General features: G+C 36.4%; 1 protein-coding gene and 1 non-coding gene across 2 annotated transcripts; both read left to right on the top strand.

Moving 5' to 3' along the window:
* Positions 1-49,931: 49,931 nt before the first annotated feature.
* LOC122745060 lies at positions 49,932-50,095 on the top strand. The gene has a single exon (XR_006355353.1). It is a non-coding gene; the product is annotated as a U1 spliceosomal RNA (small nuclear RNA).
* A 5,495-nt stretch (positions 50,096-55,590) lies between these two features.
* On the top strand, positions 55,591-55,935 carry LOC122739699 (pancreatic progenitor cell differentiation and proliferation factor-like). Its single transcript, XM_043981349.1, has one exon. It carries the CDS (start codon positions 55,591-55,593, stop codon positions 55,933-55,935), a length of 345 nt encoding a protein of 114 aa, XP_043837284.1.
* Positions 55,936-72,089: the final 16,154 nt, after the last annotated feature.

Genomic DNA, 72,089 nt, shown 5'->3' on the forward strand with positions numbered 1-72,089 from the left:
GGCTATTAATGGTCAATGGTCCAAGTTACTGTCTCCGTTGAGAGTAAGAGTTGATAGGGGTTGAACCCTCTTGGTTACTGTAAGAACACAAACCTAAATTTCTCTGTTAACCCTTTTAAGTACTATCGATAGCTGCTATTGATAGGTTATCTGTTAACCCTTTTAGCCTCCTCCATCAAAACTGCATAGGATAGAATAGGCAAGGAGGAAATAAAACTATCACTCTTTGCAGATGATATGATTGTATACTTAGAGAATCCTGGAGAATCAACTCAAAAGTTTCTTGGAACAATTAACAACTTTAGCAAAGTAACAGGATACAAAATAAAACCACATAAATCATTTGCATTTCTATACATGACCAACAAAGTCCAGCAGCAAGTGATAGAAAGAGAAATTCCATTTAAAGTAATGGTGGAGGGGCAGCTAGGTGGCACAGTGGATAAAGTGCCAGCCCTGGATTCAGAAGGACCTGAGTTCAAATCTGGCCTCAGACACTTGACACTTACTAGCTGTGTGACCCTCGACAAGTCACTTAACCCTCATTGCCCTGCAAAAAACAAAACAAAACAAAACAAAACAAAACAAAAAACCAATAAAGGAATGCTAGATAATATAAAATACTTGGGAGTCTACTTGCCAAGACAAACCCAGGAACTCTATGAACACAATTACCAAACACTTTTCACACAAATCAAATCAGATCTAAACAATTGGAAAGATATCAATTGCTCATGGATAGGCAGAGCTAATAAAGTAAAAATGACAATTCTACCTAAATTAATTTACTTATTCAGCACCATACCAATTAGACTACCTAAAAATTATTTTATAGAGCTAGAAAAAATGATAACAAAATTCATCTGGAGAGATGCAAATTAAAACAACTCTGAGGTACCACCTGACACCTATCAGATTGACTAATATGAAAAAAAGGGAAAATAATAAATGTTGGAGAAGCTGTGAGAAAATTGGAACACTAATGCACTGTTGGTGGAGCTGTGAACTGATCCAACTATTCTGGAGAGCAATCTGGAATTATGCCCAAAGGGCTATAAAGCTGTTCATACCCTTTGACCCAGCAATACCACTTTTGGGTCTTTTTTCCCAAAGAGATTATAAAAACAGGAAAAGGACCCACATGTACCAAAATATTTATAGCTGCTCTTTTTGTGGTGGCAAGGAATTGGAAAGTGAGGGGTTGCCTATCAATAGGGGAATGGTTGAACAAGTTATGGTATATGAATGTAATGGAATTCTATTGTGCTGTAAGAAGCAATGAGCGGGAGGAGTTCAGAGAAACCTGGAAGGACTTGCATGAACTGATAGGTGAGATGAGCGGAATCAGAAGAACATTGTACACACTATCATCAACATTGTGTGTTGATCTACTGTGATGGACTAGATTCTTCTCACCATGCAATGGTACAGAAGAGTTCTAGGGGACTCATGATGGAAGGGGATTTCTAAATCCAGGAAAAAAAAAACCTGTGGAGTATAGATTCTGATTGAACCATATTATTTTTCGTGTTTTTGGTGCTGTTGTTTTTCTATTTTGAGGTTTTTCGTCATTGCTCTGATTCTTCTCTTATAACATGACTAATGAAAAAATATATTTAATGTTATAATGTTTATATATATATAACCTATATCAGCTTACCTGCTGTCTAGGGGAGGGGGGAGGGAGGGAGAAAAATCTGAAATCAGAAAGCATGTATAAACAAAAGTTGGGAACTATCTTTACATGTAACTGAAAAAAAATACTTTTATCAGAAAAAAAAAAACTGCACAGGAGCAGGATGATTTGTTTGGTTTTGTTTGTTTTTTGTCCCAAAGTCTGAAAGGGCAAAAATTAGAACTTGCCACTACTAAAGTGACCCAAATGAGCCATTATATATTATGAAATTAAAGGATTTCACAAGTGAAAGAAATTGGCCTCAACCACTCTTTTGTCCTACCCTTCCATACCTAAAGATAAACAACTCAGCTTGAAAACATTCTGTAATGAAGAAAACTTACTACCACTTGAGGCCAATTTTTCCACTTTGATGTAGCTCTAATTCATGTTGAAAATATAAACTGAAAACAAGGACTGCAAATGTTTTAATTGTTCTCCCTCACTGTAGCACAGAGTAAGGACTTAACAAATTATCTTAAGTCTTTATGGTTGCTTGTCATATTTATTAAATTGAATAAAAGAAATGAATGAGAGGGACATCCAATACTGATGAACAAGATAAACATAAAAATAAAGTTCTCTCCTTAGAACTTTGGAATTGATTGCATGACACTGTAATGATTGGAACGACGCCACCTACTGGAGACTTGCTGTGGAGAGCTCCACCATGAGGAAAATGCCTCAGAGGCATTGTGGCTTTTCCTTGGCGTCAGGAAATGACGTTTGCTCATGTGTGCTGTCTATCAAGTCTACCAGCCAATCAACTGGAGGAGCCTCCTATGGTCTGGGAGGAGACAGGAAGGAGGAAAGGGAGCCTGCGCAGAGAGCGCGGGCCTTTTGGCTTCCGGACTTGATGGTGGTGGCGGTAGAGGACTTCACAGGAAATTTGAGGAAAGATAGGAATGTCAGGCTGTTAGAATTCTGTTCTCAATCTTTTTCTTCTTTTTAGATTTACCAGATGCAGAACTCTGAAGAGGCATGTCGTCCTTTTCTTTATCATCATCTGAAAATTTCTCATCATGTACTAACTCTTGGGATTTCAGAAATGAAGCCTTCTCTTCATCTACCCAATTCCCCCACTCTTCAGCTGGAGCATTCCAATCGGAGCTGGGATCAGCAGATGAAAGTCCATTTAACCCAGACCATTCATCATCGATATGGGGTTGATTACGGATTACATCCCACTGAAAATCAGAAGCAGAAGACTGAGAAACCTCAATGGTAGACCCAGAAACTGCAGTGTTGATTGCCAGAGATGGAAAGGGAGCAGAATTCTGCTCAGTGGCATTATTTACCCTCCTGTCCATGTTACCAGACCAAGAAGCTGATTCTAATGTGTTCCCCCAGTTTGGGGGAAACTGACTAAAAATCACTGATAAAACGAGTTTAGGTTTTTAACGGTTTATTGGAAAATAGAAAGATTTGAACTCAGGTCCTCCTGAATTCAGGGCAGGTGCTCTGTCCACTGCACCACCTAGCTGCCCCCAGAGGAATATTTTTAAATGCAAGATATGTAATGCATTGGATTACAAAGGAATCTAATAATATTCAAATATATGTTTATATATCATATATATATGTCTATATGTGAGAGGGAGGAGGGAGGAAGGGAGGGAGGGAGACAGAGAGAGAGAAGGGGGGGGATGAGAGGACTTTGGTTTAATTTTATATTCACAGACTCACAGAATTATATATTCAGAAGTGGAAGAGAACTCAGAAGTGACTGACATTAATCCATACTTGAGCAATAATGCTCTCTCAAGCGTGATAAATTTAATTAATTATAACAAGCATTAATTAAGCACCTGCTGTGTTCTAGGTTCTATATTCCTCTTAGAAATAGACAAAATGGTGTTTGACTTCAAGAAGCTCAGCTTCTAAGAGAAATTGAAGCAAAACACACACACATATACACTATACATATATATGTATATGTATATACAATTATATATACATAATAGATATTCAAATGTATAATAAATTACTAGTTAGAAAAAAAACTTTTATTAATGAAAATCAACAATCTTTCTTCAACATATATTCTAAGAGAGCATTGCCTTGATCTCTGAGAGGTTGTATGATCCCCCCACCACTCCCAGAGTTACATAATTAAAATGAAATATATACAGAATAAATATAAACTAATTTTGACTGGTGTCGATGGGGGTATCAAGAGACTAATAGCTGGAAGTAGCAAGGGGAGCTTCCTTTAAACAATGCTTTAAAGGAAACTAGGGTTTCTTTTGATGTGTAGGTAAAAAAAGGAAAGTAATCCAAGGTAAGGGAATATTCCAATAAAAGGAACACCAATGGCAGATGGAACATCACATATGAAAAATAGCTAGAAGGATTGATTCATTTGTCATTTAACCTCTGTTTGAAGACCTCTAATGAAAAATAACTCACTACCTGCAAAATCAGACCAATTTCCTTATGGATAGCTTTCATGGTTGGGAAGTTTTGTTTTGTTTTTATTTTTATTTTATTTTCATCAATGTTAGCTTTTCACTCCTATTTCAACTCATTCCCCATAGATCTTTATGGAGTCAAGCAGACACATATAGTATCTTTTCCATGGGATGATTATTTAGGTATTGCAAAGCAGCTTTCTCTATTTTCTTCATATGTTACTCCCTCATACTAAGCACCTCTAGTTCCTTCAATTCAACCTTGGGTGGCTGCTGACAATATACATTATGCACAAAGTTAGATTGCAACTATTATGAAAAATATCAGATCCAGAATCCATTGAGAAATGATTGTTCTCTTTCTAATTACCTAAGTTTATAAATAACATTTAATTTATCTCTTTCAGATTCTTATCATACATAATTGAAAGACAGCCAAGACCCATCAAGTCTTCTGGTGCATTTCCCTGGATACCTACAAAGTACTCTCTACCTATTGTGTTACAGCCTGTTCTTTCCACCTTCATGTTAATTAGATACAGAAATGAAACTTATTCCCTACTTATATAGCACAATTAATACTTTTCAGTTGCAGTCACCCATACAACCCTATTTTTAAAGTTTACTTTAATCAATACAAAAAAAAAAACTGTTTAAAAAATTCACAACCTCTTAAATAAGTCATTTGACTAATTTCAATTGCTCATTTCTTTTAATAACCCCTGACTAAATTACAAAGGTAGGTGTGTAGTGGCCTAGAAATCAGGCTATAGTGAAATCTAACAGTGTTGATACCAATAGCACAATGTGTGGCCAAGGGCATGTTACTGTATCTTAATAGTCCTCAAGTTTCCTGAATGGTAAAACAAAACAAACAAACAACAACAAAATCAGGTGTTGAATTAAAAATTCTCTACAGTATTTGCTACTGTAATTTTTAAAAAGTAAACTTAGCCTTAAGGATAATATATATATAAAGGCAGAAGAAATTTGAGGGATCACCTATTCCAACATTATTACAGATAATAAAACTGAGCCCTAATGATGTTAAATGACTTACCAAAAGTAATAAAGCTAGGGAACTGGAGGGCCAGAAGTCTAAGCCACACCTTTGACATTAAAGGCAAGGGTGTTCTTTTTGCATTACCATCTGGTCTATGTGTCGAAGAAATGAATGAAAATATGTACAGCTATGAACAAAATCTGTCCATATTTTGCATATGGGGTATCCTTTCATATCTATTTTTCTGTCTCTCTATCATCATTATTATTTCTCTGTCCATTATTGTGTCATTTCATTTGATCCACATAGAAACACTGGGAGGTAGGTACTTTTAGTATTCCTATTCCATAGTTGAGGAACCTGAGGCAAACAGATGTTAAGTGACCTTACCTAGGTTGTTAAGCTAGTGATTGTCTTAAACCAAATTTCAATTTAGGTAATCCTGACCCCAAGCCTAGAACTCTATCCATTATTTATTATGCTAACTGGTTCTAGAGATGATGATGAGAGATATATAGATAGATGATAGATAGATAGATAGATAGATAGATAGATAGATAGATAGATAGATAGATAGATAGATAGAGACTGTGTGTGTGTGTGTGTGTGTGTGTGTGTGTGTGTGTGTGTGCATGCACTGAAAAATAAAGGATTGAGTTTGGTGCTATGATTTCACTAATGCAAAAAATTTCCAGATGAGAAGGGATTCTTTCTATAAATTAGTGTTTACTTTCTCTGCATCTGCAACTCACATTCTTTGAGAGTTAACTGGGTTATTTCAACAAATCCAAGGGCTGAAACACTTAGAAGGAATCTATAGAGGCGAATTTTCAGGCACAATAAAGTATCTGACTTTCTAAGGAGGTGGGAAGGCTAGATTCTGAAGAAAAGAAAATTCCACAGTTGGACCAGGTGTAGATGACCCCCTATAATTTGTCCGTGTGAATTCCTGTGATGCTGCAGCTCCCATAAAATACTTCTCAGGGTATCCCAGTGGATAGCACCCTTTCCTTCCAGAAATTAATTTGCGTCACTTTGTGTATGTGTGTATTTGTTCTTTACTGACTTGTGTACACACTATATTCTCTGTGTAACACACACAGAGTAGAACATAAGTTCCTTCAAGGCAGTGACAACTGCATTCTTCTATTTAAATTGCCAGGGTCTAGGACAGTGCCTTGCCTAAAATAGAAAATTAGCAAAGGTTTATTGATTGATTGATGTTGTATTCCTAGGTAAAATGTAAGGTCTTCCAAAGGAAATACTTTCGTTTTTGCCTAAATTATCTCCATCGCTTAGCACAGTGTTTAGCAGATACTAGCTGCTGATAAGTTATTTGGTGCCAATGAAACATAATAGAACCAGGAAAACAATGTACTCAGCTACCAACTGTGCAAATTGAAGGAAGAACAACATCAAAATAATCCACACTGAATGCTCCAAAATTATGATAACCAAGCTTGATCACAAAGAAGAAGTATGAGAAAGCCTCTATGCCCAATACTTTTGAGAGGCGGATGATTATAGACATGTAACATTTAATATATGAGAATTTTTTTTGATACATTATTTAGTTTTACAGAACTCTGAACATCTCCCCTTTAAAAAATGTCTTCACAGTAAAGGACAGCTACCTCAGAAGGGCAGGGTAGGGAGATATTATGAAAAGGATGTAATATAGAAGAAACAACATATCATAAACAATGAGTACTGCACTGGGATTTGAAGATTTAAGTGCAGATAATTACTTGGATACTTATTACCTATCTTGCTTCAGGCTAATAATTTAACACTTCTGAACCTTTGTTTCTTCTTCTATAAAATGAGGAAACTGGAAGAGATGACCTCTGATGTCTCTTCTTAGTCTCAGTTAATAATACTAAGAACAAAAATTATAATAAAATAATAATAAATATACATTCCTTGTATGTATTAAATCATTGCCATAAATACAAACTCATCCTGTACTTTTGTTATATCTGCTCCAATCGTTGGTATTCACTTGAATGTTCCTCTTAAAATCCCTACCTTTATTCCAGTTTTATCTCCTCTTTTTGGCAGTTTCAGGTCATTCTACAACCTTGAAATATGTTAATTTTCTATATATTTCATATTGATTTACCTGCATATTTATTGTTCCCTATCACATTTAATTTGCCCAATTGTTGTATTAGTTCATCTATATAAATAATATTCCTTTCTCCCAGTAGAATATAGGGTCCTTGAGAAAGGATTTTTCACATTTCAATTTGAATCCCTTGAGACTAGTCCACAGTCTGGAGTACAGGATAAACTTTAAATGGTTGTTGAATGAATAAAAACAAAAATTTTGGCAAGAAACCTTTGTAACTTCCCTTAAACTTAATTGTTACTCCTTAAAATATGTTCACTTTCTTGGTACTCAGCTGCTCTTGGTTAGAGGGAAAATAAGCTGAAATATTTTGGTAAAATAGATGAAGTTCAATATTCTCCACTCCAACTTTAAGAGTAATATAAACCTCAAAAAAATTTTTTTTTAAAAACCAGAGAAACCCTAATGTACCTATGAGTATAACTAAACTATAAAATCAAGAAAAATAGTGATGAAAATGTATCCACATTATGGACCATAGAGACAACTTCACTGGATGAAAAATATGTAAATTTAAGGATTTAATGATCTACCTCTAAAATTAAAAAAAAAAGTTCAGTTCACAGTATTCTGATATCTATATAGATATAGATAAAATGTAGATATAGATTCATGTTTATATGTGTGTATGCGCCCTTTAGCTTAAAGTGAATTAGATAGATAGATAGATAGATAGATAGATAGATAGATAGATAATTGGATGGATGGATGGATATGGATATGAATATGAATATGGATATGGATATACAGAGAGAGAGCCACAATGGTGGAGAAAAGGCAGTGACTCACCTGAGCTTCTTTAAATTTTCCTCAAACCACTTTAAATCATGCTTCAAAATGAATTCTAGAGTGGAGAGTGGCAGAACCTGCAAAATAATGTGGTCAAAAGTTTTCCAGACCAAGCCAACTTAGAAGGTCTTTTGAATCAGGGTGAGAGTCAAGAGCATTTAAACACAGGCAATGTCTTAACAATACAGCAAGATGTTATATTTTGGCAAGCCAGCAGCAGGCCTTAGGGATAACTGAATTGGCAGCAAAGTATCTAGAGTTCTCACCCTACAGATAATAAGGGGGTCTGAAAAGAGTGCTTGTGGCCATTCATAGACCTGAGTAATGGTCAGTAGAGTACTAGGCACACCTTTACTTATATCATACCACCTTAGAAAAATTGGAAACCCATTGATACCAAGAACTAGCTATGAAAAAAGCAACCTGAAACTTGAGAACGTTTCCCCCCCTCCAACTAGGTAGGAGAGCCCAGCTTTAAAATGAATTTAAAAGTCAAGAAATAAACTAGAAAATTAACAAGAAAAAATCTGGTCATAGAAAGTTAATATGTTGACAGGGAAGATCAAAACAGAAACTCAAAGGAAGGTAAAAAAGTAAAAACTGCTACATCCAACACTACAAAGAAAAATGTAAATTGATCTTAGTCCCAAAATGAACTCATGGGAGACTATATAAAGTATTTTTAAAAGTAAATAAGAGGGGCAGCTAGGTGGCACAGTGGATAGAGCACCGGCCCTGGAGTCAGGAGTACCTGAGTTCAAATCCAGGCTTAACACTTACTAGCTGTGTGACCCTGGACAAGTCACTTAACCCCAATTGCCTCACTAAAAAAAAAAAAAAAGGGAAATAAGAGAAGTAGAAAAAAATGGGAAAATAAATGAGTGATTTAAGAAAATTGTGGATAGTCAAAAACTTGGTAAAAGAAGCTCAAAAATATTGGAGAAATACCTTAAACACACCCATTCGCGCACACACACACACACACACACACACACACACACACAAAGGATAGACCTAATGATAAAAGAGGCAGAAAAATCCACTGAAGAGAAAAACTTCAAAATCAAAATTGGACAAGTGGAAAAAAGAGAATAAATAAAAATGTCACTGAAGAGAACTCCTAAAAATCAGAATTAGACAAATGAACATTAAAAAAAAAAAGATACTGAAGAAAAAACTCCTTCAAAAGTAGAATTGGTGAAATGGAAAAGAAGGCACACATTTTCACTGAAGAAAATAATTTATAAAGTATAATTAAGCAAGAAAAAATAAAACAAAATCAAAAGAATGAAAAGAAAAAGAAAATGTGAAATATATCATTGTAAAAACAACTGATCAGGGGAAAAGATTAAAGATAGCTAATTTAAGAGATATTTTGACTATGTTGAAAGCAAAAAAAGAAAAGAACCTACACATATTATTTTAATAAATTTTCAAGGAATACTGCCTTGATATTCTAGAACCAAAAAATAAAATAGAAATTGAAAGAATCTACCAGTCATCCTCTAAAACAGATCCCCAAAATGAAAATGTCCTGGGATATTGTAGATAATTCCCTATTTTTGTTGTCAATGAGAAAATATTGCAAGAAGTCCAAAAAAATATAAGTTAAACATCATGGAAGCACAGTAAGGATAATATAAGATTTAGCTTCAAGTAAATTAAAGGATTAGAAAGTTTGGAATATGATTTTCAAAATGTAATCTTGGATTATAACCTAGAACCACCTATTCAGGAAGACAAACATAATCCTTCATGGAAAGAAACAGATATTCATTGAAATAGAGGGCTTTCAGGCATTCCTGATGTAAAGGCCAGAGCTGAATAGAAATTTGGACTTTCAAATACAGGACTCAAGAGAAGCACAAAAAGGTAAATAGGAAAGAGAAATTATAAAGAATTCAATAACCTCTTTACATCCTTACATGGGAAGATGATACTTGTAACTCCCAAGAACTTTATCATTATTAAGGAAGTTAGAAGGTGTACATATAGTGTGAAGGCACAGGTGAGTTAACTATGATGTGAAAATATTTAAAAAAAATAAAATGAAGTCATGAGAAAAAGAAATGCACTGGGAGAAGGGTAAATATGAGGGCTGAATTGGGTGAATCTCAGATAAAAGAAGAACTAAGAACTTTTAAAATGGAGGTGAAAATGAGGGAGGTTTGGGGGAAACTTGAACCTTACTCTAATCAGAATTGGCTCAAAAAGGGAAAAACATACGCACTGTAGTTGAGTATACAAATATATATTACTCTATGAAAACATAGGAGAGGAAGGGGATAAGAGAAGGGGTGGATAAACTTTTGAGGTAGGACAGGGTAAAAGGAGAGATAAAATAAGTTAAATAGGTGGGAAATAGGATGGAGGGAAATACACAATAATCATAACTATAAAAAAACAGATCATGTTCTTATGAAAAAGGCTTCATTTTTCAAATATATAGAGAAGGCAGTAAAATTTATTTTTTTTACAAAAATTTCATTCTCTCATAAATGGTCAAAGGATATGAAGGGGGGCAGTTAGGTGGCACAGTGGATAGAGCACCTGAATTCAGGAGGATCTGAGTTCAAATCCAGCCTCAGACCCTTGACAATTACTAGCTGTGTGACTCTGGGCAAATCATTTAGCACCCATTGCCTCACCAGAAAAATAAAAAAAAACAAACAACAAAAAAAGGATATGAAGGAGCAGTTTTCAGATGAAGTAATTGAAGCTATCTAAAACCAAATACAAATTCATAATGACTACTGATTAAATAAAGGCATATCAAAACAATTTTGAGCTACTGCCCTACATCTATCATATTGGCCAATATGACAGTAAAAGAAACTGACAAACGTTGGATGGGATGTGGGGAAACTGGACAATAATTCCCAGTTGGTGGAGTTTTCAAATGATTCAACCATTCTGGATAACAATTTGGAACTCTTCCCAAAGGGCAGTAAAGCCGAACATGCCAATTAATGCAAAAATATCACTATTATGTCTGAAAAAGTATATATATGTAAAAAAGTATTTATATTAGCCCTTGGTTTTTGTGGTGTTAAAGAAGTAGTAATTGAGGGCATGCCCATCAATTGAGACATGATTGAACAAGTTGTGGTATATGATTTTGATAGAATATTATTTTATTATAAGAAATGACAAGCAGGATGCTCTCAGAAGAAAAAAATATAAAAAGAGTTCCATGAACTTATACAAAGTGAAAGAGCAGAACCAGGAGAACATTGTACACATTAACTTCAATATTTTACAATCATCAGCAGGAGTGATCTCACTACTCTCAGCAATACAATCGTCCAAGATAATTCAAAAGGTCTTATAATGAAAGTGCGATCCATTTCCAAAGAAAAAGCTGATTGACTGAATGCAGATTTAAGCATACTTTAAAAAAATATTTTTGATTTTTGAGTATGTTTTCTTTTAAACATGTCTAAAATAGACATATCAGTTTTGCATGATTGTACATGTATAAGATATAGAAAGTCTATATCCTTTCAAAGGAGGTGGCAGTGAGGCCAGGAGGAAGAATATTTGGAACTCAAAATTAAAAAAAAAAGGTTTAAAAAGTTTTAATGATTAAGAATATTAAAACTATAAAAAAGATTAATTTTTAAACAATCATGCATAAAATTTGATTCATTCCCTTGAATAGGATAAAGTACATTTTAGTGTAACTTATGGGATACATTATCTCTGAAGGTATCTATGAAATGATATTTGAAGACATAGATACCCATATATAATTTGTTGACTTTGATAAAGAGGGTTTTATGATGGATTAAGAGATGCCTACAACTATGATTATGGTTAATGTGGGTATCACGATGAAGAAGGGGCAAGTTCATGACTATCATGCTTCTTTTATAGTTAGAATAGTGATTTTTTTCAGTTGATATAAGCAAGTTTGGGATCATTGTTCTAATATTGTCCTGGGAAGATGTTAATTTAACTGAACTTACCAAGGAAAAGATGTAAGGGGCAAGATAGACTTCTGAAATTCAATCATAGATTCATATCTTAGTATTTTGACATATGAAATGTTTCTTGCAATGTGTAAAATAGATTAGAAGTCATAGATTTGCTTGTTGTTCTTCCTTGAATGTTATAAGAGGTTAGCTCTAATTTTTTTCCCCTGACATATCAGCGACCATTAGAATTGTTTAGTTAGAATGGAGCTTCCAAAATGTACTCTACAATATCTCTGATGGATGATGATCCAGGCTAAAAGTAATGATATCTGATGACAGGAAACTCACTATGATCTGGGCAATCATGTTATATTTTTATTAATTCTAGATGTGGAAATAAAAGCATTGTGATTTCATGGGAAGTCGATAAATATTTAGAGAGTACCTACTGCTTGCCAGGCACTATTTTAAGATCTTTTACAAATATTATTCAATTTGTTCCCCACAACAGCCCTGCAACATTGATAGTGTTTTAATTGTAATTGTATAGTTTAGGAAATTGAGATAAACAGAGATTAAGTGACTAGCCCAGCGATGTACAGCTGGTAAATGTATAAGACTATATTAGAACTCAGGTCTTCCTGACTCTAGTCCCAGTTCTACATTCACAGTGCCACCTACTTGTCACATCATTAAAAAGTAAGGCTATGAATAAGTAAACTCAAGTTTCTATTGACATGAAGTTCATTTGGCCTTAGCGATAGGGAGAATGCAATTTCCCTAAAGGCAAGAACTGTTTAATTTTTTCTCTTCAGGGTCTATTAGAATCAGCAATGCATAGTATAAAAGGATTGGACTTGGAATCAAGAAGACTTGGTTTCAAACCCTGCCTTAGAAATATTCTAGCTGTGTAAGCCTATGGAAATCAGTCAACCTGTACATTATTAGTAGTATTATTATTAGTTTAATAATTCAGAAAATGAGATCACTGGATATGTTTATATCTACAATCCCTTATAGTTATGTATCTAATTCCACCTCTGGTACATACTGGAGGTGTGACCCTTGACAAAACTTTTAACTTCTCAGTGATAAAGTCAACTCTGATTAGACAGAAAGTGTTGACTTGCTTTGACAGATGCCTCAAGAAAGAATTCTCTATACAAATGAAATCAGACTCCAGTCACTTTCCTTAATGCCCAGATCCTGACTCAGAGTAAACACTTAATAAATGAATTGATTGGAAGATGACTTCATCTCACAGTGCCCTAGGCTACTGTATAATCCTATAAAGGACCTAAGAGTTGTCAATCTACATCAATGAACCAAGTTTCTACACACACAATTGCATAAACCAATGGAATCACAGATTTGGACAAAAGAGAAATAGTTTAAAAGATTTATTCCATGTTGAGCCAAACTCTTTCTGCATAAAGTTTTTATCCTGGGTAGGGGAGAGGGATCTATTATTCATCTTCTAGCTAAAGGAGGATATGTTTAATATAGCTTGTTTAGCACAGAAATTCAAATACTTGTATATAATTATTAAGCCTTTTCTAAGCTTTCTCTTCCCCAGGTCTTCTAATGGGTTCTATGTATTGAATAGATGGTTACTGTGCCATTCATACTGAGCATGCTAATAGCACATTAATGGTAGTGAGAGGGTCAATTTGATTGCTCCCAGGTGTATATCCAAGATGCATGAAGATAGGGATAGGACTTCTTTACTATTTCACAGATTTTTCCCTCTCAAGGATTGTCTCCAATAAATTCAATGCTTAGCCTAGCTGCTAAAACTCTAGTTAGCAGAATGAAACACAAAGTTAAAGGTGGAAAGTTAGGCATAAATTCTCAAATCTAGGGCAAAGCTATATATAATTATAATGAAATAGGATTAAATTATTTAAGGAGCAACTCAAGATTAAGATGTCAATAGAGCCAAACACAGGCAATCAAGTACTTTTGTGTGATGTAGCCCTTAGTCATAGGCATTGCACCACTAGAAATGGCTTAAACTTGTCAAAGAGCTATTTTGCAGAAAATAATGAATGAGATACTTTAATCAGTAGAGGTATGGAAATGTTTTCCTTTGCTCAGGTCCTACTTTATTTCTTTATTGTTTTAAATTAATGGTCATGTTCCCTAGAAAACTATGTGGAGTCTATGTGAATTGGCAGTTGTGGGGACTAATTTTTAATTGGGGAGTGCTAGCTAAGCGGCTCACCATAATATTGGGGCAAGGAAGGAGACTGGCAGCCTCCCTCAAAACAGAACAAGATTTATTTTAACAAGAACGAACTTAAAAAAAAAAAAACACAAACAGGATCAGTAGGATCAAAGGAAAGGAAATAAAATGGGGAAAGGGAAATTATAATACCTGAAAAAATACCACCACCCAGGAATCAGCTGAAAATACACAGCAGAATGACTGTCACTTTCCAGCTTCCACCTAGAATGCCCAATTCTCCTCCCCCAAACCTAGAAACTCCCCACACAGACCCAGCCAATGGGATGGCTGCTCTGACAGTCACATGACTGCCCTCACTAGGCTTCCAATCATTATAATTTTGCCAGGCCCAAGTAGGCGTTGGCGAGTGGTGATGATGTGAGGTGCCAGAGCCCTGGCAACGGCTACAAGCAGTGGGTGGAGCACTGTGTGGTTTGCAGACTCTCAGGCCAGTGCACACTGAGGCATAAAAACCTCAAATAACAATTCTTTACACAGCTTACTCACAATTGGAGTTATTCAAAAGTAGAATGGTCTATTTCATGATAAATCTGGGTGCCCTTTCAGAGTATATCTTAAAGAAAAGTCTAAATGGTCACTTCTTGGATTTGATACAAAGAGGATGCTAGATCTGAGAAAGTATAGTGTGGAGCAGCTGATTCATGTATATTTTTCCCACTCTAAGATTCTAATACTCAAGTGTATTCTCTACCACCAATGAGCAATCTTGCCAAACTGTATATGACTCTATACCCTAGGGCTGGTTGAGTGTAGAGTCTTTGAGTTGGATCTTCATTTCCTGAGGTACTTCTGCTAAGCTTAATATTCTTCTCCACTTCCAATCTTCCCTTTATGGTCTGCCTTTCCCTATTAGAATGTAAATTCTTTGAGAGAAGAGATTGTCTTATTTTACTCATTTGTATTAGTAATTCTTGGTACACTGCTTGGCAAAGATTGAACATCTTATATGTGCTCACGCAAACTCCTCACACACTCAATCTTTCTATCATCTTTCTCTATATACACATCTCTCTCTATACATACACATGTGTATGTGTATGCATATATATGTATATATATACATATCCACATATATATCACCTAATATAACTTATTGATGTGTGTATATATATATATATATATCATCTATTAACATCTATCTTTATGTTTCTATATATTTTCTATTTATATCTATCTGTGAACACATGAGAATTTCTTTTTTTTTCCCTGTAACTGTTGTTATGGTTTTGTTTTAACATAGTGAACAATTCCAGTGTAGATTTTTAGATGGGGCTTATTTTCTTTGAATCAGATACACACACTGAATTCTTCCTCCTGGAATAATACATTGACCTCAGAGAGCTCTTTCAATATCTGGGCCCATATGAATGCATTATTTTTAACAGATGCTTGCTACTTTGACATACTTCAGAAAAAGCCACTTACAATTCCCATCAATAGATACATTGCAACTTGGAAAATACCCTTGTTTTAAATTATTTACCTCACATAGACATCTTTTTCTATCATTTACTTGCAAACTGGTACTTCAGATTTCAAGTCTGGGTCAATTGTTCATTACATTTTAAAGTACATAGATAAACCACTTTGACATCTCAAAGGGAAAATGGATATTCTGGTTATTTCAGGCAATCAATAAAGTTTTATTAAGCACCTACTATGTGCCAGCACTGTGCGCTAAGCACCGGGATACAAAGAAATGTAAAAGTACTTATACTAAGGAGGCAAAGCCAAGATGGAGGAGAGAAGCCAGCAAGTAGCCTGAGCTCTGCTGTGATTCCCTCAAAACAAGACATTAAATCAAGCCTCTAAACAGATTCTGAAACTACAGAACCTACAAAAAGACAGAGAGACACAATCTTCCAACTTGAGATAATTTAGAAGACTTCAGGAAAGGTCGGTCTCACTCAGGCCAAAGAGGAGCACAGCACAGCTCAGCACAGTGAAGTGAAGCACAGAGGGGATCTGGGCAAGTCAGCCAGAAGCTCCTGGCCACAGGGGATCAACTGAGGCCCCTTGATCCTGGCTCAGCAAGCTGGTGGTGCAGTGAGCCAATTGTGAGATCATCCAGCACCAGCTGAGAAGGCAGGGTGCCAGCTGGAGGGCCATCCACAGGACAGGAGCAAGCACAAGGTTCAAGCCTAGGATAATGAGGAATCCACAAGCCACAAAGGCCTCAGAGTAGAAAGCCAGTGACATAGCTACTATATCCCAGCACAAGAAGTTTGAAACAGTGACCCTGGTGCCCCAGGAGTGGACTTAAACTTTAAAAAATAAGTCACAATATGAGTAAGAAACAGAAAAGGGTTCTTACCATTGAGAGCTTCTGTGTTGACAAGGAAAAGCAAAACACAAACTCAGATGAGGATAATACTCTCAAATTGCCTACACCTGAATCCTCAAGAGGGAAGATAAATTGGTCTCAAGACAATAGCACTCTCAGAAGAGTTCAAAAAGGAATTTAAAACTCAATTGAGAAAGGTATAAGAAAAAAATGGGGAGAGAAAGGAAAGCAACACAAGAAAATTATGGGGGGAAAAATCAACAGTTTGAACAAGGAAGCAGAAAGATTAACTGAAGAAAGCAATTCCTTAAAAAATTAATTGGTCAAATGGAAAAGGAGGTACAAAAGCTTACTGAAGAAAACAATGCCTTAAAATTTTGAATTGGACAGATGAAAGCTATTGACTCCATGAGATGCCAAGAATCAGTCAAACAGAATCAAAAGAATGAACAAAAAAATAGCAGTGATCAGAAAAAGACTCCAGATTCCATATTCCAGGCAATTATCAAGGAGAACCACCATGATATTGTAGAATCAGAGGATAAAAATCTCATTGAAAGAATTCACTGCTCACCTCCTGAAAAAAACCCCAAAAGGGTAACTCCAAGATATATTGTTGCCAAATTCCAGAATTATCAAGTCAAGGAGAAAATATTCCAAGCAGCCAGAAATAAGAAATTTATTTATCATGGAGCCACAGTCAGGATTGCACAGGACCTGGCACTTCCAACATTAAAGGATTGGAAGGCTTGGGATATGATATTCCAGAAGGCAAAGAAGCTTGGATTGCAACCAAAAATCAACTACACAGCAAAACTTGTATTGTCTTTCAATGGAAAAGATGGATGTTCAATGAAATATAGGATTTTCAAGGTTTCCTGATGCAAACACCAGAACTGAATAGAAAATTTGATTTTAACATACAAGACTCAAGAAAAGTACATAAAGGTAAACAGTGGGAAAATGTTATTCGATAAGGTTAAACTGTTTATATCCCTACATGGAAACATACTACTTATCACTCTTAAGAACTGTATCTCTATTTGGGCAAACAGAAGGAATATCCATAGAGGGTATAAATATAAATTGTCTTTGATGTGATGATATAAGAAAAAATTGAGGGGGGAAAGGTGTATATGGGGAGAAGAGGAAAGAGGAGGTAAAATGGGATTCATTGCATCATATGAAGAGGCATACAAACCTATTAAAATAGAGGGAAAGAAGGGAGGGGTGAACATTGTTTCAACCTTAATCTCATCAGATTTCTTCAAAGAAAGAATAACACATATGCTCATTTGCATAAAGAAATTTAGCTTATTCTTTAGAAAAGTAAACAGGGGGCAGCTAGGTGGCGCAGTGGATAGAGCACTGGCCCTGGAGTCAGGAGGATCTGAGTTCAAATTCTGCCTCAGAAACTTGGCACTTACTAGCTGTGTGACCTTGGCCAAGTCACTTAACCCTCATTGCCCCACAAAAACAAAAAACAAACAAAAAATAATAATAACAAATGTTAAAACTATGTAACTAGAAAATAATAAATTACTTTTATGATAAAAAAACCAAAAAAATGAATTATATAGAAGTTAAGTTTTAGAAGGCTTTAAAGTTATGGTTTAAAAATAAAAGGTCAAATATATTAGAATGATAAAATTGTACTTATACATATTCTAATGAGCGAGGCAACATTCAAACAACTCTTCACAAAGGGCATTTATACATATGTGCATTAACATAATATAGGTGATAGATATAGAGACAGATTAGATAGATAGATGTTAAAGAGATAGATAGATAATGTGATAAATAATTATTAATATTTAATACCTTGGAGTACACAGAGATCATTTTAGTTCTCTCTTACCTCCACCCAAAGACGAGTTGTCCTTAAGAGATTTCATCAAAACTCATCTAGGTCAAAGCAACCAGAGTGCTGTGGGACATCCATGTTAACACGCATGATTTTGTTGAAGATCAACAAAGGAAACAGAGTATGGAATGGATAGAAAGTTAGGAAGAGAACCAGCAGAGAGGATAAGCTAGTGAGAATACAGTATCATGAAGAGGATGATAGTGTTAAACAGTGCAGATGGGTAAAGAAGGATGAAGATCAAGAAAAGAGCATTAGATAGGGAAATAAAAGAACCTTCACAACTTTGGAGATAATTTAGTCAAATGAATAAAAGCTAGAAAGTTGTTAAAAGAGATTGAGGGAAAAGGAAAAGGAGGTACATATTATAGACAGCACACATTTTAGCTATAAAAATAGCTTTTAGCTTAGAACTAGCTAAAATGGCAGTAGACATATGGAACTTGGAAGATAAATGGATCACATGAGGATTTTTTTTAATATGGGGGAAAGAAGAGTATGTTGGTAGGCAGGAGGGAAGCCTCCCCACAGGATCATGCCCAAAACCTCCAATTAATGCCATAAGACAATTCCTGGAGCAGCAGAACCCATAAGAGGACAGTATGAGATCATCTTCCAATCAAAGGTGGCTTAGAAGGTCAGCAGGAAAGGTCTGATGTACCAGGGTGAGTGTGAAGCACAGCCCTGCTGCCATGTGTAAAGATTCAGCTCTATGTTGTACTAGAGAAAGAGACCCCTGGAACCTCTGAAATGGCTGCTATAGTGGCTTTTTCTGCAACTAAGCTCATGGTCTGGTAAGAGGGCTGAGTGGTTAGCCAGGGGGTGGGGGCGAGGGGAGATTATAGGGGTCTCTGCTGGCTGGCCCTGAGGTGGAACTCAGTTGTTTTGCCCATTCTGGGAATCAGGAAGCAGTCTTGAGTGGAGGACCCAGGTGGAAGAGGGATGCAAGCTCACCTGGAGCTGGGAACCACAGCAAAAAAAGAATTTTGTTTCCAGGTTAAAGAGCCAATTGGCCTAGGATTATGTATAGACTGGAGTATAGGCTAGGCAAGTGCATAATATGCCCCTCCTTTAATTGAACCACCTGGGAGACCCTGAACCTTGGGACAGTGCATCCTGGAAGCAGTGCCCCACTTTAAGAAGGAGTTAAAAATCAAGAAGTAGGCTAGCAAAATGAACAGACAAAAAAAGATGCGGACCATAGAAGGTTTCTTTGGTGACAAAGAAGATAAAAATATACCATTAGAAGAAGATAACAAAGTCAAAGCTCCTACATCCAAAGCTTTCAAGAAAAATACGAATTGGTTTCAGGCCATAGAAGCACTCAAAAAGGACGTTGAAGATAAAGAGAGGTAGAGAGAAAAGTATGAGAGGTAGAGGAGATAGTGACTTCAGCAAGGATGACTCATCTCATTACATGAGACAAGGGGGAAGCAGACAGTGGCAGGAGATATCTTGGTGATATGGACTTAGGAGGATGGGAAAATATGGAAATCTCAGTGAAAATCCTCAATTTTTTCAGTAAAATATGAAACAATGTCCTCAACTAAGAAAGTGTAATGTTTGTATTTGGGGTAGGGGCGGGGAGGAGGGGTAGCCATGACATGTCTCAGCAGGGATAGTGTGAGATTAAAATTGGATATTAGATCATAAATCTACCCTACTTAACCTTTCCCTTAATTTATCTCCCAGACTAGTAAATGGAAGAAGCTTCTGGTTTTCTAGATAGAGCTTTTATTTTTATCGTAGTCACAAGGTGATGTTGATTAGAAGGATAGGAAAGTAGAAATACAATACAAATCATCTAAAGTCTAGGCTTGGTTTATATTCTGTATAAAACTCACCAAAAGCCGAAGGCCACCTTTGGGGAGAGAGAGAGACCGTCTGTGCAGCGCAGTCAGGAGACCAGCAGAGCAGATTGTGCTCTACATAGTCACCATCATAAGCAAACCATGGACTTACGTATACCTGTCCCTCCTTTTGTTGCACATATATTCTCTCCAGGGCCTGCATCAGAGTTCACAGCAAGTTAGTCTCTGAAATGATAAGTTTCCATACTTCCAAAATCTCATATTAATTTCACCAAAGATAGTATGATGGTAAAAATGCATGCTATGCTGCATAACTGAGAACATATGAGTGATATATACAATAATTCCAAACCATAGCCAGAGTATAATGACATGTAAATAATAAACGAATATAAATAGCTGATTATATTAGACATTGTTACATAATCTTCTTTTAGCAAGTAGACCACATCATCTTATACATGAATTCTCTAGTATAACAGTAGCAGATACTTAAAGTAGTGATTAATTCATCAAAAAGAAATAAGACTTCAATTAGCAAGATTCAATATTCAATGTTTTCAGTGAGGTATCAAGCAATAGGGTTCAATAACCCTCTCTCAAAAAGAAAGAGTAAAATAAAAGAATTCTGGTAGCTTCTGAGGCCCGATGGCCTCACCCACAGCATATACTTAAAATGTCTTTGAAAAGTCACTTAGTTTAGTTTTAAAGAAAAACAAAAGTCAAAAAAAAAAAAAAAACCAAAGCAAAACCAAAAATAAAAAGCAAAAGATTTGCTAAGCACCCTTTTGTGCTCTTAAAGAACTTAAAGGTGTGGTGAATTCCAGGTCTTTTCAGTGCCTTTCAATAGTCAAAACAAAACAAAAATAAAAACAAAAAGGATTAGAAAAAAATAGGTATAGGGTAGGGAAAGGGTGGGAGAAAGTTAAATTTTAAGGTGTTTAAGCTGCTAGAGTTTGGGGTATGACACATTGTTTTAACTATAGAAAGGTTTGGAAAAGCTGCTGTGGTCACTGGGATAGTGAGTTTATTAGGGAGGTGTAAAAACTGTCACAGTTCAATGACAGCTCAGTTGAAGTAATATAACAAATTCATAGTTGACTGAATCAAATTTGTTACATTGTTTTCCCCACTTTTGTTCAGCATCATATTTTTAGAAATATAAACTGTTGATGGTTGAAGTCATCCAAGAAAGGCTTGGAAGCACATGATTGGTGACTTGAAAATGGGAAAAGAGAAAGGGATAGAACTGAAGAAACCAAAATGATAAGATGTTATTGGAACACTGATTTGTGTAAACTAGTTTGTTGCTATGCATTTTCCCCTATAGTCATTGTAGAAAAAAACTAAAACTTTTGCTCCAACCTGTATAATTTTAAGCTGTTTCTGAATTCCAATCTGTTGGTGGTCTTATATTTTATTTTTAAAAATATGACCACCACAACCCCCCCCCATTTGTCATTAAACATAGGCAAAGAATCAGTAACTCTGAAATGCAATGATAAACAAGTTAGGTCAGATATTTTGGCTGCCAGCTCCACCAAAGTCTCTTATTTAAATGCTGGTTTTGTTTTGAGTGAAACTTAATGATAACTGGTGATAATATTCATCCCAGTGGTGGCATAAGTGGAAGCTGAAGTTGGTATAAGCTAGATGGATGAGCAGGAAGGAAGGGGGAAGAAACAGGAAGGAAGTCAAGTACGAAGGAAGAAAGGGAGTACAGAAAAAAGGACAGGAAGAGGGAAGAAAGATACTAATTCATGAAAATAAGTAATTCTTTATCTTCTCTTCTTTGCAGTTTCATGAAGCAAAATAACCTCTTTTCTCTTGGTTATGACATGGCTATATTTCCTCACCTGGGACACTTCCAGGTTCCATCCCTTCTCAAACTGTTAAAGGCCACTACAGCTGCAGAGCATCAGATGGAGAGGTTCCTAGCCAAACAGATGGTGAGAAAAAGTTAATTGATCCACTTGGGAAGATGAGGAGTTTACCAGGTCTTAGCTCTAGCAAGAGGGAATACACAGGAAATTACATGGGTTTGTCTGAATTTAAATATGAGCTTTTTTCCCCTCATTTTTTATATCTAGCATATCTTACCCAGAAAGCTCCAACTGTTGGGAAAGCAGTACAGTAAATCTATTGAGTGAGAATAAAAGGATCAATGATGACTGGGGTTCAATTAAGGCTTATTCTATGCAATTTGGCACAGTAGATATAATGATAGATTTAGAGTAAGGCAAGGTTGGGTTTAAATTTTGTATTGGAAATTTACCAGCCATGTGACCCTAAAAAATCATTTAACATTTTTCATCTTAAATTTTCTCATATGTAAAAGGGGGATGCAATTGCCCCCTTCATCATTTATTGACACACGAGAGCATTCACGTTAATATACCATTGCTTGTTCAGCAATGCCCTAATTTATAGGTGTCCCCTTAGATTTTAGTTCTGGGACACCATGAAAAGAATGGCTACAAATATTTGTATACTTATGTCAATTTTCATTCTTCTTTGATCCTTTTGTGTTATAGACTTAGTAGTGGGGCCCAAAAGTATGCAAATTTAATGTCTTGGGACATAGTTTGAATTGCTATCCAGAAGGTCTGGACCAATTCATAGCGACCAACAGGGCTTTAGTGTGCCTATTTGCTACATGTCACCTTCCAATTGTTGCATGAAATACATTTTAATATGACCAAAATGTGGGAAATAACACAAGAATTGGATTTAGATTGAAAGCCCTGGAAGAATATAGTGATGTGATTTGAGCCTGAGAATCATGGTGCAGAAAAAATCCCCAAAGAATTAAATAAACAAGGATCAAATAAAAATAAATACATTCGAGGAACCTGGGAAAAGGCCCAGGCCTAATGAGAAGAATGGATGGGAGCTGAAAGGGAGGAGGAACTGGAAGGCAGTGAAAGCCAAACTGTCTCTACTTTATCAATGAGTTTAAGAATGATAACAAAAGAACAGAGTGTCCATTAAGTCATACTCTAAGCTTTCTATAATTATTTGCTTACATTACCCAGTTGAACTGGATATTTTACTATTCTGATATACTCTCTTCTCTCCCCTCCCCTCATCTCCCCTCCTCTCCCCTCCTCTCCTCTTCTTTCTTTTCCTCTTTTCCTACCCCCCCCCCAAAAAAAAGGCTGGATCTCCTATCACACCCATTCTGAAAATGCAAGGAATACTTACAGGCCTAATCCCACTAACAATCAGCACAGTGGTTTTAATATGCTCATTTCTGACCTGGATTTGAATTCTGGCCCTTCGGACAATCTTGTGACCACTTTACTCCTGAGGGCTCACTATATTAATGCCAAACATACTGCAGACCACTAATGACTTTAATCCACTGCAGTTCAGAACTTCCCAGCTCAAGAGTTTCAACAGTCTCTACCTCCCTCTTAACTATTGCAATCATGTACCACCACTCACTTCTGACTTGAGAATTTTAAGAAGTTGAGGGGGCTGGAGAGCTTTGTAGGCAGTAAAAAAAAATGATATTTGGAGTTATAAGATCTGAGTTTGTTTAAGACTGGATATTGATGCCTGTGTGACTTTGTCCATGGCATTTCAGCTCCCTGTCTTCCATTTCCTTACCTGTAAAATGTAACATTTGGAATTTATGACTTCTACCATGCCTTCTACCTAGACATCTATGGTGTTCATATTCTCCTAGAAACAAAGAGCTACTTTTTCAATACCAATATTCTACCAGTGTCATATAGCTTCTAGTTTTAACCAGTCACCAAGAGGGTGGTAGGTATGAACATCTCTGTCTTTGTCTCTCTGTCTTGTCTCTCTGTTTCTGTCTTTCTGTCTGTCTGTCTCTGACTCTTTTTGACTGTCTTTCTATCTGTCTCTACACATGCACACAGTGTAAGCAAGCATTTAGGAGAATTTAAGGATAATCTGAAAGGTAAATTTAAGCCATACTAAGACCTTTGGGACCCATGCCATATTGTTATCCTTTAGACATGAATCCAAAAGCTTCATTCTAAGTAGGCAAGAGACCCATCCTCAACCCCATGTGTGTTTTCCCAGAAACAAGTATTACAATCCTTCTGTACAAGTACAAACTTATTTACAAGGAAGTGCTTAAAAATTGTCATCAGGAAGGGTAAATGACATGCTCTCTATTCCTTCTGCTGTGTTTTCTTTTTTAATTCCAAAGAGAGCTTTGATCTGCAAGTTTCAACAGCAACCCAAAATCACAGAACTGTGGGTAGGTGAAGAAGGGAAGAAGGTATAAAAGACATCCTAATGTTGCCATCCTCTCAACCTTTACAAACACAAATATTTGCACAGAAAAAGCCAGTTCAGGGCTCCTTTGGCACTAAAGAAAGATACCCTTTCATTATTATAGTGTTCTCAGAATTCAAGGCTTGATTTCTGTAATTATACTGGCTGGCAGTACAATCTGTGTATTATGTAGGAGACTAAAAATATTGGCTACAGAATTACACTGATTACTAGAGAATGGTACAGGGCATTGTCCTGTGGCAGGGGTGGATGGAAAGCAGCAGGCAAGGTTTATTTTTAAAACTTAATTGTGTTACTTTTCAGAATGTGAGTTATACAAATTCATGTAATTTTCTATTTTACCTCTCTCTTTTGAGATGACAAATATGTCGACACATATAATTAATTGAACAATACTTAAGCACATACTATGATCCAGGTGCATGGGATGGGGGGACAAGAATGAAAGCATCTCAATTTTTTGGGTGGCAGGGCAATGAGGGTTAAGTGACTTGCCCAGGGTCACACAGCTAGTAAGTGTCAAGTGTATGAGACTGGATTTGAACTCCGGTCCTCCTAAATCCAGGGCTGGTGCTTTATCCACTGTGCCACCTCACTGCCCCAGGATCTCCATTTTCAAGGAGTTTATGTTCAACTGGGGGTAAACATGGATGAATGGATGGATGGTTAGATATATGGGTGGATAGATGGGTAGTAGGCTTCCGCCAGTCGTGGATGACCATGGATCAGTGCCTTGAAGAGCCACAGTGTGGCTGTGCACCCTGAGGCAGGAGCCACAGCTCCTGAGTGACTTATAACCAGTAACTGCTGCATCCCGTGTTGTATCTACCCCATGAGGAGTAGCTGGAGTGTCCTCTCCAGGGTGCTGGCCTGGGCAGATCAATTGGAAAACAAACTGTTTCCCATGCAGCAGGTTTTCCCTCTCTGCGACATTGGTGGATCCAAAGGAGAGGCAGAGCCAATAGTTTGGCACCAGTGCCACCGCAGGAGTTGCCAGAGGGATGTGATGTCCAATATCCAACTGCCTAAGGGACTCCGACTCCTGATTTTTCCTCAGGGTTAACTCCTGAAGCCTTTCCCATATATGGGTATAGCTACAAGGCAGCGTTTCAAATCAGGGTTTCCTTCCCCTAGGCAGCTTGCCTGCCAAGGCTGACAAGCCCCATGGGCCTGAAGCAACTGGTTTTCAGGTGCCAGTGACTCACCTTCACCCATTCTCCTGTTAGTGGAAACAGTTCCGCCACTAGAAGGCCAGGAGTTGGGCTTCGGTTGTCAGAGGTTATTTGAGACGCATGCCATTGGAGCATTTTATAGAGAGTGGGAGCTTATCCTCACCCCCACCCCGGCATGACAAACCTTTGGAACCTTTGAAACCTTTGGATGGGTATACATATATATTATACACGCAGATATATACACACACACACATTTAATGTAATTTTTAAAAGGAAGAGACAGAACACTAACTATTGTGAGCTTGTGAGGTAGACAGTAAAGCAGGTATAATGTAGGAGTGACATCTGATGTGAGCCTTGAAGGAATGGGAGGATATGGCAGACAGAAATAAGAAAGGATTAGTCATTAGGTTTCTAGAGAATAGAATATAGGATTTAGAGTCAGGAAAACCGGATTTCACATCCTGTCTTACATACTTAATAGCTGTGCAGCCCTGAAGAAGTAATTTTAACTCTGTCTCAGTTACCTCATCTGTAAAATGAGGATTTTAATAGCACTTTTCTCTTGAGAGAATCAAATGAGACAACACGCAAATCTTAAAGTATTATGTAAATACTGCTTGTTACTGCAGTCATGGAAGATGGCCTAGATTAATTGGAGGAGAATTGGGTTAGAATGGTGAGCTCAGGAATTTCTAGTAGGCAAGGGTTGTTGGAACATAAAATGTGTGAAGTGGAATATAAATATATAAAATCCCAGAGATGAGAAATGGAGTGGTGATTTTAGGGAACATGAAATAGGCCTGTTTACTTGTGATTCTTTTAGTACCCTCTGCCACTACAACCTCACCCTCTAATTGCCTACTTTCTAGTTCATATGTATCTGGCATGGACCTGCTTATTTACATGTTGTCCCCTCCATTAGACTGCTGGCTCCTTCAGTTACTGTGGTTTTTAAATTATTTGTGGCTACTGTATTTTCTAAAATTATTGCTACGTCTATCTATCTATCCATCTATCTATCTATCTATCTATCTATCTATCTATCTATCTATCTATCTATCTATCTATCTATCTTCTATCATCTATCAATCTATCTATGTGTGTATCTATCTTCTATATCTATCTATAATCTATATATCATCTATATATCTATGTATGTATATATCTATCATCTATCTATCTATATCATCTATCGATCATCTATCGATCTATCTATCTAATCTATCTCTCCCTCTTTGTATCTATCAATCATCCATCATCTATCAATCTATCTATGTACCTATCTATCATCTATGTGTCTATCTATGATCTATCTATTTATGTATCTATCTCTCATCTACTCATCTATCTATAATCTATCTATCGTCTATGTATGTATGTATGTATCTATCTATCTATCTATCTAAAATTTGGTTCTAAAAGGGTGGGTTTCATTGAATCCTTAGGAAACAAGTGTCATCTTAAGTTGAGTTAGAATTTAGTAGAAAGGAATTAGATCTCTGATTCAGAGGTATAGGAAACTCTAAGGTGAAGTCACTACTTATATCAATGGATATTGGAAATTTCCCTGCAACTTACCTTTTTTGAGAATTGAGTAGAACATTTTTATAATTAAATGACTTCTTAAGGGACACAGACAAGATGAATCAGGAGAAGGACTTGAACCCAGTTTAGTGGTTTCCAGCCTGGTTTTCTATGTACTTCTCCATTTTAAAAAATTATATCTTTATGGATATAAAATAGTATTCAAAATTCAATTTTTAGTGGTTTCTGGATATTTAAATATACCACTAAAGTATTTGACTCTTACCAAGCTTTGCATTCTTGTTATTTAAAAAAATGCAAACAGGAGGATGGAAAGCAATTGCCATTAAATTGAAAGATGGCTCATGTGTTCTCCAAGAAGAGGAAAACAAAATGTTTGGAAAAGGTGGTTTTAATATCCACTCAGAGACAAAAGCAATCATTACTTAATGGGGTATTTAGACATCTTATGTTGCTTTTATAAAATTAGCAGGAGGAATAAATTGCACAAATACATATCTCTCATATGTGAAAGTAGGTTGCTGAATGGAACAGCATAAGGGTTAATACAAAATATGAAAAATAATCTTAGTAAGACTTTCCCTAACATAAAATCTACCTGTGAATGAATGAATGGATGAATGAAATATTATTGAGCACTGTTAAGGGCTAAAATTCTAGCTAGTCTGTCTAAAATATCTAATGAGTGGTCGCCAATAAATTATAAGCTTTAGCAAGAGTTAGGCTTTTAAGCATTTGTTAAGGAGAATATAAATTTGGTAAAGAGAGAAGAAAAGGCCTAGATTCCTATCTATTAAAGGGAGAGCATATTTCTAGCTCTGCTTTCCACCAGAGTCCCCAGAAAAAAAGCGCGAGACAGAGCGCCAGTCTCTTCCTTCTTCCTCCCACTAGCCAACGTCACTTCCTGACGCCAAAGAAAGGATGCATGTTCTTGCCCTCAAAGACCTTCCTTTCATGGCAGAACTTTTCTACAGTAAGTCTCCAGCAGGTAGCGTCATTCCAATCGTGACAGTACCTACTTTGCACCAAGCACGCTACTAAGCACTGGTATTACAAATGCAAAATTGAGTTGATTCTGGCTTTCAAAATGTTTACATTCTAATAGGGAGACTATGTGTGTATACACACATGTATACATGCATACAGAGACTCTATGAGAATCTAACCTATATGCATATATCATATATAATGTAATATGTGCAATATTTGAACACATGTATATACATTATGCAAATATGTCTTGTACATGAACATATATGTATTGCAAACACCTACATATATAATTTTATATGAACATATGTATGCCTATATACAAATATATTTATATGCCTATATGTCTACATATTTAATCATATATATGTATGGGAATATGCACACACATATATGTATATGTGTGTAGATAAAATTATGATGTAACATATATACATACACACATATACACACAATTTTAATCATTCATCCACACATGTTTGGGTCTGTGAAGTCACAGCAATGTTAGGTGAAGCCATAGGGGTATGCCCTCGCTGTTAGCCATGGCAATAATAATTTAATTTTGATTCTAGAGCTGGGGAGTATCAGATAGCTTACATGTTAGCAAGAAAGAAGATGGCTAGGAAAGACGCATGAGCCATGCAATGTATGAATATATAATATATAATATAACATATAAACATACATATATGTATTTAAAAATATTGCTACTACTGTATTTTATAAATTAATTGTTAGTTATATATTAATAGCTAAGGTACCTATTTTGGCAGTAAGCATTTATTATTAATTAATATCATATATGCCAGCAAAGAATTGACCGTGCGTCTCCCTAACTTCTCATAGTCTCAGGCCTTCATACCTAAATAGTAATAAGAGAAAGAGCATGCACCAAGAGACAGCATTGTAAGACAAGGGAGAGGTTAAAGGGAGTCAAGAAAGGGGATGCCTGTGTGGTCAAGGGTTTTATTCTCTTTTGATAGAGGATACATTATACATAGACAAAACTAATTGATTAGCATCATTCAATTCCATTGGTTGACATGACTTTAGGGTGGTCCAAATTAAAATGAACTCTAAGATGACATAAGGGGAACGAGACCCTTGCTGAAAGCAAAGGCAAATTGGTCCAATATCTTGGAGTGGTTTAATCCCATCAGTTCACCGAGGTAGACAAAAGAATCAATCTCATTTCTTTTGTTCCCCTGGGCTTATCCCCAGACAAGATTTGAACTTCCTCAAAAACTGAACTTTCTATATTGTGTTGGGGGTTAGGGGGGGAAAGGACTGAAACTGATCTCTGGGTCCCCTCCCAAAAAATCATTATTAATAATTATTTTCTTATATATACAATATATGCATATATATGCATTATGTGGGTAAAAGGTAAAGATTCCTATAGGGGAGGAGGACTGCAAAAAGGCCAATGTTGAAAGATGGTAGAGGTTTTGGAGGCTAGTAAATATAACATGACTGGAAGTGAACATAGCAACAATATTATGAAGGGCTTTCAAAACCAATTGGAACATTTGATATTTGATCATGGGAGTAATAGGGAGCCACTGGAATTTTAAAATTATGTCTTTATGTGTGTATGTGGGCAGGGGAGGAAAGGTGGAGATGTTGACAGGGTCAAACCTATATCTCTAAAATCTCTAGCAGCTAAGTACAGGTTGGACTGGAGTGGGGAGAGAATTGAGGCAGGGAGATCAACAAAAAGGGTGTGACAATAATCCAGGAGAAATACATTTAAGTCCTGCTCCAGTGTAGGGTCTACATGAGTAAAGGGGAGTCTATATGATGATAGAAATTATGGAGGAGACTAAAAAGGGGTTAATAGATGAACTGAGACTTGAGTCCTTATCAATAGTACCTAAAAGGTACTAATGCTTGTGTTCTTACAGTAGCTAAGAGGATTCAGTCCCTACCAAACTTTACTATCAACAGAAACAGTAACTAGGGATCATTGACCACCAATAGCCATTAATATTCCTAGATGACAGGACATCTAGAAACCAGATCTTAAGTAAAGAGATGCCATAAACATAGAGACCCTCTGAAATTGACAAGTTTAAGCATGTCTTTAGGAGCATGTGCAAAAAAAGGCCAGATTTGTCCTTAAGTTCACCTTATGACATGTAAACACCAAAAACACACTTCAAAGGAAAAAGGTACCTGCCTCAGGAGTTGTCTTAAACTACCAGGAAGTCCAAATTAGGATAAAATCTCCCATGAACCTCTGACAAGGTGGAGCTTATAATGAGGAGATGATCAATTTTTTTTTCTTACTATAAATATAACCATTTCCCTCTCCCAATTTGAGACACTTGTCACCCTGGTGGTCTGCCTATGGTCGCTCACAGTATTGCAATAAAACTTGAGAAAGTGAGTCACTGAGTCTTGTAATTCATTGGGATGCCTCACAATCAATCTGATCATATACCCCACACACACACATCAAAGAAACATATAAGATAGAAATGACAAGGTTTTACAACACATGAGGGTAAGTAGGGGTCAAGAAGGAGATCCAAGTTTTAAGCCTAAATCCTGAGAGGATGGTGGTGCTTTTGACAGTAAAATATAAGTTGGAAAGAGAGAAGGATTTGACTGGTAAAATAATGTATGCTATATTGAACATGTCGTGTTTCAGATACATATGTCACATTCATTTTGATGTGAGACTGGAGTGATGTTAGTGTTGAATATTGAGATCTGGGAAATATTTGGCTATAGATGATAATGAAATCCATAGAAGTTGATGAGATTACTGAGAAAAATAAGGAAAGAAAAGAGAAAGAGAATCCATGAAAGAACCTTTGTGGAAATTACAATTAATGGATTTGATCAGGATAAAGATCCATGAGAGAATCATAGAAAGTAATCAGACAGGAACAGTAGAAATAAATTTCAGGAAAAAGATATTAGAAAGCAAATAGTATCTGGGAAAAGATGGTAACTATATCAAAGATTACAGATTGTAGTAATTAGAACAGAAGTAGTAGTAAAGCAGTGCATGATAGAGTAATCCAAGGCTGAGATTTGGTAAGGCAAGGTTTTGATGGGACAAAAGGGCAAGTGATTTCATAGGAGAATAGCATTAAACTGGTTAAACAAACATTCAAGATTTTTAAGGGAGAAGAGTTGCCAGTGGAAGTGTAGATGATCTGAGAAAGAAAAGGGTAAGGGATTGTATTCCATGGAAAGGACAAATAATAGGAATAGAAAAGTTGGCATATAAAGATGATGATCAATTCAATTAGTTTGGGGATGGGTGAGCATGGAAGTTGAATATCTCTGGGTCCACCTGAAGAAATAGATTCAGTTACAGGCAAACAGATAAGGGAAAAGATTGATAAATTGAAGCCTGTTGAGTTATGGAAGTAAGATGTGGAATACCCTCTAGATAATGCCATATAAAAATTGTCTGAACAAACTGTAGTGGGAAACCTGAAGAAGGGATGACCTAACAGGCACATGGTGGCTACCTTCAAGTATTTGAATGATTGTTATTGTAAAGAGGGATTATCCATATTCTTCACAGTTCAAGAAGGATTTTTTTTTGTTTTGTTTTTGTTTTTTTGTAGGGCAATGAGGGTTAAGTGACTTGCCCAGGGTCACACAGCTAGTAAGTGTCAAGTGTCTGAGGCCGGATTTGAACTCAGGTACTCCTGAATCCAGGGCCGGTGCTTTACCACTAAGAAGGATTTTAAGAACAATGATGGAGATTGGGAAAAGGCAAAGTTAGGCTCAATGTAATGAAAAACTTCCTAATAATCAAGATCATTTAAAAGTGCAATGTGTAGGGGCAGCTAGGTGGTGTAGTGGATAAAACACTGGCCCTGGATTCAGGAGGACCTGAGTTTAAATCTGGCCTCAGACACTTGACACTTACTAGCTATGAGACCCTGGGCAAGACACTTAACCCTCATTGCACCACAAAAACAAAACAAACAAACAAAAAGAAGTGGAATGGGTAGTCCCAGAATGGGTGGGTTTCCATGTACCGGGAATCCTAAAGTAAAATCTGGAAAATTAATTTTGGGGGTTATTATAGAGAGTAGTTTTGAATGTTCAGTGAAGGGTGAGTAGGATGTCTGCTAAGGTCCTTGCAAACCAATAAATGAATCATACAAGTATTCAGTAAGCCCTTGCCATATGTCATGGTTCTGTGAACTGGGGATACAAATAAATCACAAAATCAATCCTTGACATCAAGGCCTTTCTCTTCTATTGGAGTTGATTATAACAACAATGATATAGTAGTAATAGTAACAACAATAATAGTAGTGATGATGATGATATAATAGTCATACACATTTAAATAGCACTTTGAGTGGTGCAAATTGGTTTAGAGGTTATGATATTTATTTGTTACAAAAAATCCTGGGAGTTAGGTGCTCAATTTATCGATGAAGAAACTGAGGAAGGTAGAGATTAAGTGATTCAACTGAGGTCACATAGCTAGCAAGTATCTGAGGCAGGATTTGAACTGTCTTCCTGATTCAAAGTTCAGTCATCTCTCTACTGCACTATCTAGCTGCATAATTTACTTTATACTAGACACTTTCAGAATAGATAGATGGGTACCTTAGAAAGGAAAGTGCTAGAAGATGATGGGTACTGGCAAAAGCCTCTTACTGAATATAAACTAAATCTGAAAGTTTGCTGTATCAAAGGAAGACAGAGATTCTAATAGGTAGAGGGGAGAAGGAGAATCATTGAAGACATGAGAGAAATGCAGTTCAAAGTCACAGATATGGGAGGGAGCACACAATGAATGTGTAAGGAACAGCAAATAAGCTAGTCTGGTAGGAGAGTAAGACTATGGAGGGGGAAGAAATGTTCAATATGGGAAAATAGAGAGGGTAGATTGTGACATGCTTAAATGGGCAACAGAAGGTTTCATACTTACAGAAAGGTACAGAGAGACTAGCCCTGTGCTCCTAACTTCTGAACTTCTCTTATCTGCTGTCTTATCTTGGATTTCCCCTTAATGTCTGGGCTCTCGGTATTCTGGAAATCCAATAATTTTTGAAGATTTCTGACCCTCACACATCTCCCTGCCAGGCAGGCCCCTTCCCCAATTCTTAATTTATTCCTAGGGATAAGACTGGCTAGGGTTCATTCTGTTCCTTTCTCTACTCTTGATTTCCAGATTTTACTAATATATCCCTGTACTGGAAAATGTATCAGTTCCTGGACCCCCTATTTTTAACTCCCTATATAGGTATGAGCTATTTAATTACCGAAGTAACACAACTCAACTGCAAAGCCTTGTTAATTATTTCCTCATGTGACCTGATCACTCATGTGAGAAGTTTCTTTTCTTTTTTTTTTTTCCCTCTTCACACCATTAAAGTTGTAAATACTACATCAATGGATACTAGAGGATAAGGCATTGTTCTGGTGTACTTCTTCTCCAATAGAATCTTACTTCCTAGAAAGCAGGTGGTGTTTGCTATTTCTTGTTATAGCTTCCCTTCCTAACACAGTTGCTGATATAGAACAAGCACTTAAAAAGGCTAGTTGATTGAATTATTGAGAGCACGAACTCCTTGTGCTATTAAAAATACATTCATGAGACAAAAGAAGTAAGGAAGGACAGATGGAATTGGGCCATGGTAAATTTTACAGATTAACTAGAGCATGGAATTTATAGAAGAATGTCTCACTGTAAGCGTTACCTAAATCTTCACAGTTTGGCATGGGGATACCTTGTCTGTCACATATAACTGGGCTGCTCAGGAATAAAAATAAAAGATGGCCAGAATATCAAGAGAAGTGTCTGATTCCTTTCTGCCATCTACTTCAGGGAGCTGTGAATAGATAAGTTTGCATGGTAGAATGAATGATTCAACATATGGGGATAGGAGTCCAGAATAAAGGCAGAGAAGGATTTCCACTATTGAAGAAGAGGCATATCTAAGGAAGAGGCAATCTTTCTCAAGAAAGTCGAGCCCCAAGAAATCAGAGTTTTGGGCCTGATCACAAGTGATCACTGAATCACAAGATTTGAAAGTTGGAAGGGACTTGGGCAACCATCTTCTTCAACCTAAATGTGAAAGGAATATCCACTATACAGTAAGTCCTAATTCCATCTCTACTTGAAGACCTCCAAGGAGGAGTAATCTGTGAGGTAGCCACAACACTTTGGAATAGTTCTAATGGTTAGGAAATTTTTACTAATATCAAGGCTAAACTAAGCCCTTGCAATTTCTTTCTAAATGCTACCCTGGGGCCAAATGATACAAGTGTGGTCCCTCCTCTGTAAGACAGCTGGAAAAAGACTGCTGACAGATAATTGAAGACCCCTAGACTGTTCCCTCTAAATGTTTACTTCTCTGGATTAAACATGACCATTTCTTTAAAAGAATCCTCATAGCACTTGGAGTTTAATTCCTACTCCATCATAGTTACCTTCCTCCTGGTAGTCTATTAATGTTTTTAAATAGTTGTACAGAAACACACACACAAATGTATATTTAAAAATATATATTTGAGAGCTTTAAAAAAACAATATTTTCCTATCCTCCTTATATCTTCTATTGTCCTTAAACACTCAGAGCCTAATTTTTCCTTGCCTACCAAATGAGATTTCTTTCAGTAGTTGCCAAGAGATGTGTCTGTTTAAACCCCAAGAAAGTATTATGATATTTGGCTAAAACAAGAAGCTTATACTAACTTTATTTTTAAATTCACACTAATTGGAAATGACGTGTTTTCCACATTTCTGTTTTCAAGGTGACAATCTCATTTAATATTTTTATCAGGTTTATTTGCATTTTCTTATCATTTTATGTGATACAGATCCTTATTAAATTAATTTCACATCTGGACACATATTTCAACTCCTTTTCTTCGGGAACTCCCCTAGCAATAAATGAAAAAAATAAAAAGTTAGCTCTGAAATAATTGGACCTGACTTCAAATTGTACTTTTCACATTGACTATCTGTATGATTCTATTCAATTCACTTCATATCTCTGGGTCCTAAATTCTCATCTGGAAAATAAAACTTGAACAAGATGATTTCTGAGCTCTCTTCTAACTTTGAAATCTATAGTTTTAGAAATTCCAAGTATAACCTCTAGATTCATGTTACTACTGTTTTTTTTTTTCCTGGAATGTAGTCAGGCTTATATAAATCCATTAGTATAAAACCAAATGCAATATTTCATTATAATGATTAGGAGACAATATTCATGATTATTTATGTCAGTTGCCAACTGAATTGTGTTCCACAAAATTATGAGTTATAACCAGGATGGATAGTTCAGTGCCACAGTGAATAGTGCACTGAGCTTGAAATCAGAAAGATTCATCTTCACGAGTTCAAATTCAGTCTCACAGACTACCTGTGGAACCCTGGGCAAGTGACTTAAGTCTGTCTGCCTCAGTTTCACCATCTATAAAATGAGTTGGAGAAGAAAATGGCAAACCACTCCAGTATCTCTGCCAAGAAAACCCCGAACAGGGTCATGAAAAGTTAAAAAAAAAAAGACTGAAAATGAGTGAACAAAAACTGTTAGAGGGCTTTGAATAAGATATGGATTTTCTATCTTATTTATTAAGCAACGGATAGACACTGAGGAATAATGAGGAGTGAACTATGAGGCACAGAATTGTGCTTCAGGAAAAAGAAGTTCTTCAGTCAGATATTTTTAGGTATATGAAAAATGGAAAACATTAGTGATAGGGGGATGAGTGGACGAGTTGGAAGATTTGCTATGGAATAGATTCCATTATAACATATGCAACTCTGTTTGCAACTCAGTCATCAAGTTATCATGAAATGATATATTCTATGATTATTATTATCATCTGGGGGATCATTTTGCCCCACCTACATATTTCTAGGAACTTCTAAAGCTAGCTTGCATCAAACTTATTCAGTTCCAGGCTTGCTTACAAAATGAAGCTCCTGATAAGTTTAGAAACAAAGCATTTGTTGAGAACAGAAATAAACAGAAAAGCAAGAGAAAATAATCATCCTAATTACTAATTAGTGCATCTGCTTCACTTTTGTCCTAGCATAGCTTGCCTTTGAACTCCTTCAAAAATGTATAACCCTTCCTTATACTGATTTTCAAATGCCTCCATCATCTTTAATCAATCAATTACCATTTCTTAAACACCTACTTCGTGTAAGTTCTGAAGATATAAAAGATTCAAGAGATGATCCCTGCCCTGTAGGAGCTTAGTATAATGGGGGAGACAACACGCAAACAATTATATACAAAGCAAGCTATATACATGGTAAATAGGCTCAAAATTTCCCTTTAGACTTCTTAATTTTCAGCAGAATAGGGCCTAATGTATGTCATAAAAGTTACAGTAGAAGTCATGTGGAACAGGCACAGAAATTTCAGGAAAGGTAATATATCTAGAGCTCTTGAGATCACCAACCCTTTCAATAGCTGGAATTTCTCCTGTTGTTTTACCACCTGCTGCAGTTATGATGTGCCATGTACCTGGCAACCAAAGTCCACACTGTTGTTGCTGAGATCATTGTAGTGATGATTGCCCTCTATCTACTTTGCAAATTGGCTTTTTCTTACCTGACCCCAGCTGGAAATTAGCCTTTGATCTCCAATCAGGGACCACTTTCAACAAGAGTGTCAGTTGAATAAAACAGTTGGTCAATGCATACATACTTAGTAGATGTCTACTATATATGGGACCCTGTGTTAAGAGCTAGGCATACACTTACTAGCTGTGTGACCCTAGGCAAGTCACTTAACCCCAACTGCCTCACAAAAACAAAAACAAAAAAAGCTAGGCATACAGAGACAAAAGGGAAGTTGAAAAGATGCTGAGACTATATATACACTGGTGTTATGATGGAATGGCTGAATAGGGCGTAACTCAGGCTGGAGGCAACTACTTGCATAGATTTGAAATGAGGTCTCACTTATGCTGTGATACAGAAATTCTCAAAATTTGTGGTCTCAGGACCCTTTTGTGCTTTTAAAGGATTGACCTTCAGGATCTTATGGTCTATTAAAAATGCATTTATTAATTAACTTATGAACCTGTCAATATGCTGGGAACACAAGGAAAGATATGAGACTGTCTCTCTCCTTAAGGAGATTAAATGTAGTGAAGGCTGGTGGGAAGAGACATAGATAGTTCACAGATAAGTAAATAAAGGGCAAATAACAAAACAAAGCAATGCATGCAGAGGAGTGATTGATTTACTCAGGACTAGACCAATGGAAGTGGGTGATAAGATGCTCAATCAATTTCAGTCATGAGCTTTGCACTAATGTGAAAATATTTGCAAGTTATTTGATAAGGGGGGGGTGGGGAATCCAGACAAGAGTTTAAATTTAATTAGTTGGAAGAATTAGTTATATACTATGAGCGCTGGCTAAAAGCATTAGGTTGTCTGAAATTAGTGGATATCTAGATATTGGATTAAATATGGAGTTCTAGTTGAAGTTTCTTGTTCCCCTGCAACCTGGACTTGCAGTGGGGAAGGTAGGAGAAGATTCAGTTTTGTGCTTGACTAGGCTTCTTTTAATATTACCCACTTTGATCAGAAAAGGGTTTGGCTAATTTGAAAATCTTCAGAGGATTTTGGATCTCCAATTTTACCTTTTGTGTCCTAGCAGCATCGTCTTATCAATAGGTGGTTGTATAGGTATTGAGAGACAAGAATTGATGGATACAGTTTCACCATGCTTTTTTTTTTTTTTTTTTGGTAAGCAAAATTAAGATCTTTAATCAGGGAAGAGGAATTATATGTCATCATACTACCACTGCAAAATAAGAATACCTAATGACTGGGTCTGAAAACAGAATTTCTTTGGGTACAAACAACAACAACAACAACAACAACAACAACAAATGAAAAGGTTGCCCTTGGGGTTGATTGCCCTTTGTTTCACCTATTAAGTTTTTTGTTTGTTCATTTGTTTGCTTTTTAGTAATAAATATTTTTTATTTAAAGTTTTGAATTCTAAATCCTATCCCTTCCCTGAACCTTTTCCTGAGTTGGTAAGCAATCTGATATAGGTTATGCATGTACAATTGTGTAAAACATTACATATTAGTAATTTTGTATAAGACAACTTGGATAAAAGGACAAAAATGAAAAAAAAAGTGAAAAACAGCATGATCCAATCTGTGTTCAATCAACATCAGTCCTTTCTTTGGAGGTGGGTAATATGCTTCATCATTAGTCCTTTGGGATTGTCTTGAATCATTGTATTGGTGAGAATAGTTAAGTAATTAAAAATTCTTCATCAAAAAATATTGCTTTCACTGTGCACACCATTCTCATGGTTCTGCTCACTTCATTATACAGACCTTTCCTGTTTGTCATTTCTTATAGCACAGTAATATTCCATCTTGTTGACATACTCCTGTTGATGTATCCATTCTCCAATTGATTAGCATTCCCTTGATTTCCAATTCTTAGCCACCACAAAAAGAGCTGCTATAAATATTTTTGGACAAATAGGTATTTTTCTCTTTTTTTGGGATGTCTTTGGGATATAAAGCTAGCACTGGTATCGTTGGATCAAATGGTCTGCACAGTTTTATACCCCTTTGGGCATAGTTCCAAATTGCTCTTCAGAATGGTTGGATCTTTTCACAACTCCACCCAAAGTGGATTAGCATCCCAGTTTTCCACATCCTCTGCAACATCCAATATTTTCCTTTTTTTGTTATAATTGCCACTCTGATTTGTAGGAGGTGATACCTCAGAGTTGTTTTCTTTGTACTTCTCTGAAAACTGCCTGTTCATGGCCTTTGACCAGTTATCAATCAGGGACTGATTTGTATTCTTATAAATTTGACTCAATTCTCTATACATTTGATAAACAAGACCTTTTTCAGAGATATTTGTTTCAAAAAGACTTTCCTGATCTTCTGCTTTCCTTATAATCTTTGTTACATTAGTTGTATTTGTACATAAGGTTTTAAATATTATATAATCAAAATTATCTATTTTACATTTTGTATCACTCTCTATATCTTCTTTGGTTCTAAGTTCTTCCTTTGTCCATATATTTGTCAGAAAAAAACAACACTATTCTATGCTCTCTTAATTTACTTATGCTATCACCCTTTATATCTAAACCATGTACCTACTGTAACCTTATTTTAGTATACAATTTATTATTTATTTAGTATTTATTATACAATTTAATTTAGTATACAATGTGAGATGTTGGTCTATACCTAGTTTCTGCCATATTATTTTCTGGTTTTCTCAGCAGTTGTTGTCAAATAATGAGCTTTTGTTCCAAAATCTTGGATCTTTGTGTTTATCATATACTAGATTACTATAGCAATTTAATATAGTGTAATTTGTACCTATTCTATTTAACTGATCCACCTCTCTATTTCTTAGCCAGTACCTGAATGCTTTGATAATTGCTGCTTTATAATTCATTTTGAAATCTGGTACTGCTAGACCATGTTCTTTAACATTTTTTCTAACATGCTTAAAAATAATTTCTTTAACATCCAGTGATTGGGAGAATGGCATTGCTGGTTACCAGCAATTGTGAGTTACCTATTTTCAATATGTGTTCTCTAAGTTTGAGCTCACATTCAACTGGATTCTGTTATGTACCTATGGGAAAGTGTGTCACTGACTTGTGGAAAGAAATATTGTACCAACTGTTATTACTGTCTTACCAAGTAAATATCACCTTCTAAAAAATGCCTAAATTGATTGTCTACATATGATTAATTGATTTTTTTTGGTGGGGGGAGCCCACCAGTGGGGACTTGAACAAATGATATTAGAGAAGGCAACTCTATAGTCCCTTAGAAATAATTCTCAAGGGGAGATCTATCTTGCTTAGATTTCAGAACTCTCTCTTTTTTTTTTTTTAGTAAAAGTGAAATTTTGATTAAAATCCTCACAACTTGCATGGGATCAGAAATAAAAAAACACTAACATGGGACAAAAATACTAACTATGCTCATGCCATCAATAACTATGGGAATCCCCCCCAAAATGTGGTCTGAGCTTATTTTTGAAAGAGTTCTGAGAGTTAGATTTGAAGGAGTGTTCCAAATGAGTAATCAATCACTCAAATTATCAACAAGTAATGAGGAACCATTAAGTGTTGAACATGTTCCTAGACCTTAAGTGTACAACCTAAATGTGGAAGCACCTAGGTGCTTCAAGGAATACACATCATATCAAATAAAACAGCTCATACATGGATAGATCTATAAAAGTCACATTCAACTAAATGCAAAGTAGCCTTGGAGGGGAATGTACCAATACCTAGTAGAACAAGAAAGGATTGATATAGATTGTGTACCTTGAGCTGAGTCATGAAGGAAACTAGGGGTTCTCATAGGTGGGGGACAGTAGAGAGAGCATTATAAGTGTGGGGAATAGCCGGTGCATTAATATGGATGTATAATTTAAAATTCTATATGTGGGTTCTAATATGTCCCCCCAGTTTTGGGGGAAACTGACTAAAATCACTGATAAACAAGTTTGGGTTTTTTAAGGGTTTTTTGAAAGACAGTAAAAGAAAGAGAAAGATTGAGAACAGATTTCTTATATCCTGAAATCCTCACCTTCCTAAACTCCCCTGTGAAGTTCCCTGCCACCACGCCAATGTCTCCCAGCCAAAGAGGTAGAACCCTCCTCCAATGTCTGCTTCCTGCTTCACGCTCCCTTCCCAGAAATGGGAGGTTCCTCAAGCTTGCATGTGTCATTCAAATTCATTAACTACTCTTAAGTACCAGCCAGACAAGCTTACAATCTAGTATGCCAGTCAGTTGCTCTTCCCCAACTCAATCAGCCCAGATCAATCTTCAGGTGAACACCTGAGTTCCATTATCTTGACACATAGAAATGGGAGATGGAGTGAGAAAAAGTAACTTGACCAACATGGGTGTACCATAGAAGGAATTTCAAAGGCAAGAACAGAGGCAGAAGGCAGAATGTCAGGAACAGAGTACAAGAAGTAGGGAACTTTGTCTAAAGTGTAGAGGGAATAGCATCATATATTCCACTAAGATTATTTTTCCACTTATTTCCCTTAGCCTATATTTTCTGGGTAATGACACATGACTCCTACATACAGAAAGATCTTTGATAGGTCAATCTGAGTCAGAAGAAGAGGGATTGAATGAATTTACAAATGAAATAAAACTTATTAAGAACCTATCATGTGGCAAGCAAAGTGATAAACAATGAAGATACTGGTACAAAAGCCAAGATAGTTCTTTTATTCAGGGAACTTACATTCCGAAGAGAGAAAGAGCATAGGTTAGAGACAGGTAGCCATTGTGGTTGGCTTTGGTCAAGAAAGTTACAAGGATGGTGACTGGTGCCACAGGGTAGTGGATCCATACACCTCATTCAGAAAGGTTGTGTTGATTGGTCATGTTTCACAGGTCTAGAACAAGAGAAGGGGTGAGGGGAAAGAATTGTAATATCCCAGCTCAAAGGATTTTGGAAAGCAGGTTATTTAGAAGGTGGCCTAAGAGGAAGTCAAAGAGTGAAGTATGTCTTAGGATTTCCTGAAATAGTGTTACAAGATAAACAATTACTAAACAGGAGAGGGAGGACCATAGAAGAAAGTGTCTTTAAGAAAAAACATATGTGGCACACACATAGTTACATATACTTGTGTCTCGATATACATATGTGTATGCATGTATATGTGCATATATATAATATGTTTATTTGTATATTACCTAAAGAATTATATATTTTCATATATTATATAAACATATATACATAGATAATTGTCTTTTTGTTTTATACTTTATATAGTAAAATATTCATGTCTGTTTATTAAGTTCACAAAGACAAATAGGTTAGGAAAAAAATGTCCTGAAAAATTTGGAGAAACATACAGTTGTGTAGTCACCTGGGAGAGAAATAACTGATGCCAATGGATATGAGGGAGTAAGTGATGGTAGCCAGGAATGGAAACAATGGCCTAGGTAGTCTATGAACTAGAATCACAGAATTACTGAGTAAAGTCATATGGCAGTATATTGTCATACATTCCTAGAAGCAAAAATGATGTATATCTCATTATTATTATTTTTAGGGGAACTTCCCAACCTGTACTGATAGAGGAAATGTCATTATCAGGGAAGCCTAGAACAGTGAGACTATAGGTGCAATCCATTCAAAAAGTCCAACCTTTCCCTTCATTCCAATGTTTGTTTATGTTTTGTTTTGTTTTGTTTTCCATTAGTTCACCCTCATCTACTTTAAGCTCACATCTCCATTGTTCCTTTTCTGCTTTGCACACCACTTCCACTATACCCAGTGAAATTCTCATTCTATAATTAACCCTTCTCCCTTCATTTTATACCTTTTACTTTTCTTAGTCCATTCTTCTGGAACTCACTTATACCTGCACCCCACAGATAACACTGAATTCTTGGTACATTTTTTCAGTATTGATTGAAATCTCTCTCTTAAGGCCAGAGATACTGGTCATGCCACAGAAGTTAGAATAGGCCTTTCTCCACCCCACCCCCTACATTTGCCACTTCAAGACACTTCCTCTGCAAGTATTACTCGTCAATTTCCCTTTGAGAATTATACTATTAAAATTCATCACCTTACTATGAGTGAGATTTTCCCCACCCCTTAGATAGAAGTGATTTAACTATGGTAATAATCAGTATATTGACTAAAAATTGTAATTTAACATATTTAGGTTTTGTGGTTTTTTTTGTTTTTTGTTATTTTAGTAGCTTAAGTCTATAATCAGTAAGATAGATGTTCGGAGAGCTATGTTCAAACCACACTGAAATGATTCTGAAACCATATTGACATCATTCCAAAACCATGTAACTATCAACTAAATCCTGTGATGGTTAAAAAATCAACTTCACCACTCCACCTCAACTACATTTGGAAAGAACTTTGATCTTGCAATGACCCCAAACTTTTCCAATTCCATGTTCAACCACACTGAAACCCTTCGCATCAATCCTCCTCTTCCTATGCCTTTCTCCTCCTAAGCTTATTCCTAATAATCATCACACTCTTCAGTACTTTTCTAGGCCTTCACTCTCACTTGGGATACATTTCTAACCTTTTACAAGTTTGATCTTTTAATTAACAATTTCAACTTTACTTGCTACTATAACATGAATTGCTTGTATGTCCTATAAGTACACATGCTTTGTCACCACTCACCAACCTTGTATCATTGTTACCATCTACTTCATCTGATTCCACTCGCATTCTCATAAAAAAAAATGAAGTTACTCAACAAAACATATTGTGCTACTACAAATTTCAGTTATATAACTTAAATGGATGTTGAGTAGGACAAAACACTCCATTTGTTATTTCCTAATTACCTTTAAGAGTCACAATAGAAGTTTATCCAAATCTCTCACACTTCCTTTTCCTTCATGCTCAAGAGCTGATTACCTTTATTCATATTTTACTATAAAATTTGAACTCATCATCATGAGAGCCTTCTTTACTTATCTGCATCTCACAACCTCTTACTTTACATCATCACCCATTATATCTTCATTTATTTAAATCTTTGATAAAAGGTGACACTTTTTTTTTCCCCATGGCAAATACATCTACATATGCCTTTGATCTCTTTCTCTTCTTTCTTCTCTAGAAAAATAAAAGATCCAACAACAGTTACACTTTTCCCCTTATATTTAATGTCTTGTCATATGGTTTCTTCTATGTTGTATAGAAGCATAAGCAAAATTACTTCATCTTAAAAATAAATCTTCTCAAACTCTTATTTTATCTTTTATTTTTCTTTGTCATAGGGAAACTCCTAAAAACATATCTCTCTACTCTGCTTACTCTTTACCATCTTATTCTCTTCTCAGTTCATTGAAATCTGGCTTCTGATTTCATCACTTTAGTGAAATTATTAAAATTAATATTGGTGTTGCTGCTGCTATTGCTATTGCTACCTGTTTATTGGTCACAAAGCTTTATCCTGGTCCTTTTTTTCTCATTTCTTTATAGTTCTCTCTTAATGACCTCATCAGCTCAGAAGGATTTAACTGCTTTCTATCCTAATGACTCTTGGGTCTATTTATCCAGACCTAGTCTCCCTCCTGAGCTATACTATTAGATCATGAAAATACCCATGGCAAATTTCAAGCTGGATAATCACTAGACATCCCAAATGCAACATACTCAAATCATAATGCAAAGACAAAATCATCTTTCCCAAACTTTTCTATTTCTGTTAAGGCTACCATTTTTTTCAGTCTCCCAGAATCACAGACTAATTATATCCTTGACTCTTAATTTGCATTTACCCATCATATCCAATGAGTTGACAAATATTTTTTCTATTCTATCTCCACAATATCTCTTGTACCCTTCCCTTACTCTATCTTCAAGGAGTCACAGCTCTAAAACAGGTCCTAAGAGCTCTCCCTCACCTTTACTCTTACAGCAGGAAAATTATTTGAAGAAATACAGCATATTTGGCTTAGGGGAAAAAAAGAGTATGGGCACAAATTTTATTTGTTGGTTAATAAGTCAATCAACATGCTTCTATTAAGTACTCACTATGTGCCAGGAATTGAGCTAAGCTAGGAGAACATAGAAACAAACAAAAATTACAGGCAGTTTTTCACCCCAATTGTTTACTTTCTAATGGAAAATCACAACAGAAAAAGAAGCTGGAAGTTGTGGTGAAGGTGGGAAGAAAGATCCTTGCACAGGGGTTGGAGGGAGAACTCCAGAGAAGTACAGCCTGGTAGAAAATGAAAAGAATACACACTTACATATGCATACATATACATATACACACATATTTGTATAGACATATACATGTACATTCATATATACTCCTTTTTATTTGTTTTGAATTCTTAAATTTAGTCAATGCTTTGAAAAGTCAGATGGGCTTCCTTTCAGAAATGTTGTGTTACTAATCCCTGGATGTTTATCAGCAAAGGTTTAAGGATAAATGAGGAAATATATTAAAGAAATTATTTTACTTATCTGTTCTATATGTATCAGGGACCATTATTATTGTTATTGTTGTTGCTGCTGCAGTTGTTTCTGTTGTTGTAGTTGTTGTCACTCAATCATTTCAGCTGTGTCAAGACTCTTTGTGACCCCCATTTGGAGTTTTCTTAGCAAAGATCCTGGAGTGGTTTGCCATTTCCTTCTCAAGCTCATTTTTTCAAAACAGATGAGGAACTGAGGAAAACAGGGTTAAGTGATTTTCCCAGTGACACAAAGCTATAAGTGTCTGAGGCCAGATTTGAACTCAGGAACATGAGTCTTCCTGACTTCAGGCAAGATACTCTATACACTGAACCACTTAGCTGCCCTTGAATTTTCTTAGTATACTACATAAATAATGAAATATTTATTTTAAATTTCATCTTAAAAATCCATACCAATGCCATATTTGCAGAGGTTGTGAAGCAAATTTCTACCAAGTTTGTAGTCTTGTGAAGTTTATGTAATAAAGCATCGGATTTGGTGATGACGGGCAAATAGGGGCAACATTAGAGCCTCTGGAAAATGATCTGCATTCACCAAATCTGAAGAGCTATTTGTCTACTCGCTTGATAAGTTTTTATTTGTTTCATATGTATATAATGCTTATCTCATTAAATTCTACTTCTTTTGGCTACTCTCTTCCCTGCTTTTTATTCTTGACTTTATTTAAAATCATTCTTTAATATTTTACTAGAATATTCAAGGTTATTGATTGAAAAAATTCTTAGTCTTCTTCCAGGTCTCACTTTGACTATTTCCTATTAAAAATCTTTCCTTTCCCCCAAACTCCTCTCTTCTGTCTGAAATAGTACATCAATAGTAATGAAGAATTTAAACAGCAAGGTTCAGTGGTTATTTTAGGTGTATTATTTATTGCTCTCTGCCTATGGCTTTCCCTAAGGCTAAAGAGTCTTAAACTAGAAATCCATTCCATGCCCTGCCTCAAAAATCATGCCATCAGTTTATCACACTGTCAATTTAGCAACTTTACTCCAATTCTCTTCTTCTCGTTTCTAGTGAACCATCATACAATTTTTTAAAATTAGACTGGGTTTTGAAACTCAATCCATAAGATAAAGGGCATTAGCCATTCCAGGATTGTTAAAAGCTTAAAATGAGTCAACCTGAGAGTTTCTCATATCATTTTTCCCTTTTCTCTCCTGCCTTCCAATAATATGGGATTTGTGAGTTGGGGGTAGTCACAGTGTTCTTTCATTTTTACAGAATTTTGAGATCTCAAACCTGGAAGCAATTGAGAGGACACTTAGTGTAACACCCCTGCAAAAATAAAACAAACAAACAAAAAAAGAAAGCAAGGATCTGCACTACAAGTGGTCACTTTGATGACATTCGGCAGGCTTGAAACATGTTCTAACATTTGACCATTAAGTAGGTTTTTCTAACAAATCACAATGATCTTCTCTATAACTTCCATTGTAATTGCTTTTGGCCAAAGAGGCTAAGCAGAGCATGGGTAATAAATCTTCTAAATGACAGGTCTACAAAATACTTAAAAATCACAAAAATAATCCCCATCCCTCATGGATTCTCTTCTGCAATTTAAGCATCCTCAATTTGCCTAAACTATCCTTTTTTGAAATGATATCCTTCATTCAACATTAGCCAAAGACACATGAAAGGATGTTATCACCTTTATCTAACATCAAATTCAAGTGTTTCACTTCCCTGATCAAACATTTTGAAATTCCTTTATTTGATATTTTATCATTGTAACGATTGGAATAACGCCACCTGCTGGAGACTTACTATAGAAGAGTTCTGCCCATGAAGTGAAGGTCTTTGAGGGCAAGACCAGGGTGGTAGAACTGGTGAAACTATTGTAGATGCTGCTCTTAATTCTTTACGACAACTGATAAAGGAACGCCTTGGTGGAAGAAGTGGTGGATATAGTTCTAGTCGAAGTGAAGGTTCAGGCAAGAAGGATGTGATTGAACTGACAGATGACACTTGCGATAAAAATGTGCTTGACAGTGATGATGTTTGGTTGGTGGAGTTTTATGCTCCTTGGTGTGGACACTGCAAAAACCTAGAACCAGAGTGGGCAGCTGCAGCCACATCATCCCATCTCTCCTCATACCTTACTCCCTGTAAACCTATACTTCACCCTAACTAGCTCCAATCTTTTGGCCTTATACGACTTTTCTAGGACATCATTCCTGACCTGGCTTCATATGTTTCCTTTTCATATCTTGACTCTCTAGATACCTGTTGCAATAGCATTCTCTGCTCTATTCTCACCATCTGTGAGCCTTATCCTATCACCATTCATGACTTGCCAAACCCAAACACTAAACTCAAATACCCCTCACAGCTAACCATAATCTCTTAATTGGCAGGTGTGATGGCTTCCCACCTCCCCTGCCCTCACCATCCTTAATCCTTTTTAACTTCTCTGCAGAATATGATAGTCTTTCCTCTCAAGAAGACACTGTCTTCTCTGCATTTATGCAACACTGCTCTTTCCCTTTGTTTTGCTCCCAACTCTATGACTATTCCTTTTCAGTATTCTGGGTTGAATCATTATTCACATCCTGTATCCAAGTGTTAGTGTACCCCAATATTACAAGATATTCTGTAAACCCAACACTGAGCTTTTGCATAAACTGCTGCTATTTCTGGAATAAATCCTTTGCTCAGCTCTATTTCATAGAATCCCTATGTTTCTTCAAATCATAGGGCAAAACTTATTTTTCTACTTTTCTCCATGAGGATTTCCCTGAATTCCCAGGTTGCTAGTGACAAATTAACCTCCACTTATGTGTTTATTTCATTGTCATTTGTATGTGTATATACATACATTATATTGATACATACTATCTCTCTCTCTTGTCCTATCTATGTTTGTGTATATATATTTTTTTCCTAAAAAAAAGAATATAAACTTAATCTAAGGAACTATTTATTTTATTTTTCTTAGTGATTGAGATAATGCCTTGCAGATAGCAAAAACTTTTAAAATTATTAAATGAGTAATTGATTGATTGGTCACTAGCCCTTATTCTTTAATACTTAACTTTCTGAGGACTTATTATTGTTTGTTAACATCATTTCAAAAAATGTGTTACCCACAATGGGATACAATACTGTGAGAATGTGTATTTATCCCCTAGCAATGGATATGGCCTGAGGCCCTGAAACAATAAGTGACTTGCCCATGATTACATACCGTATATCTCAAAGGTAGGGCCTGAACAGAGGACTTTCTTTTTTTTTTTTTTTGCGGGACAATGGGGTTAATTGACTTGCCCAGGGTCACACAGCTGCTAAGTGTCAAGTATCTGAGGCCAGATTTGAACTCAGGTACTCCTGAATCCCGGGCCGGTGCTTTATCCACTGCGCCACCTAGCCGCCCCAGACCTTTCTGATTTAGAGCAGATCTCTATCCTCCCTTTACAACCCTTATACATGTGAAATCATACAAAACAACTTTCCATGTTATGCTGAAGTTGAAAGAAAGAGGAAGAGGGGGAGGAACAGGAGGAGGAGGGGAAGGAAATAGAGGAGGGAGAGGAGGAGGAGCTCCAGCCACTGTCCACCTAGTTGCTCATCATAAATATTTAGAGTGGAGAGGTAGCACTGCAGAGTGGCTAGAGAACTGGCCTCAAAACCAGGAAGTATTGGGCTCAGTTTCCATCTTTATCATATACTCATCATATGACCCTTAAGTAGTCAATTAACTTATAAATGCCTCTCTGAAAATTTAAGTTGAAAAGATGGTATTGACTTCCATTCCTGGAATAAATTTCCTATACCTATAATATCATAGATTCAGTCTCAGTCCACACTCTTTTCCTGATATTTTGTGTTGAGAGTGATCTTAGAGGTCAACAAATCCACCCCCTTCGCTTCATAAGTGAAGATCATGAAAAAATCTCTTCTGTTCCAAATAGATGACTTGACCAAGGTTACATAGCTAGTAAGTGGCGGAAGTGGGATGAAAATTTAGATCCTTTGACTCTAAATTTGTTGTTTCTTTTACTCTACAACATCTTATAACAAGCCCAATGAACCAATGATGGGTCCATTATGCCACCCTGTCTTTCTAATTATACCATCTGAATTTCCATCTTTATGGGGTGTTTGGCAAAACAACTTCCTTAGATTGACCCCTATCTCAATTATATTCATCTCCACCAATAAATATGAAAAAAAAATCAGTTTTTCTTACCATTATTCCAAATTCCCAGAATGTTAGCAGTGACATCGTGAAGAAGCCCACCCGCATAATGCCCAGTCCTCTATATAATCTTCCTTGGTGTTATTAGTAGTGTAGGTATGGACTTAGGCCAAGGATAACTTTGTCGACAGTTTTGAAGGCTTCTGTCTAACATTCTGGAAAGTAGGTATCATTGGACTTTCCCTCTGTTTTGTTTGTGTGATTAAAAATTAGCAGTGATTAGTTGTTGCAATGAATGTTGAGAATCAGGCTAGAAGATTGTTAGAATTTAATCCAAGCAAAGTGCATTCTAAGGTCCATGTTATAGAGGAAAAAGAACTTGGGCAAAGTCCAGAAATATAGAATGACAATTATCATAATCAGAGAGCAAGTATCTGGTTGGTGAAATTCCAGAAATCTCAGGAATTACTTTAGAGAGCTTCCATTTTGATATGGCTTCTGATTTTGTGGAAGGTTTAATCAAACAACAAATATTTATTAAATGCCTATTGTATTCAAACTTTGGTGTCCACTTTTTTCCAACTCTTACCTGTGGCTCCAAGAAGCTGCATCATGTGCAGCAGCCACATTCCAGTAAACTATCTCAGCACATGGGCTAAACCAGGATGAGAGTAACTCTGACAGGCCTCAAATCTGTCGGTGAATACTTACGTGGCAGGGGTAATTCCATGATCCGGAAGGTGGTTTCCCCAGGGTGAGACTTGTCCTTTGCACTCTAGATGGGCTGACCACTGTGATTTCCCCAAATGAGGGAAACTCGACTGCATCATTTGTGGTAGTGGGGGACAGCATTCATACTCTCCTGTGCTTTTCTTTGATTTTAAATAAAAGATTAAAAATTTAAAAAATAGTAATTAAAGAAATTGGTCAGTAAGTAAGGGGGATCTCTACACCAAGCATATAAAGACCTTCCCCAGAAAAATGGATAGATGAGAAGAATTTTTCTTCTAATGACCAAGAAGATGGCCAACAGAGGCACTGTGGTGTTTAGTGCCTGATCAGACACTGAAGATGCCAAGCTCATCCACTACATCCACTACATTTTGGTCCATTGTCAGTCTTTTGTCCTGCCACTGGACTTTGATGACTTGGGAAGAGAGAGTGAGGCTGATGACTTTGTACAACTTAGACTCAATTAAATCCAATTCATGTGAAAGTCAAGACATCTTTCCTCATGTCATTGGTCCCATTAGAAAAACAAAGAATGAACAGCTGTGTGTCAGACACTGTACTAAATACTGTGGATAAAAAGTAGAAAATAGAATAGTCCCTGGTCCCAAGGAGCTTGTTTTCTAGTAGGGAAAATGTATACATAATAATACAAGGAAAACAAAATAGAGATAGAAGATAGATAGATGAGAGAGAGAGAGATAGGTAGATAGATAAGTAGATATAGACAGATAGATAAATTGATAGATAGATAGATAGATAGATAGATAGATAGATAGATAGATAGATAGATAGATAGATAGATAGATAGATAGAGGCAGAGAGGTGGCACAGTAGATAGTGTGGTAGACCTGGAGTCTGGAAGACTCATCTTCTTGAGTTCAAATCTGGCCTCAGACACTAGCTGTGTGACTCTGAGCATGTAAATTAACCCTCTTTACCTCAATTACCTCATAAAATGAGCTAGAGAAGGAAATGCCAACCACTCCACTATCTTTGCCAAGAAAACACAAATGGGGTATCGAAGAGTCAGACCATGACTGAAAATGATTGAACAACAACAACAAAAATAGTTATAAAGATATATGTGTCCACCTAAATCTTTCTTTCTATCTATCCACCCATCATCTTTAGGTTTTAAAAGTGTTTTTACATATTTACTGCATTTGATCCTTTCAATAACCCTATGACAGAAGGAATATTATTATAACCTGTTTAAAAGCGGAGAAAGCTCAAAGCTTGAGAGAGTCAAGAATTCGACCAGGGTCAGGCATTTAAGGTAGAATTCAAACTCTGATCTTGTGGCACCAAATCTAGCACTCTATTTACTATGCCACCTCTCTGGATCAGAATCATCCATCTCACAATCACATTTATACTTTTTGTTGTTGTCATCATTGCCACTACTTTGTTTTTGTTTGCCTAAAACTTAAGATATAAGATAGCATATAATTCAATGCAACTTACATAGGAATACACAATGTTTGTATCCCTAGTGTATCTAAACTGAAAAGTTATGTGACCGATTTTTCTTTTCTTATCAATGGCCTCCAGAAAATTGGGAACCAGAAGTAAATTTTTTAAAATTCTGAACATGGTCTGACCAAGCATAATTAAGTTTTACTAAAAGCTTCCCATCCTTGGGCCCCTAAACTCTCTTAATATTGACTTCATAAGAATTGCTTTCACCAACGACCCTAAGCTCAAGAGCCTTGGAAATAGAAATGTTTTCTCCCAGCCCTACCTCCGACACACCTCCACACTTGTTTCCAGCTCAGGCTGCATAGCTATTGAATAATTGACATACATACACACATACACACACACACACACAAATATCAGGCCCAAGACCCCTAGATACAGTGGTATCTCCAAGAGCACCAGTCTTGTTTCCACCTTTCATATGTACCTTCACCCACCTCTCTCCCATAGCTTCAATAATCTGCAGCATGTGCATTGGCCACATGTTAGCAAACTATTTCGGCAGATAAGATAAACCAGGTTGAGGGTAAATAAAAGGCCTCAAAACTGTTGGTGAACTGAGGGATATCTACCCGCAGCAGGTGAAGATTTTCCTTGGCAGAATAGGCCAATGAGAACAATTTGTTTCAACACCCCTGAAGGCAGATGAAGCAGGAGTCATGAAGCATTTAGAATTTGATCAGGAATCAAAGAAGTCAAGGTCATTCACTGCATCCTGGGTCACCACCAGTCATCTAGGCTTTTGCCTTGCCAGTGGACTTCAATGACTCAGGAAGAGAAAGTGAGCCTGATGACATTATACAGTTCTATTTTGCTTAAATCCAATTTATATGTAAGTCAAGACATCATGTGTGATGTCACTCTTCCTCTTTGAAAATGAAGGATGAACAACACTATGGTGATTATCATATAAAAATACTTAATAGATGTTTTATCAATTCACCCATTTATGCATCTATCCATCCATTCATTCATCCATACATACATCAACCATTTGTCTATGCCTTCCATGATGCTTGCTTGCCACATAAAAGCTACTTAATAAATGCTTAGGGAGAGCTAGGTGGTGCAGTGAGTAAAGTGCTGAGCCTGGAGTCAGGAAGACTCATTTTCATTAGTTCAAATCTGGCCTCAGACATTTACTAGCTGCGTAAACTTGGATGAGTCACTCACTTAACCTTGTTTGCTCCAGGTCCTCATCCATAAAATGAAATGGAGAAGGAAATGGCAAACTACCCCAGCATCCTTGCCAAGAAAACTACAAATGGGGTCATGAAGAGTCAGATACCACTAAAATGACTGAGCAAAATAAATGCTTGTTGAAGTGAGGTTTTGGATTAGAACCCAGCTGGAAAAAAAGTGTCCTCTTCTAAATTGGAGGACCTTAAAATATTTGGCAAGAAGCATAAAGTATATGTTGTGTTGGGGAGGAAGGATTTTAGTTCACTGAACCTACCATATGGCACTATGGTATTGATGGCACAGCTCTTGTGCAAAAGTTAGAGACAAAGGGCTGCTGATCAATAATTTTGTAAGGCCAAGGATAGAAGATTAAGAATGGAAGATTTTTAAAGGAGTTTCCCTAGGTGTGCTTTAGTTTAATGTATTGGAAAGTTGCCTAGTTATTTCAGTTACCTATGAAAGAAATGGATTAATCAAGAAGAGAAAACAATACTTTTGTTCCTCTTATTAATTCTCTTTCTCAAAAACAGCTTTTACATATATCCTCCTCTTTTCTTACTGCTCTCAGCATCTTCTTGTCTTTTATCTCATCTAAACTCTTTACCTCATAATGTATAGAAAACAAAATGTTATTGACCAAGAGTTCTTTCTCCTGGTCTCCTCATATTACTATCCATTGACATCACTCCCCCTCACTGCTGACTCCTTTCCTCCAATTTTTGAATAATTAGGTAACCCTTCTTTCTAAATCCAACCCTCCAGCATATGATCTGCTTCTTTTCTTTTCTTCAGCAGCACATTGCTTTCACTTCTCTATAATTCCCCTATTCTGTGTTTTTCAATCTCTACTTGACTACAGCATCCTTCTGTTCTGCATGCAACCATTCCCATAGCTGTCCAGCCTAAAAATAATAATTTAAAAATCACAACATGTTCTTTTTTTCTTTTTTTTCCCAGGGCAATGAGGATTAAGTAACTTGCCCAGGGTCACACAGTTAGTAAGTGTCAAGAGCCTAAGTGAATTTGAACTCCGGTTCTCTTAAATCCAAGGCCAGTGCTTTATCCACTGTGCCACCTAGCTGCCCCTGAAAAATCACAATACATTCTAAAATTTCTAGAATCTCTCGTCCTCTGTCTTCTACATTTCTTTAAAAAAATCCCTATTTTCAAAGACACTATTTCTTCTCCAATTAGTTTTTTTTTTTAAATCTAATGAAATCTGGCTCCTGACCTCATTGATTAAGTGAAACTGTCTTCTCCAAAGTTATACATGATGGTCTAATTTTCAAATTGTATGTCCTTTTCTCACATTTCATCCTTCTTTGCCTCCTGGCAACTCACAGGACTGTGGACCACATTTTTAGCCTGGACTTCCACTCCTCACTGGATTTTGGGACCCCAGCTCCCTCCTGATTCAATTCCTACCTGTGTGACCACACCTCAATATCCTTTGAAAGATCATCATTCAAGTCATTCTCACGGTTTATGTCCCCTAGGACCATCTCCTATGCTCTTTTCTTTCCCTCCTATACTCTTATTTGGTGATTTCATAATTTCCTACAAGTCCATTTGTCATCTTTCTGTAGATTCCCAAGCTTATAGAACATCCAGCTTGAGTCTCTCACCTGAATTCTAGCACTACTTCATAAACTGTTCCAAAATATATGTCCCATAAACATTTTCAACTCAATATATTTGGCAGTCCAACTTTTTCCACCTACCCCCAAAACATACTCATTTTCTGAACTCCCTATTGTCAAGGGCAAAACCATTCTTCCAATAAATTCAGTTGTAAAGTTAGTGCCATCCTCAACTTTTCACTCAATCAAAGGACAAATCTACCCAGTTATGAAATCTTATCTTTTTAATCTCCACAACATAGATCTATTTCCTTTTTACTACTCATACAGTCACTATCCTTTTGCAAGCCCTCATCCCCTCATGCCTGAAATATTACCGTCACCTGTTGCTTAATCTCCCTGCCTCAACTCTCTCCCCACTACTCCAGAGGCCGTCTTCCATTCAGCTGCCAATGTGATTTTTTTCTGTAGGTTATTTCTGATCATGACACATCCCTCCCAACAACCCCTCCTCAATAATCACAAGTTGATCTTATTACCTCTAAAATAAAACAAATAAATAAATAAAACCTCATGTTTGGATTTGAAAGCACTTCCAAACTCAACTGCTTCCTATGTTTTTTGTCTTCTTATACTATACTACCCTCCAAATATTCTATAATTCAATATTACGGGACTACTTGCTGTTCTAGCCATACTAATAACTTATGAAGGAGTATTCTACTGGTACTATATTTATTCTTTGACTAAAACTCAAATTTTGAGCCGAGGAGGGCCTTGAACCCTCAACTGCATTAGAAAGCCATTTCACAGATTCATGGCTGGAAGGCAGCACCCTCTCTGCTACCCTCAGTAGAGTGCTTCTTTGTTTAACCTGAAAAAGACTGCTTCCTATCATTGGCATCTGATCTCCTCTTCCCTTTATGAGGAGTAATACAATTTGGATCACTACTTTCTTTTTATGGATCTCTACTTTTCATTTTTGCTCTCTGATACTAAAGTTTTAATTCCATTTTCTATGCATTTCTTTCAGAAATCTAAATTGCTTCCTGAATTATCTGAGCATGCTTACTGGTCGTTGAACAAATCCTATGTTTTCTTCTCTTTCCTTCTCAGTGAAATCAGCTATCTTTGTGTCTTCACAATTGCCATTATGAAGAAAATCCAGTTTTTTGAAATTGAAGCTGTGAGAAACCCAAAGAACTCTCACATCTTCCATTGCCATGGAGTATCCTTCTGTAATCTCCTTTACAAATAGGCTCTATGGCCTAGCGCCACCTTCCACTGAGCCAGGTCACCCCATGATCGTTCACCACAGCCCACTGACTGATAGGGGCTGCTCAGGAGCTGCCCCTAAGGTTTACATAAGCACAAGAAGAAACAAGCAACATGGCAGCAATCCTGTCCATCAGTTCACTCGTAGCAAACAATGACTACTACCAAAGATGTCTGAGTTCCACTTCCAGCAACAGTTCCTGTGGAAGTGCTGAGTATTCTGAGGAAGTGATCCCCCACCATCCTGATCTTCCCAAATCAGACCCAGGCCACTGGTGGGCGAGCTTCTTCTTTGGGAAGTTGAGTCATCCATTCATGACAACTGTATTGGAATCCCCAGAGCACTCAAGAACTTTCCAGGTTGCTCATGGCATGTTCACCTGTGACTTGGCTCAGGAGGCCATGAGGAAGCAGTATGTCAGCAAACCCAGCGAAACCAACACTGGGCCTTCTGCATGAGCAGCAGCACCCTCTGTGCTGCTCTCCCACTTCTGAAGTGTGCTGGGCATCAGAGCCCATTTCCCCTTCCCTCCCCCCTCCCTTTCCCTCTCCCACCTATTCCCTTAGAATAGACAGGCTTCTTAAGTGTAGAAGTAGTTGTGTTGTGTGTGTGTGTGTGTTTTTTTAAAAAAGGAAAACAAAAGCAAAACACCAAAAACAAGTAAAAGAAAAAACACATCATTTGTTGTTTTGTTTTTTGTATCCAAATCACCTGTGTGCTTACCAACAGCCTCAGTAACTTTGTTTACCTTGCACTCAACAGAAACTTTGAGCAGCCTTAAAAAAGAAAGAAAGAAAGAAATTGAAGCTATGAGATTGTACAATGAATTGATATCTGGTACTGGAGTCAGGGAGACCTAACCAAGTCTGGTTCCCGATTCAAATACAAGGAAAACTAGCTCTTCTGTTGGAGGGCATGCTGAGCCCTTTGTACGGCTGCTCTTTCACCTTTTGTGTCCATCTAGAATTCAATTTTTATCTGTGTCTCTAAGAAATAGAATGTGCAGTGGTCACACCGCAGTAAATCATTTTGAAAGGTGGGCTAACCCAAGTTGAAAACATCCAAAGGGGCCACAAACCCATCAATGAGTTTGGGTTTACCCCAAGCATATGAAGACTTTCCTTGGTAGAATGGGTTCTAATGGCCATGAAGGCGGATGAAGCAAGCACCGTGGAATGATTGGGCATGGGTTTCCTAAGACAGTGAAGATTCCAAGGTCATCTACTGAATCCTGGGACATCATCATTCATCCTGACTTTTGTCTTGCCATCAGACAATGAATATTCTGGAGGAGAGAGTGAGACTGATGACTGTGCAGCTCTGCCTCACTTGGATCCAATTCAGGCATGTCACGATTTCACCCTGTGATGTAAGTGGTCCTCTTTGAAAAGGAAGGACATCCAAAAACAACACTGGCCAAGTCATTTTACTTCTGTCTGCCTCATTTTTCTCAATGGTAAAATTTAGATATCACCTATTTTTTTTCCAGATTCTTATTAGGATCAAATGAGATACTTTATAAAAATAATTTAGAATAATACCTAGGAGGGAATAGGTGCTTAATAAATGTTTCCTTTCTTTAGATTTATATGCCCTGTAGACATTTAGTCCATTGCATCGACCTACCACCCTTATAAAACATTTTTGAATCTATTTACCTGAACTCAGGCTCTTCATGTATTTTCTCTCCTCTATCATTAGGTCTAAGAGAGTGGACCCCTACACTCAAAGGATTCCTATTATTTCTATACCAGGAAACTATTTTTCCTTCTTAGTGAGAAACAAACTGAGAATACAAGTTTTTTTCTTTCTTTCTTTCTTTCTTTCTTTCTTTCTTTCTTTCTTTCTTTCTTTCTTTCTTTCTTTCTTTCTTTTTTCTTGTGGGTTGCTCCAAATTTTGACAGTTGAAGTTCTCACTCATTTCCTACCTGGCTAATGATTTTCAATTTCTCTACCAAATCAACAGTAACCTCATCATCTTGAAAAATCCAATCAGCCTTTTTAATCACACCTCGACAATACCCACTGGCCTTGGGACCCCTCTGGGTGGGGGATGCAGTGAAAAGCTCCTCAAACCTCTATTTTGGAATAGTCCCTCCCTCCATATAATCCTTTTTTTCCAATGACTGAACAGTTTTGAAGTTTTTCATTAAACCCCCCTGCACATGGTGTCTCCCCTCTTTCCCACTCAGATTTTCACATTTCTGATATGAATCATTTTCCCTGAATATATTGTAAAGGGGCTAATAGTTAGTCCAGTGCAAAGAGTTCTGGCCCTGAGCTCAAATTTGGCCTAGATTCTTACTAGATTAGCTATGTTATTTTGAGGAATTCAATCTCAGTTTGTTTAAATGTAACATGACAATAATAACAGCACCTACCTCTCTGGGTTCTTATGAGGAATAAATGATATTATATTAATAATGTGTTTAGCACAGTACCTAACACACGGTAGCTGCTTTTAAATAAATGGAAGGTATATATTTGTTATTGTAACTTACTTAAGGGTAGGGACAGTTTCTTCTATTGATATTTGTATTCCTAATTCTTAGCATGTTTCTTAGCATATATTAGGTACTAAAAAATATTTTTTTTCATTGACTGACTGACCACTAAGTCAAGACAAGAAGTCCTTTGTCATCTGCTTTTGGCAAAGAGGGAATGCAAGTGGATAAACTATGCCCTCCCATTGCCACCACAGCATACTTCTGTTCCATATTTTTAATGTTTCCCAAACTCATTATCTATTCCCATTTCCCCCCGGGTGGTCTATAGTGTATTCCAGTGACCAAATCATCCTTGTTTCTCTCTTCTTTTGTTTTTGCCTAAATATTTTCAGAAATGCTTCCCTCTCCTCATACCTGGATTTCTTCCCACAAGTATATCTTCTTAATATGAAATGTTACCTTATTCCCTCCTTCAGTTGAAGATAAGTTGTCAATATGAATTGGTAGAGGGAATTTCCTTAACTGGGAGTTTGCTACATCATAGAAATCCAAATTCTATTCCCTATGTTAAGAAAGAATAATGTTTCTTTCCTTTGTATTCTCTAATCTGTATCACTTTCAATACATAAAACTGGACATATCTCTTCTTTATTATTCTTTAGGCAAGAGAAAACGAATGTGTCATGGGCTACATTTTATTCATCTGGGAATCAGAATTTTTTCCATGCCACAATTTGGACATGTAGAAAACTACAGAAAATCATTCACTGAGGCTATGTGAGGTGCATTTGGCTATGCAAACATAACAAACAAATCTTCCCTAATTGGTGCCTTCATAGACACCACCAAGTGTCTTACATTGGTACAGAGAAATGACTTTTTCCCCTCCTCTTCTCTTCACTCCACCCTTTCTTCAGTATGTTCTCCAAGGGAGGTTATTTTGATGGGAGACTGTAATTAGAATGGCAGTGAACCATTTGAGATTTGAAATTATCCTCCTGGGAAGCTTCTCTTCAAGAGCTTTTTGGCTAAAAGTCAAGCCTAATCTTTGTTGAGCTCAACTGGGTATTTTAACCTTAACATTTTACACAATCATCTACAAAGTACCAAGACTTTATCTTACCACACAGTACCAACCTTGTCTTAGAAAAAAATTGAAGTGCATGAAGAAGGAAAAAAAAAATATGTTTGCCCACAAGGTTTTTGTTTCAAACATGTAAACAGAAAACTTAAATTTATAATAATGATGATAACAAAAACACTGTCTAGCAGTTCTAAAAGACTAAGCTCTGCAAAGCATTTTTGATGTTAACAATAACCAAATTTAAATAGGTACAATTATTATTCCCATTTTATTTCATAGATAAGAAACAAATGATAAAAGAGAATAAATTACCCAGGGTTAAACAGCTAGGAAGTAGGGGGGGGCAGAATTTGAACTTGAGTCTTACTGACTCAAAGTACAACTTTCCATTTTGTACATAGCTTAGCTTTCTTAACATATGTTGAAAATAAAGTATATTTCAACTGGGGAATATTCTCCTGAAGTTTTGTTAATTTTAGTTAATCATTTACCTGCAGTATTATGGTATATTTGATAGAGCATTAGGTGTGTCAGTCGGGCCTGGGGTCTCATACTCCAGCTTATGATTAAATGTATGTGGGAAAGTCAATTAACCTCTTTTAATATCAGCAAAAAAATGGGGAAAACAATAGTCCCTCACCACACATTAAGAATTACAATAATAATAATAGTTGGTTTTTCTATGTTTGGCATTTATATAGCCATTGAGGATTGGTGAAATGTTTTGCAAATATCATCTCATCTGATCCTCACAATTCTGGAAGGTATTTGTTATCATCAGCCTTTTTTAAGGTGAGAAAACTCAATCACACAGAAGTCAAATGACTTATGCAAGGCTACACAGCTATAAGTGTCTGAGGCTCAATTTGAATTCAGTTCTTTCTGACTTCAGTTACATTGCCCTATCAGTTCCACCTACCTGCCCTAGAACTTTGGAGAAATATTTAAATGAGATTCATAATCACTCAAGAGTTCATACTAACACTCCACTCTGGGAAAATCAAGCTGATTAAAAATAGCTATTGTCGGGGCAACTAGGTCGCACAGTGGATAGAGCACTGGCCCTGGATTCAGGAGGACCTGAGTTCAAATCCTAACTCAGACACTTAACACTTACTAGCTGCATGACCCTGGGCAAGTCACTTAAAACCCCAACTGCCTCACAAAAAATAAAGCAAAAAAAAAAAAAAAGCTATTGTCCAGCTAGACATTGTGCACTTGGATGGATAACATATAGTGATCACCCATTAAGATTCTATATCTATATGCACAAACATTTATTAAATACCTCCTGTGTGCTAGGCACTTTGCTAAGTGCTAGGAATATAAGTAAAAGAAAAAAGGGGAAAAAAGGAAAGCCAGCTCCTGAACTCAAGCCATTTCCTTAATTAAATCTGATCTTTAAAATAATAATTTTACCTCTATTTAGTAGAAGACAGGTGGACCAGTGGATATAGCACATGGCTTGGCATTAGGAAGACCTCAGTTCAAATCTGGCTTCAGATACTAGCTATATGAGCTTTGGAAAGTCACTGAATCCTGTTTACCTCCATTTACTCATATGTAAAATGAGCTGGAAAAGGAAATGGCAAACTGCTCTAGAATCTTTGCAAAGAAAATCCTAAATGAGTTCATGAAGAGTTAGACACCACCAAAATGACTGAACCCTGCCCCCCACCCATTTAACAGAGTGACTTGAGTTCATTGTTAAGAGGAAGTATTCAAAACTAGACACATTTTCTAAGAAGATAAATAAACTTTGTATTTTTGAAATAGAGGTTACATTATCTCTTATCTATACTCACAGGCTGATTTGATATTCTAATTATGGATATAAAATAACATCAAAATATTTAAAATGTAAATACATGGAATTGTAATAATTGATAATTGTCATTTTCTGTTATTAATATAGATAAAGAATCCTAGTCTCAGAAGAGTCCACAGAGATCATCCAGGACAACTTCTAGAGTAAGAAAGTATATCATGAATAAATGATATTCTATCCTTCCTAAGGAGTTTTCTAGTGATGGGGGAATTAATTAAATACTGTAGCAGTTCATTCCACCTGTGAGCACTTCTGAGGGTTAGTAATTCCATCTGTATATGAGTTAATTCTTCCTACTTTTGCCTTTGCATAAAGGTGTGAAAATATTTAGAATCAATCACACAATGTCCCTGCTTGACCCCCACACACACACCACCCAAGCTCTTTTTCTTAAAACGAAGCAAAACAAAAAATAATCTGCATATATTATATCTTTCTTTATCCTCATTATGCAATTTTTTTTTGCACTCCAATGAGGTTTAAGTGACTTGCCCAGGGTCACACAGCTAGTAAGTGTCAATTGTCTGAAGCCAGATTTGAACTCAGGACCTCCTGAATCCAGGACCAGTGCTTTATCCACTGTGCTACCTAGCTGCCCCCTTATCATGCTCTTCTTAAACTTCTGGACTTCCTCAAGATTGTCAATACCCTTTAGACATTATGGTAACCAGATTCCAGATATAACGGAACACAGCATGTTTATCACCTCTCTCATTTGGGCCAATGGATTTCTACTGCTGCATTTCTTCATTATCATCAACAGTAGAATACTTTCCACTGTCATAGTTATATAGCTTCAAAGCCAGAAGGGACTTTAGAGGCCATATTGTCGAGCCCACTTATTTTACAGAAACTGACGCTCAGAAAATATGCCTAGAGCAATATAGGTAGCAAGCATCAGAAACAGTCTTTGGACCAAGGTTTCTGATCCCTGATCTAGACATCCTATTACTATAGCACACACCCTTCCCATTCCATAACTATAGCAGGCTTCTATCCTTAGGCATTTTGGTGGATAATGAGAGAAGGCCTTTGGTCAAGCATGCTAGAAGACTTACCAATGCTCAGAAGTATCAGACTTGGTTTAATGCTACCCAAAGATGAAATGAAGTTCTATAACCACTTAAGAAACTCTTTTACTTCACACCTACCTCCAGAGAAGTAAGTCTCATTGTCTAGAGATATAAGTCCTGAACCAAACCCACTGGGAAACAGAGAGTCAGTTCGGACCCTCCCTTCGTAAATTAGTAATGGTGCATTTGGGGGGAATTGTAATGGGACCAAAGAAGAAAATTGGGCCTCTCCTTTCTGCAATGGGATTTCCTTCATAATATAAAATGTTTACAAAGAAAATTCTGTTTCCTTGCCAACATTTCATGGCACCAGGCAGCTCAATATTTTTTCACAGCACGAGCCAGTGAATTATTTTATGCTGGAACTCAGAGGACGATTTAAATTATTAACTTAAATAACTTTTTAGCTTTTGCTTGACTAGAATTATTGCCGGGTTCTATAGTAATGAAAATACTGTATATCAGCTAAACATACACAGTGAGCCTAGTAGCCTAAGAATAAATTAGTTACTGACTCAAGTTGCTGCACTTTGGCATATATGTTAGTAGTAGTAAAAAATAATAATTCACACATTAAAGCAAATGTATACAATAGCACCATTTTGATTGTTTGACATATTTTACAGCTCAATTGACATAATAGTCTTATAAGTACTTTCAGTATGGTATTACTGTTGCAGGAACTGACAGGTAAGTGATTTTCTCAGAGAGACTGAGTAACGTGGTAGAGAGAGGGTCAGCCTTAGAGACAAGAAGAGTTTATCATAGTAATAGTAGTAGATATAGCAGCAGCAGGAGTAATAGTAATGGTGGTGGTGGTAGTAGTAGTAGTAGTAAGCATTTATGTAGTGCTTTAATGTTTGCAAAGCAGTTTATAAATATTAACCCATTTTATCCTCACAAAAACCTTAGAAGGTAGGTTCTTTTATTACCTTTTTGAACAGATTATTGAACTGAGGCAGACAGATTAAATAACTTGCCTAGTGTGACATACCTCATAAATGTTTGGGACTGTATTTGAATATCATTATTACAAGGTCTGTGTTCTACCTTCCTAGCTATTTAAATGTTCCTCAGGAAAGTTATTACATGTTTAACCCTCCACAAATCACTTCATCTGTCAGTGTTTCTGAATATTCTCTAAGAACTTCTGATTTGAATAGGTAGAAAGAGTTTATAATCCAGAGTATTTTTTTAAACTTTAACTCCTGGTAGGATATATGCATACATGATATATGCATGTATTTACTCACATAGTAAATGTTTACATTTACAGTGTGTTCACATATGTGTGTATGTGTATATATTTATATTTGTATATATATTGATGTTATATATATACACACAAAGTTATACATACACATATAAATATATGTATGCATACATGTGAGATACGCCTATAACACATTTGTGTATATTCATGATTATATGATATGTACAGCTTTGACAATATACACATGCACATATATGTACACACATGTGTATATGTGTATGTTTATGTTTGTTGAAGTCATATAAACTTAAGATAATAAGTTTTTCTCAGTATTCTGGTTGGAAAGGATATTTAATATGTTAGAAGAAAGAATTGAGATCCAATGACCTTGACATGTTGAAATCATGGACAATACTGAACATTTGTTAGGAGCAAAAAGTAAAAAACATGGATTTCTTCAATTAAAAAAAATCTTCCTGGGACAGCTAGGTGGCGCACTGGATAGAGCACCGGCCCTGGAGTCAGGAGTACCTGAGTTCAAATCCGGCCTCAGACACTTAACACACACTTACTAGCTGTGTGTCCCTGGGCAAGTCACTTAACCCCAATTGCCTCACTAAAAAAGAAAAAAAAAAAAAACTAAAAAAAAAAATCTTCCTCACAAATACAAATTGGTGCAGGTGTGGCTTCACAGGGGTAACCTTGAAAAAGACATGTGTAGTTTTGTGTCTCCTCTCTAGTTCATCTATAACAAAATAGCAACTGAAATTTTCCTAAGGAATAGTTCGCATGCCATAATTTCCCTACTCAACATTTTTCAATAGCTCTCTTTTAATTATCAGATAATGTGCAAGTTTCAGAGGCTGATATTTAGAATCCTACATAATCTGAGTGAAAACTACTGAGTCAACTTATTTTTTTCTCCTCCATGAAGACTTCCTCTATGTCCCTAGTTATAAATATTCTTGTCTTTCTTAAAATTCCTAGTATTAATTGATGTATGTACATGGTATAATCTGCCCAATATAATATAAGCTCCCTGAGGACAGGGGATTTGTGTATTTCCCTCTGCATGCCCAGAACCTACTGAGCCCAGAACTTTGGACACAGTAGTTTTTTTAATGATTTTTTATATGCAGCATAATTATAAATTTACACTCAACTATTTATATGAAATAAAAATAAAAGTGCATGTTTAAATAGCTGCATTTATATGCAACATAACTATAATTATGTATTTATATATAATTGTATTTACATAGAATAAATCATAATTATTAATTAGAAGTAAGTATGTATATAACATAAAATAGTTAAATGAAATATAAAGTTTTATTTTAGCAACTATATTTCATCTTTCATCTGCATCCACACATGTCTATATTTCCAAGTCTATACATATCTGTCTATCTATCTGTCCATATTTATTTATTTCCTATCCTATATATCCACCTAAATTTTTATTTTCATCAATGAATACATCTTATTTTTAGCTTCATTTTAGTTATACCTACATGTATATCTATATCTATATTCTAGATATATTACATCTACATCTACATACATATATACACACACATAAATGTATATATGTGTGTATCTATGTTCACATACTCCTGATGACACAGAATGTCTTGCTCTGTCTCAAACATGATGCTCCATCACTCAATTCTATGCATTTTCTCTGTTCTTTTCAAGTTTGTACCCCCAAATGGAATGCTCTTCCTCCTAATCTTCACCCCCTGGCTTCTCTGTCTTCCTTCCAGACTCAGCTGAAATCCCACCTTCTGTAGGAGTCACCCTACCACCAGCACTGTTTCTAGTACTTTCTCTCTGAGGTTAAGTTTCCTTTAAACTGAATATACCTTGTATGCACATAGTTCTTCATATATTTTCTACACAATTCAAATATTAAAAGTACAAAAATGTTCCTAACAAAGAACTAACATTCTAATGGGGGTGGGATGGAACAATTATATGAAGCAAAAATATAAAATGGATGAAAGAAAAATAACCAAGGTAGCTTGGGAGGGAAAGCACTAGGATATGAGGAGATTAAGAACATCTTCATGGAGAAGGTTTTATTTGAGCTGCACCTTAAATGAAAAAAAGATCTCCATGATGAGGTAGTGGTAAAGAAGGAGTGCATTCCAGGAATGTGGGACTAACAGTACAAAATCATGGAGATGGGAAATGGAGTATTACATGTAATAAAGGGAGGCTCAATGGTGCTGAATGACAGAGTATGAAAGAGAGAGTATAAGCCAGTGAGGCTGAAAATATAGGTTGGGTCTAGATTGTATTGAACATTAAAAGTGAAAAAGAGGAGTTTATATTTCATCTCACATGCAAAAGGAAGTCATTGCAGTTGATCGAGTAGGGGAGGCACAGGGTCAGATCTGTACTTAAGGAAAATTGTTTAGACAGCAGTGTGTAAGATGAATCAGAGTGGGGAGAGATGATTCTGGGAGTCTAATTAGGAGACTGTTTCATTAACTTTAAGGAGAGGTGTTGATGGCCTGGACTTATACTGTAGCTAAGTGAGTCTAAACAAGGAGGTTGATGTGAGAGAGGTTGTGTAGTAGAAACAAAATGGTTGGACCTTAAACAGGACATGAGAGAATTAGGAATTGAGAACAGTACCCAGGTTATGAATTTCGGAGAATGGGAAAATGTTTTCCCTTTGACAGAAATAAGGGTGTTTAGAAGCATAAAGTCAGGAGGATTATATGATGATTTCCATTTTGAAATATTCAGCTGAAAATATTTCTAAGACTTCCAATTTAGAATTTCAAAATGGCAATTCATGAAGCCAGTGGTTACCTATCACTTCTAAGGCATACGGGTAATCTTATATTTGGGGTTTAAAGTTGAGAGAAATGAGTATCAATAACCAATACCTTGGGGAGATTCAGAGCTCTCCCCTTCTTCCAAAGCCCTGATTTTAAATTAAGTCCCTTGAAATATGATGATGAGAATGGATTAAATCTCCTCAAATATTGGTCAGACCCTAGCCAATTTTGCAAGGAATTTAATCTAAGGTGGGGTTCTACTTTTCTACTAAACTGTGTTCTACTATAAGCTTAGGTGGAGATAAATCCTTTTGTGTAGAATAGCCCAAGGTTGGGAGTGGTATGAGGATAGAGATATTTTTTCTATCCAAGGGTGATATGATGTCACTCTTGGCCCCTCATTAAACACCTACCCTTCAGCTGGGATATAAACTGTGAGCCCACTGCCATGATTGTCTTTGGTATAAGGGAGATGGCCAAATTGCCACCTTTTATTAAAAATCTGCTGGCCTTATTAATAAAATGATCATGACCCAGACACTATGTCTCTTGAACCTTTTTAATATTCACAAAGTCCTTCATAACCTCATACCCTCTCCCAATATTTCCAATCTTCTTACACTTTAAACTCCCCCACCTTTACCCATGTACTTTTTGATTGCTGTCACATTTGCCTTGCTGTTCCTTAAATATGATACTCTTCTCTAAGGACATTTTCTCTGGCTGTGCCTTATGCCTACAATGTTCTCCCTCCTAATCTCAGCCTCCTGGCTTACCCAGACTTCTTCAAGTCCCAGATTCTATAGAAAGTGCCCCCCCCCCCGCCCAATCCTTTTTGTTTCTACTGCCTTGCCTTTGTTAATCATTTCCTATTTACCTTGTCTATGGCTTATTTGTATCAAGTTGTTCACATGTTGTCTTCCCTATTAGATAGTGTACTCTTCCAAGGCAGTGACTCTTCTTTTCCTCTCTCTTTTTTTTTTTTTTTGGTATCCCCAGAGTTTAGCACAGTATCTTGTATATATTTAAGGCAAATGTTTAATAAATGCTTATTTACTGACTGGAGTAGGAATGCAGCTAAGGAGTAACTGTTGATAGATGGATGGATGGATGGATGGAGAGAGAGAGAGAGAGAGAGAGAGAGAGAGAGAGAGAGAGAGAGAGAGAGAGAGAGAGAGAGAGAGAGAGATACATAGATGATAGAGAAATCTGAGTTTCCTGTACGGACATGATCATTAAATCTACAAAAGTTGATGGCATTATCAGGAGAGGAAGAAAGTCAAAGATGAGAAAATACTTAGGATAGAACTTTGGGGAATACACACATTTAAAGACTGTAATATGGATAAGTCAGCAAGGGAGATGGAGAAGGAGAGGAGAGTTAACAAAAAACAAAAAAAAGAAAGAAAGTGCCCAGGAGAAGAAGATGTTCAACAATGTACAATGTAGCAGATAGGTCAAAATCTTGAAGACTGAGAAAAAAGATAATTCCATAAGGTATTTTAGAGTTTACATGTGAATATAATATAGTGTATGTATATATACACTATATTATATTCACATATATATATATATATATATATATGAATACATGGACAAATACTCTGTTTCAATGTACATGTGTATCCACACACACATGGCTTCAATCTCCTTTCTAGGCTTTATGACACTCTTCTCTTCCAGTTCTCCTCCTACTGGTCTGAACATGTCTTCTCTTTCACTTTATCTGGGTCATCATGATTCCTTATGAAGAGAATTTTAAGCTTGAGTGTTGCCTATCTTAATACACCTTCCTGGTTCCCTGATAATGTTATAGAATATAAGAGTATGCATCTGTTTCCCATTGCTTCTTTGCAATTTATATTCCAGGCATGCAAGAACTCCTTAGATAGCGATATTATGCAAAGGTCTTTTTGGCACTGCCTTTATGTTTTCTATAATTCCATTGATAAGTTGGGGTGTACATAACCCATAAAGGGTATATTATATAATACACAATGCATTAAAATACATAAAGTTTCATCTGCCTTTTAGAAATTCTTAGCCTCTGGTAAAACAGTGCTTTCATTGGGGGAAGCTTAATGGTGGCGATGCATGTGAGTAGGTTTGGTGTATCAGAAATGCCTGGAAGCCTTCCAAGGCTTGAGGGAGGGGGAGGTTGATGCAGCCCCAGTGACAGTCAGCCTGGCATGTTGAATTGAGAACTGGTCTCAAAGTTAGGAAAACCTGGTTATTTGAAGTTCCACCTCTAAGAAACCCCATCTTTGTGAACTGGGTAAATCACTTAACCTTTTCATATTGATGCCACTGCTGGTTTTGCTCTGGGTTATATACACATTTAACATTGCGACATTTTCACTTTCATATATCCTTCTCTGGCTTGTTAGCCTAACTGTACTATGAGGGCATTCATTAAACAGAGCTGTTTTCAACAATTTCTCAAGGACTAATTTTAGATAAATCCATGATTCTAAATCACCTCGTTATTATTAGATGGCTAACTATCCCAGGCCATACACTCATATATGTGTTTGGTTCCACACACACACACACACACACACTTCTTTCTGGTGGGGAAAAATATGTTAGCTATAATCTACTTAGAGATCATCTAATTCAGGTCCCTGCTTTCTGATGCTAAGCAATTGAGGCCCAAGAAAATGACTTAACCAAGGTCACAAAGTTATTTTCAAATCTGATTTGGAATTATGTCTCACATTTTCCAATGCCCTTTTCATTAAAATGAATTGTATAATGTGATTTGAAAGTCTTTTTAGACAAATGGTTGAAAAAAGTGTTCACTTATCAAAACAGAATGCTGTAAAATTATATTGACCAAATCTTGACCTTAATAGAAATGGTATGACAAGGACTTGCCTCTAGTTCCTTGCAAAGGTTATAGGAGGGGCAGCTAGTTGGCACAGTGGATAGAGCACCGGCCCTGGAGTCAGGAGTACCTGAGTTCAAATCCGGCCTCAGACACTTGACACTTACTAGCTGTGTGACCCTGGGCAAGTCACTTAACCCCAATTGGGTTAAAATTTAGCATTTTCATATTTTGTGTTGCTAATGTTTTCCCTTTTAAAAATTCTTTGTTTCAAATGTAGTGAGCATAATAATGCTCACTCATCCAATGCCAGGAAATATATACCTGCTCAGATAACCAGGGTACCCTGAGGGGGGTGACATTTCTTTACTATAATTAGCTTAAGGTCCCATGAACAGAGTTCTTTCCATTTTTATTGCCAATTACTACATCTCATTTCCCTCTTAACCACTCTACAGCAATTCAATTTTACAAAGGATTATTTGCTACTGAGATATGGAAGGACCAAATGTATAAACATTTCTCTGAGTCCCATTGATACCCACAAGCCCAGATACACACACACAAATATATATATACACACATACACACATACACACATACTATATATATATAATCTACTATATATATATATATAAATGAGCTTGTGGGTATCAGTGGGATATATAGACACATATACACATACACACATATATACATATACATGTACACATATATACATGTATATATACGTATATGTACACATACATACATATATACATACATACATACACACACATATAAATTTGCATGTGTGTGTGTATATATATATATATATATATATATGATATAATTACTCCTATACCACTTTGGTCTTTAGGAAAAGTAAGCTAAGTCTTAGCACAATTCCTGCATGAAACTTGTTCCACCAGTCTCATGTCTAGACAAGGTATAGTTGCCGGATGATTTCTTATCTCACATATCCTAGTCTGGTTCCTGAAGTTCACACTCCAAGAACATTCCTTACATAACAATGCCTATATGGATTTAAATCTCCCAGATTGTTGTGATTTTTTTTCTCCCAACCTCAATATTTATTCTCTTCATCCAGAATGGGGAAAAAGTACAGATATAAAGGGCTATTTCTTGGGATCCTTTGGCCTCTCTATTTTTAGCACAGTCTCTCACCAGACAGTGAAATGTGAATGGTTCACCAAGATCAATTACTAGTACAAGTGAAGCAAAGAGAGATGGCAGAAATAGAGTACTGCTTTTTTTTTTTTTTTTTTTGCAGGGCAATGGGGGTTAAGTGACTTGCCCAGGGTCACACAGCTAGTAAGTGTCAAGTTTCTGAGGTTGGATTTGAACTCAGGTACTCCTGAATCCAGGGCCAGTGCTTTATCCACTGCACCACCTAGCTGCCCCCAGAGTACTGCTTTTTGCATGGCTACAATGCCAATTAAAGAGCCTCCCATTTGCCGAGAGTCTAGGTGACCAAATAAATAGAGTCTCTCCATGCTCCACAGACCCTCCAAAGCACTGTGACTCCATTCCATCATGAATTGATTTGAAGCATGTGCCTGAACTTTTTAACTTGAGGGAGACAACACCCCAGGTCCTCTCCCCATCATTTACATCATGGATGCATAAACGAATGGTCATCTGAGATGGAGAGGAGTACAATCGATATAGGAGGATGCCAAAGCCACCTCCATTAGCTACTGAGAAATGACAGTTAAATTTTCACTTCAAGTATTTACGTCTCAGAAATAGCCAAATGCTACAAATCAGGTTTAATTTGTTGTTTTGATCAGACTTAAGAATGGGGTAGCAAAAATATGAATAATATATATTAAACTTAAAACGTTATCATGTACCCCCTACACACACCTAGAGAGCAAATTGTTAAATATTTACTAGCACACCCCTGGATGGGAAAATAAAGATAATGATGAAAGAAAAGATGTCAGCAAACATTGTTTTTACAACATCTGAAGAGAGTCAAAAGTTATTTTATTCTTCAGCTGGTGAAGGGAAGTGAGAAAAATCAGGTCTTAATGGGGGTCTGTGGAAGATATCCAAATTAGTCAGCCCAGACTGTTGCCCTGCAGGAGCCCAACTTATGCTGTGCTGGAAAGGGCTGTGAGTATAAAATTTTGCAATTATTTCCTTTAAAGGAAGGTTTGTGGGGGTGGGGTAGAGGTGAGATATGCCATTTACTTTTGATAGATGCTTAAAGTGTGAATTCAGTTCTGAAAAGAGAAAACATCTGAAAACTTGTTCTAATATATATTTAAACACTATGGTTTATGAGTGATGGAGTAGCATGGAAATTAGGCAGACTGACAGAAAATACACTACTGAATGAAGGTAAAGAAAGAAAGATTGAGGAGGAGAGTGAATCAGGAAAAAAAAATGTATTTAATTGAGACATTTTAATGGTATCACAGAATTTCTTAACCAGAATAGAGATATGAGGTCATCTAGTACAAATGATACATTAACAAGAATTTTTTTCTTTCATATCATCTCTGAGAAATAATCTTGCCTCTGCTCAAAGACCTCTACTTTTCATAAGTGTCCCTTCCACTTACATAGTGGTGAAATGTTTGGAAATATTTCATACTTTACAATCTAAATTTGTTTTTCTACAATATGCATTGATTTTTCCTAGTTATAACTTCTTATGTCTTGATGGATTTTATACAATTTGCAGAAGAGTTAGGGACAAGGAAAGAGGAAGATTTTATTTTTTCTTCCAGCACTTCTTAAGTTCCTTCTTTCCTTCAAATGGATTTAATGAATAACTGCTATGTGTCAGGCACTGTGCTAATTATTCAGGATGCAAATACCTAAAAGGAAATCATTCATAGTAAAATATCAAAAAAGATTTTAAAAAGGGTCTTTCAAGATAATCTAGCCAATTTCCCTCATTTTAAAGACAAAGACATTGAGATTCAAAGAGGTTAAGATCCTATCCCAAAGTCACACAATTAAAAGTGACAAACATGCTCACATTTCCATTTCAGTTAAACCTGTGAGAGATATACACAAATAAATATACAATAGAAACAAAATATATGAAGTGTACCGCCATGAAGTAGGCACTAACAATTCAGGGAAGGTGGGTGGTTGGTCCAGGATAAACCCCATGTAAGTTGTGACAATTTTGCTGCACACTGAAGGAAAGTAGAGGCTCAAAACGGGAAAGAAGAGGGAAGGCATTGTAGGTAGTAAAGACAGCACATGCAAAGTAAAGGATGTGTAAGATGGAATGCCATATATGGGCAATACTAAATAGGTCGATATGATGCTAATCCTCACTGTTATTATGCTAGGTCGACCTTGCCTTTATATCATTCCCTTAAA

This window comes from Dromiciops gliroides, chromosome 2, assembly GCF_019393635.1.
Source record: "Dromiciops gliroides isolate mDroGli1 chromosome 2, mDroGli1.pri, whole genome shotgun sequence".
Lineage (NCBI taxonomy): Eukaryota > Metazoa > Chordata > Mammalia > Microbiotheria > Microbiotheriidae > Dromiciops > Dromiciops gliroides.

What these genes read in the sequence shown, in the direction of transcription:
- LOC122739699 (XM_043981349.1), top strand. Translation starts at nt 55,591, where the DNA reads ATGGCAGCAATCCTGTCCATCAGTTCACTCGTAGCAAACAATGACTAC.